The 71,609-nt window shown below is 46.2% G+C and overlaps 1 protein-coding gene and 1 pseudogene across 5 annotated transcripts; one reads left to right on the plus strand and one right to left on the minus strand.

The window, feature by feature from the left end:
* Positions 1 to 40,175: 40,175 nt before the first annotated feature.
* On the minus strand, positions 40,176 to 57,755 carry DDX3X (DEAD-box helicase 3 X-linked). Of its 5 annotated transcripts, none has more exons than XM_025371631.1 (17): positions 57,263 to 57,755; positions 54,139 to 54,196; positions 52,370 to 52,417; positions 49,458 to 49,590; positions 48,426 to 48,584; positions 48,248 to 48,347; positions 47,736 to 47,871; positions 47,262 to 47,347; positions 46,953 to 47,051; positions 46,684 to 46,844; positions 45,791 to 45,935; positions 45,229 to 45,373; positions 44,049 to 44,230; positions 43,840 to 43,957; positions 43,451 to 43,604; positions 43,009 to 43,145; positions 40,176 to 42,821 (listed from the first exon to the last, which is right to left on the minus strand). In XM_025371631.1, exons 1-17 carry the CDS (start codon positions 57,305 to 57,307, stop codon positions 42,742 to 42,744), a joined length of 1,986 nt encoding a protein of 661 aa, XP_025227416.1. In that variant the 5' UTR covers positions 57,308 to 57,755; the 3' UTR covers positions 40,176 to 42,741. The 5 variants fall into 5 exon arrangements, with proteins under 5 accessions (XP_025227416.1, XP_025227418.1, XP_025227417.1 ...); XM_025371632.1 differs by having other exon boundaries at positions 40,182 to 42,821; positions 43,009 to 43,148; positions 52,370 to 52,414; XM_025371634.1 differs by having other exon boundaries at positions 40,182 to 42,821; positions 43,009 to 43,148; positions 43,451 to 43,532.
* A 9,328-nt stretch (positions 57,756 to 67,083) lies between these two features.
* Positions 67,084 to 69,706, plus strand: LOC112616354 (annotated as a pseudogene).
* The last annotated feature ends 1,903 nt before the right edge of the window (positions 69,707 to 71,609 follow it).

Raw genomic sequence — 71,609 nt, forward strand, 5'->3', positions numbered from 1 at the left:
GTCTAATTTTTGTATTTTTAGTAGAGACGGGGTATGACCATGTTGGCCAGGCTGGTCTTGAACTCCTGACCTCAAGTGATCTGCTGGCCTAGGCCTCCCAAAGTGCTGGGATTACAAGTGTGAGCCACCCACCACGCCTGGCCCTTTTCCCTTTATTTTTCATTTATTTTTATTTTTATTTGTTTATTTATTTATTTTGAGACAGGCTCTCATTCTGTTGCCCAGGCTGGAATGCAGTGGCATGATCTTGGCTCACTGCAACCTCCACCACCTGGGCTCAGGTGATCCTTCCACCTCAGCCTCCTGAGCAGCTGGGACCACAGGCACACATCACCATGCCCGGCTAATTTTTTTTTTTTTTTTTTTGAGATGGAGTCTCACTCTGTCACCCAGGCTGGAGTGCAGTGGCGCTGTCTTGGCTCACTGCAACCTCCGCTCCCCCCCCCCCAACCCCGCTTGAAGCGATTCTCCTGCCTCAGCCTCCCAAGTAACTGGGATTACAGGTGCCTGCACCCACGCCCAGCTAATTTTTGTATTTTTAGTAGAGACAGGGTTTCACCATCTTGGCCAGACTGATCTTGAACTCCTGACCTCATGATCCACCCTCCTCGGCCTCCCAAAGTGCTGGGATTACAGGCGTGAGCCACCATGCCCGGCCAATTTTTGTATTTTTAGTAGAGAGGAGGTTTCGCCATGTTGCCCTGGGTGGTCTTGGGCTCCTGGGTTTAAGCGATCCTCCTGCCTTGGCCTCCCAAAGTGCTGGGATTACAGGTGTGAGCCACCACACCCAGCTGTTCTTTGGAAAAAGCACAGGACACAGATTCTACTGTGACTTGTGTTTTTTTTTCCCCCTCAGACATGTCCTCAACCTTGACTAAATAAACCTCTAAATTCATTGAAACCTGCCTCAGTCGTTTGTTCTTGTTGCTGTTTTTGAGAGAGTCTCATTCTGTCGCAGGCTGTAGTGCAGTAACACCATCTTGGCTCACTGCAGCCTCTGCCTCCCGGGCTCAAGGAATTCTCTTGCCTCAGCCTCACAAATAGCTGGAATTGCAAGTGTGAGCCACCATACCAGGCTAATTTTGTATTTTTAGTAGAGATGGGGTTTCGCCATGTTGCCCAGGCTGGTCTCAAACTCCTGGCCTCAAGTGATCCGCCCGCCTCAGCCTCCCAAAGTGCTGGGATTACAGGCGTGAGTCACCGAGGCCTGCCATCAGCAGTCATTTTTTGATTTACACTAAAAGTGGAATTACTGGGGCGTATGGTAACTCTATGTTTAACCTTTTGAGGAACCACCAAACTGTTTTTCAAAGCGGCTGCAACATTTAGCAATCCCTCCCACAATGCACGAGGGATCCAGTCTCTCCACGCCTTTGGCATGTGTATTTCTGCCTTTCTTCACAGGTGTGAACAAGATCAAGCATCCCTGTGCCGAGCTCATAAGCCCTGTCTACCATCCTGAGAATTACCTGGGACTGCTCTGAGATGTTAGGTGGCCCTGGATTGCATCATCTTCCCCAGAGAGCCCTAGGGTGGGGAGGGTGGAAATGGCATACTTATGGGTGTGAACATTGCTGAAGGAATTAATCAGGGCAGTCCCAGTGCTAAAATTAAAGGTCCAAGTAGAGATATTTAGGAGGAAGTAGCTGGGGTGGGGGCAGGGCCTGAGAGCAAGCCAGGTCCTGACTCAGCCTCTGAGCTCCTACTTGACTGTGATTGCGTCATTTACCCTCCCCAGCGCAACTCGGATATGGTAAAAAAAAATAAAAAAAATTTTAAAAAAGCCAAACGCAGTGGTTCACGCCTGTAAGCCCAACACTTTGGGAGGCCGAGGCAGGTGGATCACCTGAGATCGGGAATTCGAGACCAGCCGGACCAACGTGGTGAAACCCCTTCTCTACTAAAAATAAGAAAATTTGCCGGGTATGGTGGCGTGTACCGGTAATCCCAGCTACTCAGGAGGCTGAGGCAAGAAAATCACTTGAACCTGGGAGATGGAGTTTGCAGTGAGCCGAGATCGTGCCGCTGCACTCCAGCCAGGGCGACAGAGCAAGACTCCGCCTCCAAAAAAAAAGACGATTGTATCTACTCCCTCCTATTCCCATCCCCAGAAGGATGCTGTGAAGTTAAAATGAGCCTGCTGACAGCATCTGGTGCCAGTTGTGGGCAACTCATATATTCTCATGGTATTATCTCTTGTCCTTGGTGGGAGCGGGAGGGCATGGTTGATGGGACAGGCGGTGCCACAAATCTTCTGTACTGATCCAGCAGTTTTGATTCTTAACAAAAGTAACAGCCACGGCTTCCATCTCTGCTCCCTCTCCACCCCCAGGCTGAAGGAACTCAAATAAACAGGAAGTTTCCATTTCACCCAGATCACATGTAGCTGTGTGACTTTTGCTGTCCGGTATCTTATCTCTCTGGAAGGAACCTTTCAGCCTGAGGTGTGGCTACCTTTGTACTCGGTGCAATGCTTCACCTGTTTTTCTTTTTTTGCCTAAATAACTTCCTGTCTAGAAGTGGTTATAGCTTCCCACCCCCACCCCACTTTTACAACACAGCAGGGACAGACAGGTGCTGAAATCAAAGGGTTAGAATTCATATCAAAGCCCAGCATCCAGGATCTTGCTGCAAATCGAGACTGAGCTGTGTGTGTGGGCAGAGGCCGACAGTCGTTGCTCAGAAGCTCAGTTCCGGGGAACAGAAGGAGGGTTTTTTTTGTTTTTGTTTTACCAGAGTGCGTGAAATCTTAGTCCCTTGAGATTTCCATGTAAAAATCGCAAAGCTTGTTTATTTGCCCTGTCCCTAACAGGCACCATTTGGGGGTAGGTCAGAATAGAGACTGGTTTCTTTTTTTTTTTGAGACGGAGTCTCGCTCTGTGGCCCAGGTTGGAGTGCAGTGGTTGATCTCGGCTCACTGCAACCTCCGCCTCCTGGGTTCAAGCAATTCCCTGCCTCAGCCTCCTGAGTAGCTGGGATTACAGGCACCCGCCACCATGCCTGGCTAATTTTTGTATTTTTAGTAGAGATGGGGTTTCACCATCTTGGCCTGGCTGGTCTTCAATTCCTGACCTCGTGATCCACCCACCTCGGCCTCCCAAAGTGCTGGGATTACAGGTGTGCGCCACCGCACCCGGCCGCAGAGACTGGTTTTCTTTGTCTCTGGGCTTGTCACCGAGTCCCAGCAAAGACTGAGCTAGGGCCACCATGTGTCCCTGGCCTGATGTTAGCCAAAAAGCAGAAGAGAGAAGGGGGTGACTGGTGTACATAGGAATTTCTGTTTGGGGTTTTTTTCTGCCATGTTTTAAAGAACAGCAAATCCCCGAAATGGGTCTATGGGTCCATGTGGAACTATTCATTGAGAATAAATAGCTATTCACCTTGGAGAGCCGTCACATCCTTCTCGGCCACCGCAGGTCACCCTCTCCTACGTCCTGGAATTGGACTCTTAGGCTGAGAGACGAGCCAAAGGTGTAGGCTCATTTGTGACTTTGGAATTAAGGCTTTTTTTTTTTTTTTTTTTTTTTTTTGAGACAGAGTTTCACTCTTGCCGCCCAGGCTGGAGTGCAATGGCATGATCTTGGCTCCCTCAACCTCCCGGGTTCAAGCGATTCTCCTGCCTCAGCCTCCAGAGCACGCCACCTCAGCCTTACAGGTGCACGCCACCGCACCCGGCTAATTTTTGTATTTTTAGTAGAGACGAGGTTTCACCATTTTGGCCAGGCTTATCTCGAACTCCTGACCTCAGGTGATCCGCCTGCTTTGGCCTCCCAAAGTGCTGGGATTAGAGGTGTGAGCCGCTTGGCCGGCTTTTTGTTTGTTTGTTTTTTGTTTTTTTGGGTTTTTATGTTTTTGTTTTTGTTTTTAGAAGGAGTCTCGCTCTGTCACCCAGGCTGGGGTGCAGTGGCCGGATCTCTGCTCACTGCAAGCTCCGCCTCCCAGGTTCACGCCATTCTCCTGCCTCAGCCTCCCGAGTAGCTGGGACTACAGGCGCCCGCCACCACGCCCAGCTAATTTTTTCTATTTTTAGTAGAGACGGGGTTTCATCGTGTTAGCCAGGATGGTCTCAATCTCTTGACCTCATGATCTGCCCACCTCGGCCTCGCAAAGTGCTGGGATTACAGGCGTGAGCCACGGCGCCCGGGTATTTTTTGTTTTTAATAGAAAAACTAAAGGCTTCTTCATGGGCTGCTGCCCAAGTCTTTGCTAAATTTTGTTAAGCCCTTATGTTTATCGTGTCATCTCATCCAGACCTCAGTCATAAACACGCTCATCTGAACTTCTGATCCTCTCTTTTCCAGAAATGGGATGAGTCACCCAGTTGGTCAGCCTTCCTCTTTCAGAAGCCAGTGAGAGTGTGGCTAGAGGGGACTCTGCCCCGAGGGAACACCAGGCAGTGGCCTCTGACCCAGGCCTGCCCTGTAGTACTCGGCTCTCCAGAACAAGGACTTCCAGTCCCAGTGGGGGATGGGGGCCTTTGTTCATGACTGGGAGAGTCAAGAGAACTTCCTAAGAGGGCCCAGAAATTTCCCAGAGCTCTGAGCAAAGTGAAGAAGGTCATCCTTGCTCCAGATGAACCCATCAGGTCGCCCCTACAGAAAAAAGGCCACGCGGCCGGACGTGGTGACTCAAGCCTGTAATTCCACCTCTTTGGGAGGCAGAGGAGGGCGAATCACAAGGTCAGGAGTTTGAGACCAACCTGGCCAACATGGTGTAACCCCGGCCCTACTAAAACTACAAAAAATTAGCTGGGCGTAGTGGCGGGCGCCTGTAACCCCAGCTGCTCGGGGGGCGGAGGCAGGAGAATGCCTTGAACTCGGGAGGCGGAGGTTGCAGTGAGGCGAGATCACGCCACTGCACTCCAGCCGGGGCGACAGAGTGAGACTCCGTCTCAAAAAAAAAAAAAAAAAAAAAAAAAAAAAAAAAAAAAAAAAAAAGGCCGAGCACGGTGGCTCACGCCTATAATCCCAGCACATTGGGAGGCCAAGGCGGGCAGATCACCTGAGGTCGGGAGTTCGAGACCAGCCTGACTAACCTAGAGAAACCCCATCTCTACTAAAAATACAAAAGTAGCCGGGCATGGTGGCTCATTCCTGTAATCCCAGCTACTCAGGAGGCTGAGGCAGGAGAATCGCTTGAACCCGGGAGGCGGACGTTGTGGTGAGTCGAGATCACGCCATTGCACTCCAGCCTCAGCAACAAGAGCGAAACTCCGTCTCGGGAAAAAAAAAGAGAGAGAGAGAAAGAAAAGAGACCACAAGGGATTCTGGCCTCGCCCCCAGGGCCATGTCCTGGGGATGCAGTCAGTTTGAGAAAGGGCTTGGAAATGGAGGGAGAAGACCTCACGAAAGCCCAATGTGCACCTTGTATTTGCTCTGGGCTTGCCTCGGGTCAGCCCTCAAACCTCACCCAGGCCCAGGCCAGGACTGGGGGCGGTGAGAATCAAACCCCGAGTGCGCTCACACTGAGCCGCCCCTGAAGCTTCAGCATGAGGCCCACACAGGCCTCATTCCCTTGCAGCATCTGCCTGTTTCTCACAGGAGCCCTGCCCACCCAGTTGGGCTGGTTGGTGGCCACTCCCTCTCCAAGGGCAGTTCCTCACAGACACTAGCATCCCTCACCTGGCACTGCCAACCCTCAGACTCCAGGGCATTGTTTGGAATGGTGATAGTTGGGAGATAGCTCTGGAAAATAACTGGAGTTTAAAAATAACTAGCCAGGGCCAGGCGCAGTGGCTCATACCTGTAATCCCAGCACTTTGCGGGGCCAAGGCAGGCAGATCACCTAATGTCAGGAGTTTGAGACCAGCCTGACCAACATGGTGAAACCCCGTCTCTACTAAAAATACAAAAAATTAGCCAGGTACGGTGGTGCGTGCCTGTAGTCCCAGCTACTCAGGAGGCTGAGGCAGGAGAATCGCTTGAACCCGGGAGGTAGAGGTTGTAGTGTGCCAAGATCGTTCCACTGCACTCCAGCCTGGGCAACAAAGACTGTCTCAAAAAATAAAATAAAATAAAATATAACTAACTAGTGCCACCCACCCCACCTCTCCAGCTCCCTGCCCAGCTGTGTAGCAAGGGGACAGAACCTCATTTTCCAGAAAGTGAATTCATAAGCTAATGATGCCAGCTCAAGTCAGAGGGTTCTGAGAAAGCTGCTGAGAGCCTCTCAGCCATTTCTCTGCCATGAGGGCAGCACCGTCCCAACCCAGAGGGGGCACTGGGACCATGGCAGGTCTTGGCCTCTCAGGCTGATGTTTCTCAGAGGTGACATGGGCAGATAGTGGCTCTACTGCCCTGAGATTGTCATGATGATCAAAGAGATCATGTGAAGGAACTCTCAGGAGTTCTGGAATGTTCTGTAGTTTGATCTTGGTGTGGGTTACCTGGGTGTATATGTGTGGTAAAATTCATTAGGGTCATCACTGAAAATGTATGCACTTTGTTATATGTAAATAGTATCTCAATAAAGTCCACTTGGCATGAAAATGAGCAAAACGTGAGATAACACATATGCAAAGGCACTTTGTACCCTGTAAACCATTTGCTAACACAGATTTTTTAAAACTTAGTGAACTATGGCCGGGCACAGTGGCCCATGCCTGTAATCCCAGCACTTTGGGAGGCTGAGGCAGGTGGATCACGAGGTTGGGAGTTTGAGACCAGTCTGGCCAACATGGTGAAACACCGTCTCTACTAAAAATACAAAAATTAGCCGGGTGCTGTGGTGCGCACCTGTAGTCCCAGCTACTCAGGAGGCTGAGGCAGGAGAATCGCTTGAACCCAGGAGGCAGAGGTTGCAGTGAGCCAAGATCGTGCCATTGCACTCCAGCCTGGGCAACAGAGCAAGACTCCATCTCGAGAAACAAACAAACAAAACTTAGTGAACCATAACAGCTCTCCTGAGTTGTAGTATCTGGACTCATTTGGCCTGTTTTGGAATATGAATGGAATCATATCGTATGGACTCCTATATTTTGTTGGCCTTCTTGTGCAACATTACATGCATGAGGTTCCTCCATGTCTTCTCAAGAGTTTACTGATTCTTGGTGCTGTATAGTATTCCACTGGTTGAATACACCATTTATTTCTCCATTCCCTGTAGGTGGTAGGCATTTGGGTAGTTTTCAGTTGGGGCTATTACAAAGAGCACCGCTCTGAACATTTTTGCCTTTGGGTAATCAAATATTTGCATTTCCTTTGGCTATCTACCTAGGAGTGGAGTTGCTGGGTCAGGGAATATGCATGTTCAGTTTTAATAGACATATTGTTAGTTTCTAAAGGATAATCCCACAGAGTTCTCATTACCAAAATAAATATACAAAGCTCGAAATGAGCTCATGTGGCAATTTCATGTAGAAAATGGTCACATTCAGCCAGGTGCGGTGGCTCACACCGGTAATCCCAGCACTTTGGGAGGCCAAGGTGCTTGAGGTCGGGTGTTGGAGACCAGCCTGGCCAACATGGTGAAATCCCGCCTCTGTTAAAAATACAAAAATTAGCCAAGTGCGGTCGTGCACACCTGTAATCTCAGCTACTCAGGAGGCTGAGGCAGGAGAAGGCGGAGGTTGCAGTGAGCCAAGATCGCACCACTGCACTCCAGCCTGGGCAACAGAGCAAGACTCCATCTCAAAAACAAAACACAAAAAACAAAAACAGGAAATGGTCACATTCCACCCAGCACCATTCTGGAGCTCAGCATTTTTGCCAGCAGCATGATTTCCTTGTCTAGCCTACATCTCTACTGCTGCAGTTGAAGGATACCCAGTATACCCTGTTCAACAAGAATGAAAACTTTTTTCATCTGCCCCAGTTTTTTTTTTTTTTCTTTTTTAAGACAATGCTTTATTAAATCATCTCCTCATATCAAATGGTATACTTAGAAACCACGGCCATGTAGCTGGTCACCATCATAGCCCTGGTCAGCCTGGCGCAGCGTGACATCTGAGCAGCAGGGTTCCTACACTCCACTCCATGAGCACCCCATGCTGTCACAAGATCAGGCAACATTGGTGTCCCAACTCTGTAGACCTGTCCTACAGGGCAGGAGGCCTGGAGCTAAGGGTTGAGCCCATGGAAGGGGGCCCAGCACTCAAACCCCCACAGGACGGCAAGGCTCCTCCTGGTATGGGTCTTGCAGCTGCACACGTCACTGGGGGGCTCCCCAGGACCCAGACTGCAGCCCACGCAGACACACAGACAATGCTCACAGTTTCCATTCTGACTCATATGTCAAGTGATTCAGAAATATTATTCTGCATTGTTACAGGAACACAGATTAGACTTTTTTTTTTTTTTTTTTTTTGAAATGAAGTCTCACTCTGTTGCCCAAGCTGGAGTGCAGTGGCGCAGTCTCGGCTCACTGCCACCTCCACCTCCCAGGTTCAAGTGATTCTCTTGCCTCCGTCTCCTGAGTAGCTGGGATTACCGGCCCACACCACCATGCCTGGCTAATTTTCATATTTTTAGTACAGACGGGGTTTCACTATGTTGGCCAGGCTGGTCTTGAAATCCTGACCTCTTGATCCACCTGCCTCGGCTTCCCAAAGTGCTGGGATTACAGGCGTGAGCCACCGTGACCGGTCAGATTTTACATTATTAATAAAAATACAAGGCTGGACGCGGTGGCTCACGCCTGTAATCCCAGCACTTTGGGAGGCCGAGGCGGGCGGATCATGAGGTCAAGAGATTGAGACCATCCTGGCTAACATGGTGAAACCCCGTCTATACCAAAAATACAAAAAAATTAGCCGGGCATGGCTAATTAGCCTGTAGTCCCAGCTACTCGGGAGGCTGAGGCAGGAGAATGGCGTGAACCCAGGAGGTGGAGCTTGCAGTGAGCCGAGATCGCGCCACTGCACTCCAGCCTGGGCGACAGAGCAAGACTCTGCCTCAAAAAAAAAAAAAAAAATACGATGTCTACAAAAAGTGCTTAACATGACCCCAGGATGGGGCTCACAGGCGGAGTCAGCCCCAGGACCCCTAAGGGATGCATGAAGACAGAACCTGCCCCCTGACCACATTCCGGGACCCACAGTGAGGACCACTGATGGGTGCCTTTCATTAAAAAAAAAAAAAAAAAAAAGGCTGGGCGCGGTGGCTCATGCCTGTAATCCCAGCACTTTAGGAGGCTGAGGCAGGTGGATCACCTGAGGTCAGGAGTTCGAGATCAGCCTGGCCAACATGGTGGCTAAACATGGTGGCCAACATCTCTACTAAAAATACAAAGATTAGCTGGGCATGGTGGCGCATGTCTGTAGTCCCAGCTACTCGGGAGGTTGAGGCAGGAGAATCGCTTAAACCCAGGAGGCAGAGGTTGCAGTAAGCAAAGATTACACCACTGCACTCTAGCCTGGGCAACAGAGCGAGACTCCATCTCAGAGAAAAAAAAAAAAAAAAGTCTATATTGTGACCTTCCAAAACGACTCTGGAAGCCACATGCCAATTTCCGAAATCCCTATGCTAGAAGTGAGTGTTTCGGTGGAGTGAGGAGAAAACACCGAATTCCCACGTCAGGAATTCCAGTTTCATTTTCAACAGGTTTAGACATCCCAGCTCCTGAAAAAAACCAAGGGTTCAGTCACTGACCAGGTGTAAGACAGGGACAGTTGTAAGAATCTTATCACACAAAGCTCTTATTTCTAGATCCACCATTGGTTACACCTGCACCCAGACAGCACTTTTAGGTGCAATGAAGAAGGGTCAGGACATAAAGAAAAGCACACACATAACGACCAGGGAGGAAGCCTGCATCAGAACCTTCCCCACATGCCAAGCCCCCACAGGACCCAGAGGGCGAGCCGGGCAGAAGGGACAGTGGAACAGGCTGCCCATGGCAGTGGCTGTTCACGTCGACAACAGCTGGCCAAGGCAGTGAGGATGAGGACAAGAGCTGGGGCAGGTGTGTGGTCCTGGGATGCTGCTCACAGGAGAGGCATCAGCATCTGTGTACATATTTGGCAACCGCAAAACTTGTTCTCAAAAGTAAGTATACTTTGGCCGGGCACAGTGGCTCACACCTGTAATCCCAGCACTTTGGGAGGCTGAGGCAGGTGGATCGCTTGAGGTCAGGAGTTTGAGACCAGCTTGACCAGCATGGTGAAACCCTGTCTCTACTAAAAATATAAAAATTAGCCAGGTGTCGTGGTGGGTGCCTATAATCCTAGCTACTTGGGAGGCTGAGGCAGGAAAATCGCTTGAACCCAGGAGGCAGAGGTTGCAGTGAGCCAAGATCATGCCACTGCCTGGGTGACGGAGTGAGACTCTGTCTCAAAAAAAAAAAAAAAAAGTGGCCAGGTGTGGTGGCTCACGCCTGTAATCCCAGCGTTTTGGGAGGCTGAGGCAGGAGGATCACTTGAGCTCAGGAGTTTGAGACCAGTCTGGGCCACATGGTGAAACCCCATCTCTACTAAAAATTTGAAAAAAAAAGCCAACGGTCCCTTTACAAAGGTTTGCAATTGAGAAATATCACCTTGTTCCTATTTTGTCAAGTTTCTTCTTTAATGGCTGAACAAAAAGAAGCTTCAAGTAATGGAGAAGGCGTCATTTGAGTGTGGCTGCTCTGCTAACGTGGTCATCTGCGTGCTCTATTCCTATGTCTTCCAAATCCTATATTTGGAGGCCCCCCAGAAAGGACACTTTTGCCAGGAACCAACCTGACCTTAAAAGGGTGACTGTGGGCCGGGAGTGGTGGCTCATGTTTGTAATCCCAGCACTTTGGGAGGCCAAGATGGGCGGATCACCTGAGGTCAGGAGTTCCAGACCAACCTGGCCAACATGGTGAAACCCCATCTCTACTAAAAATACAAAAATTAGCCGGGTACGATAGCACGTGCCTGTAATCCCATCTACTCGGGAGGCTGAGGCAAGATAATCGCTTGAACCTGGGAGGCGGAGGTTGCAGTGAGCCGAGATCGCGCCAGTGGACTCCAGCCTGGGAGACAGAGCAAGACTCCGTCTCAAAAAAAAAAAAAAGGGTGAGTGTGACACAGCCAGCTGGGCAGGAGGGTGGAGGTGAGACCACAGGATGCCGCCTGCCCAACCCCAGGCCAGCCTGACTGTGCTGCAGAGTGCCGAGAGGCTGTTGGCCAAGGGAGGCCGCCCAGCTCCACCCAGAGGGCACAGAGCAAGCCCTAAGCACTGGGAGTGTCACCCTTGAAGACCCTGGGGATGCTCTGTGCCATGTATCCTTGCTTCTTCGTAACCAGCCTGCTTGTTAAAGGAGCCGAACCTGCAACATGGTAAGGGGGGAGAGTGGTGCACGGCTGCGGGTGCGCTGGACTTAAACTTCACTCGAGAAGCTACAAAGAACCCCAAATGCGCTTCAGGCTGGGGTCCTGCTGTGCTAGGTCGGTTGCAGAGCACCCTCCCCGCCAATCCCCTGAGCCAGGCCCACATGTGCCCCAGTTCTATGGGTTGGGCACTTCACCCTAGGACCCCAGCATCTTGAGCCGTTACCACAGCTCCCAGGACTCATGTCCATCAGCAGCCTCTGAAGCCAAGGATCATGAGCCATACCCCTAGAACTGGGGCAGGGTGTGGGGCATTTGTCACCTCAAGGGTTGTCTTAGCTCAGGCTGCCATAACCAAATGCCACAGACTGGGTAACTTAAGCATCAGGCATTCAATTCTCACAGTTCTGGAAGCTGGAAGTCTGAGATCAAGGTGCCAGCACGATCAGGCTCTGGGGAGGGCTCTCTTTATGACTTGCAGATGGCCACCTTCTCGCTATGTTCTCACATGGCTTTTCCTCAGTGTGTGCACATAGACAGAGCAAGCTCTCTGGTGTCTCTTCTTGTAAGGACACTGACCTCATCATGAGGGCCCCACCCTCATGACCTCATCCAAACCTGATCACCTCCCAAAGTCCCTTTCTCCAAATACAATCCCATTGGGGGTAAGGGCTTCAACATATGAGTTTTGGGGGACATAACTCAGTTCACAGGAAAAGGCAAGAAAACTCTTTGTGTGCACAGCCAGGCATAATGGCTCACGCCTGTAATCCCAGCACTTTGGGAAGCAGAGGTAGGAGGATTGCTTGAGGCCAGGAGTTTAAGACCAGCCTGGGCAACATAGCAAGACCCTGTCTCTACAAAAAGTTTAAAAATTAGCTGGACATGGTGGTGCGCACCTGTAGTCCCAACTACTTGGGAGGCTGAGGCAGGAGGATTGCTTGAGCCCAGGAGTTCCAGGCTGCAGTGAGCTATGATATCATCACTACACTCCAGCCTGGGCAACAGAGTGAGACCTTGTCTCCAAAAATAAATAAATAAATAAATTTAAAATAATTAAAAAACAAAAATATTTGTGTGCTGGGTCAGAGTTCTGGAGGAGATAAAAACGATGCCAGAGGGGCCTGAACTTGGCCTGGGCAGGACACAGGGCAGTTGGAGAGACTTCCAGTGGGAGGAAGGGCTGTTCCTTACTTCCATCACTGGCTGACTGGCTCACCACTGTATCCCCATAGTATCTGTAAGCAAAGGGTCTGGCATGCAGTATGTGCTTCATATATACTGTTTTTTGATTGTTTGTTTGTTTGTTTTGAGATGGAGTCTTGCTCTGTCACTCAGGCTGGAGTGCAGTGGCACCATCTCAGCTCACTGCAACCTCCACATCCCAGGTTCAAGTGATTCTCCTGCCTTAGCCTCCCAAGTTACTGGGATTACAGGCGCCCACCACCATGCCCAGCTAATTTTTGTATTTTTAGTGGAGACAAGGTTTTACCATGTTGGCCAGGCTGATTTCGAACTCCTGACTGATCTCAGGTGATCCACCCATCTCGTCCGCCCAAAGTGCTGGGATTATAGGCACAAGCCACTGCACCCAGCCAAAGTCAAGTTTTAAAATTATATTTTTAAAGTGCTGTAAGTGAAAAAAACTGTCAACCATAATTCCATATCCAGTGAAAATAGCCTTCAGAAATGTAGGCAAAATAAAGACATTCTCAGACAAACGAAAGCTGAGAGAGTATGCCACCAGCAGACCTGCTCTAAAAAGCTAAAGGAGGTTCTTCAGACAGAGGGAAATGAGACCAGAAAGAAATTTGGAACTTTAGGGATAAAGGAAAAGCAATAGGAATGGTAAATATCTGAGTAAATAGGATAGACTACTTTTCTCTTCTTTTTTTTTTTTTTTTTTTTTTTTTTTCCTTTTTTCGAGATGGAGTCTCACTCGTTTTGCCCAGGCTGGAGTGCAGTGGCATGATCTCGGCTCATTGCAACCTCTGCCTCCTGGGTTCAAGCGATTCTCCTGCCTCAGCCTCTGGAGTAGAGTAGCTGGGATTGCAGTTGCCCACCACCATGCCCAGCTAATTTTTGTTATTTTTAGTAGAGACGGGGTTTTGTCATGTTGGCCAGGCTGGTCTCGAATTCCTGACCTCAGGTGATCCGCCCACCTCGGCCTCCCAAAGTGGTAGGATTACAGGCGTGAGCCACCTCACCCAGTGATTTTCCTAGCATAAGCATTTAATGCTAGACATTTTCCTTTAAGCACTGCACTTTGCATGCCACGGATTTTGGTATGATGTATTTGCATTACCATTCAGTTCAAAATAATTTCTAATTTCTCTTTAGGCTTTTTATTTGACCTATAAGCTATTTAAGCATATGCTATTTAATTTCTAAGTATTTGGGGATTTTAAAGGTATCTATTATCTAGTTTAATTCTATTGTGGACAAAGAACACATTCTATATTATTTCAATTCTCCTAAGTTTGTTAAGGTTTGTTTTATGACACAAGATACGGTCTACTTCGGTAAACGTTTCATGTGCACTTCAAAACAACGTATATTCTGCTGTCGTTGGATGGACTATTCTACATTCATTGATTAAATCCAGTTGGTTGATGGTGTTGCTCAATTCTTTTTTTTTTTCCTTTGAGACGGAGTCTTGCTCTGTCGCCCAGGCTAGAGTGCAATGGTGCAATCTTGGCTCACTGCACCCACTGCCTTCCAGTTTCAAGCGATTCTCCTGCCTCAGCCTCTGGAGTAGAGTAGCTGGGATTACAGGCACCCACCACCATGCCCAGTTAATTTTTGTATTTTTAGTTGAGACGGGGTTTCACCATGTTGGCCAGGCTGGTCTGAAACTCCTGACCTCGTGATCTGCCCACCTCAGCCTCCCAAAGTCCTGGGATTACAGGCGTGAGCCACCGCGCTCCGCCCCAGCTCCATTCTTTTATATCCTTGCTGATTCTCCCTCTACTTGTTCTATTAGTTAATGACAGAGGAGTGTTAAAGTCTCTATAATTGTAGGTTCGTCCATTTCTCTTTTCAATTATCTCAGTTTTTGCTCCCTATATTTTGAATTTGGATACTTGTACACATTTAGGATTGTTCTGTCTCCTTGGTGAATTAGCCCTTTTATCATTTTGTAATGTCCCTTTTTAACCCTGGTATTTTCTTGCTCTGAAGTCTACTTTGATTTTTTTTTTTTTTTTTTTTTTTTTTGGAGACAGAGTATCTCTCTGTCGCCCAGGTTGGAGTGCAGTGGCACAATCTCAGCTCACTGCAATCTCCGCCTCCTAGGTTTAAGCGATTCTCCTGCCTCAGCCTCCCAAGTTGCTGGGACTACAGGTGTGCGCCATGATGCTTGGCTAATTTTTGTATTTTTATAAGAGATGGGCCGGGTGCTGTGGCTCACACCTGTAATCCCAACACTGTGGGAGGCCGAGGCAGGCGGGTCACTTGAGGACAGGAGTTCTAGACCAGCCTGGCCAACATGGCGAAACCCTGTCTCTCCTAAAAATACAAAATTAGCCAGGGGTAGTGGTGGGCGCCTATAATCCCAGCTACTCAGGAGACTGAGGCAGAAGAATCGCTTGAACCCGGGAGGCAAAGGTTGCAGTGAGCTGAGATAATGCCACTGCACTCCAGCCTGGGCAACAGGAGTGAAACTCTGTCTCAAAAAGGAAGGAAGGAAGGAAGGAAGGAAGGAAGGAAGGAAGGAAGGAAGGAAGGAAGGAAGGAAGGAAGGAAGGAAGGAAGGGAGGGAGGGAGGGAGGGAGGGAGGGAGGGAGGGAGGGAGGAAGGAAGGGAGGGAAAGGAAAATCAATGAAACTGAAAGCTAGTTTTTTGGAAAAAAAAAAATCAGTAAAATTGATAAACCTCTAACCAGACTGACAAAGAAACAAAGAAAGACACAAATTACCAATGTCAGGAATAAAATAATGGGTATCACAATAAATATCATAGATATTAAAAAGGTAAGGGCATACCATAAATAACTCTATTTACATAAATTTGACAACTTAGATTAAATGAACCAATTTCTTGAAAGCCATAACTACCCAAGAGGAAATACATAGTGGAATAGTCCCATGTCTAATAAAGAAATTGAATTTGTAGTTAAAAACCTTCCAACTGGCCGGGCGTGGTGGCTCACACCTGTAATCCCAGCACTTAGGGAGCCTAAGGCAGGAGGATTGCTTGAGCCCAGGAGTTCAAGACCAGCCTGGGCAACATGGTGAAACCCCATCTATAAAAAATACAAAAATTAGCTGACTGTGGTGGCACACATCTGTAGTCCTGGCTACCTAGGAGGCTGAGGTGGGAGGATCACTTCAGCTGGGAGATCAAGGCTGCAGGGAACCATGATCACACCACTGTACTCCAGCCTGGGTGACAGAGCGAGACTCCATCCCAAAAAAAAAAAAAAAAAAAAAAAGAGTCCTTAGACATGAGTCCAAAAGTTGATCCATACAAGATAAAATCAGTAAACTGGGCATCACCAACTTAAAAATATTTTGGTCCTTAAAAGAGACTATTAGGGTCAGACACCATGGCTTATGCCTGTCATCCCAGCATTTTGGGAGGCGGAGGTGGGAGGATCACTTGAGCCCAGGAGGTCGAAACCAGCCTGGGCAACATAGCGAGGCCTGTCTCTACAAAAAACTTTAAAATTAGCCAGGTGTGGTGCCACATGCATGTAGTCCCAGCTACTCAAGAGGCTGAGGTATGAGGATTGCTGGAGCCAGGGAGGCTGAGGCTACAGTAAGCTAAGATTACACCACTGCACTCCAGCCTGGGCAACAGAGGGAGACCCTGTCTCAAAAAACAACAGGCCAGGTGTGATGGCTCACGCCTGTAATCCCAGCTCTTTGGGAGGCCGAGGCAGGCGGATCATGAGGTCAGGAGATCGAGACCAGCCTGGCTAACATGGTGAAACCCCATCTCTACTAAAAATATAAAAAATTAGCCGGGCATGGTGGCGGGCGCCTGTAGTCCAGCTACTCGGGAGGCTGAGGCAGGAGAATGGCGTGAACCCGGGAGGCGGAGCTTACAGTGGGCCGAGATCGCCACTGCACTCCAGCCTGGGCGACAGAGCGAGACTCCGTCTCAAAACAACAAAAACAACAACAACAACAACAACAACAAAGACACAGTTAGGAGAATGGAAAGAAAAGCTCCAGAAAGGAAATATTTGCAAATCACATATCTGGCAAGGGACCTATATCCAGAATATATGAAGAACTCTCAATACTCAACAATAAGAAAACAAGCCAATTTTTTAAATGGGCAAAAGATTTGTTGTTTTTTTTTTTTTTTTTTTGAGACGGAGTCTTGCTCTGTCCCCCTGGCTGGAGTGCAGTGGCGCGATCTCGGCTCACTGCAAGCTCCGCCTCCCGGGTTCCTGCCATTCTCCTGCCTCAGCCTCCCAAGTAGCTGGGACTACAGGCACCTGCCACCGCGCCCGGCTAATTTTTTTTGTATTTTTAGTAGAGACGGGGTTTCACCATGGTCTCGATCTCCTGACCTTGTGATCCGCCCGCCTCGGCCTCCCAAAGTGCTGGGATTACAGGCGTGAGCCACCGCGCCCGGCCAAAATGGGCAAAAGATTTGAATGGATATTCCACCAAAATAATATGGATGGCAAATAAGCACATGAATAGATGCTCAACATCGTTGGCTGTTAGGGAAATGCAAAACAAAATCACAATGAGATATTAACTTAAGTGTTAGAATGGCTGGAATAAAAAACACCCTGACAACACCAGCTGGTGAGACAGAAGAGTCCCTGGAACTCTCATACACTGCTGGTGGGAGTTCAAAATGGTACAGCCACTCTGGAAAACAGTTTGGGGGCGGGCACAGTGGCTCATGCCTGTAATCCCAGCACTTCGGGAGGCCAAGGCAGGCAGATCACCTGAGGTTGGAAGTTCGAGACCAGCCTGGCCAACATGGTCTCTACTAAAAATACAAAAATTAGCCAGGCGTGGTGGCAGGTGCCTGTAATCCCAGCTACTTGGGAGGCTGAGGCAGGAGAATCGCTTGAACCTGAGAGGTGGAGGTTGCAGTGAGCCGAGATCGTGCCACTGCACTCTAGCCTGGGTGACAGAGCGAAACTCTGTTGCAATAAATAAAAAATAAATAAACAAATAAATAAATAAAAACCAGTTTGGCAGTTTATTATAAAGTTAAATATCCACTTACCATGTGATCCAATAATCCTATTTGTAGGTATTTATCTGAAGGTATTTATACAGAAATAAAAACTATTTTCACAGAAAAACTTGTACATGAATGCTTATGGCATCATTATTCATAATCACCAAAAACTGGAAGTCATCAAAATGTCCTTTGACATGTCAATGGTTAAACTAATTGTGGTACGTCAATTCAATGAAATACTGTATTTACTCCAAGATAAAAGGAAAGGTATACTAATGCTCACAATGACATGGTTGAATCTCTAAGAATGCAGAGTGGGCTGGGCGCGGTGGCTCAAGCCTATAATCCCAGCACTTTGGGAGGCCAAGACGGGCAGATCACGAGGTCAGGAGATCAAGACCATCCTGGCGAACACGGTGAAACCCCGTCTCTACTAAAAAAAAAATACAAAAAACCAGCCGGGCGAGGTGGCGGGCGCCTGTAGTCCCATCTACTCGGGACGCTGAGGCAGGAGAATGGCGTAAACCTGGGAGGCAGAGCTTGCAGTGAGCTGAGATCCGGCCACTGCGCTCCAGCCTGGGTGACAGAGCGAGACTCCATCTCAAAAAAAAAAAAAAAGGAATGCAGAGTGAAAGAAGCCAGTCCAAAAGGTTACATGCGATATGATTCCATTTATATGATACTCTGGAAAAGGCAAAATCACAGTGATGGAGAACAGATCATTGGTTGTCAGGGGAGGGTGTGATGGAAACAGCAAGAGGGAGATTTTAGAGATGATGGAGATGGTCTGTGTCCTGACTGTGGTGGTGATTACACAGTCTGTGTATGTGTTAACATCAGAACTGCACATCCTCAAAAATTCAGTTTTACTCTATGTAAACTTTAAAAAATACAAGTAAAAAAAAAAATCTTGCCAGGTGTGCTTCTGCTTTCTCTCAGGCCCCTGACTGATCCAGTCACTATAAAGAGATTTAAAGGAGAAAATAGGCAGAAGAAGGGGAAAGGAAAGCATATCTTTGACAGACATTGCATGTGCAGGCCAGGCACGGTGGCTCACGCCTGTAATCCCAGCACTGTGGGAGGCCCAGGTGGGTGGATCACCTGAGATCAGGAGTTCAAGACCAGCCTGGCCAACATGGTGAAACCCCATCTCTACTAAAATTACAAAAATTAGCCGGGTGTGGTAGCTCATGCCTGTAATCCCAGCTATTCAGGAGGCTGAGGCACAAGAATCACTTGAACCTGGGAGGCGGACGTTGTGAGATCCCACCACTGCACTCCAGCCTGGGTGACAGAGCAAGACTCTGCCTCCAAAAAAAAAAAGAAAAGAAAAGAAAGAAAGAAACTGCATGTGCAAGTCAGGAAGTGAGAAAAACATCAGAAGAATAAACGTGGCTTAGTGTGACTAGAGTGAGAGTGTAAAGGAGGGAGCAGTTTAAAAAAAGGTAGGGGCTGGGCACGGTGGCTCACACCTATAATCCGACTTTAGGAATAAAGGCCAAGGTAAGATCATTGCTTGAGCCCAGGAGTTTGAGACCAGCCTGGGCAATATGGCAAGACCCTGCCTCTAATAAATAAATAAATAAATAGGCCAATTGCAGTGGCTCATGCCTTTAATCCCAGCGCTTTGGGAGGCCGAGGCAGGCGGATCACCTGAGGTTAGGAGTTCAAGACAAGCCTGGTCGACATAGCAAAACCCCATCTCTACTGAAAATACAAAAATTAGCTGGGCATGGTGGCACGCACCTGTAGTCCCAGCTACTCGGGAGGCTGAGGCAGGAGAATCGCTTGAACCCGGGAGGCAGAGGTTGCAGTGAGCTGAGATCGTGCCATTGCACTCCAGCCTGGGTGACAGAGCTAGACTCTTTCATAAATAAATAAATAAATAAATAAATAAAATTAAATAAATAAATAAATAAAAGGCAGGCAAAAACGTAGGAAAGCTAAAGCAGGAGCCAGGCCATATCAGTCCCATTAAAGAATAAGGGCAACAGGGAGCCACTGAAACAGTGATTCCTACCCAGAGGTGTGCCCCAAAGTCACATGGGGAATGCTTGCAAACTACACATTCCCAACCCACACGCCAAGCCAACAACTCAGAATCTCCAGAGATTGAGCTGGAGCCTATGTGTTTGGCAAAGGCACCTCCAGAGATTCTGATGTGCATCCCTCATTACAAACAATTGCATTGCAGTGTTAATTGTTGAAGCTGCAGACAGCACTATGGGGGTTAATTGTGCCATTCCTTCTCTACTTTCGTGTCGATTTGAAAATTCTGTAACCCCCAATCTTGCTTTGCAATTGTTCTCAGTAGCAAAATACTGGAAACAACTCAAATGTCCAGCAATAATAAAATGGATTAAACATATTGTGGTTGGCTGGCCACGGTGGCTCATGCCTGTAATCCCAGCACTTTGGCAGGCCGAGGCGGGCGGCTCTCCTGAGGTCAGGAGTTTGAGATCAGCATGGCCAACAGGGTGAAACCCTGTCTCTACTAAGAATACAAAAATTAGCCGGGCATGGTGGCAGCTACCCAGGAGGCTGAGGCAGGAGAATCACTTGAACCCGCTTCAAGACGGAGGTTGCAGTGAGCCGAGACTGCACCATTGCACTCCAGCCTGGGTGACAGAGCAAGACTCTGTCTCAAAAACAAACAAACAGACAAATTGTGGTGTTCATGAAATGGAATATTATATAATAAAGAAAGCTCAAAAACAGGCAAAGCAAAATTTAGGGCTGTGTATCTGGGTGATTAAACTATAAAGCAAGGAAGGAGTATGGCTGCCCCTAGGAAGAAGGGGTTAAGATTAGAAAAGTGTATCTTTTTTTTTTTTTTTTTTGAGATGGAGTCCCTCTCTGTAGCCCAGGCTGGAATGCAGTGGCCCGATCTCGGCTCACTGCAACCTCTGTCTCCCAGGTTCAGGCGGATCTCCTGCCTCAGCCTCCCAAGTAGCTGGGATTACAGGCATGCATCACAACACCCAGCTAATTTTTGTATTTTTAGCAGAGATTGGGTTTCGCCATGTTGCCCATGCTGGTCTCAAACTCCTGACCTCAAATGATCCACCTGCCTCAGCCTCCCAAAGTGGTGGGATTACAGGTGTTAGCCACCGTGTCCAGCCAGGAAAGTCTCGCTGATGGGCCTCTGGGATGCTGGCAAAGCTCTGCTTCTTGGCCTGGGAGACAGTTATTAATAGGCTGGCATTTGTGTTATAAGTTATATGATCGGCTTGGCACCTTGGCTGATGCCTGTAATCCCAGCACTTTGGGAGGCTGAGGCGGGAGGATCACTTGAGCCCAGGAGTTCAAAACTAGCCTGGACAACACAGCAAGACCTAGCTTCTATTAATACTAAAAATAAAAATAAAAAAATTAGCAGAGTGTGGTGGTGCACACCTGTAGTCCCAGCTACTTGGAAAGCTGAGGTGGGAGGATCACTTGAGCCTGGGAGATCGAGGCTGCAGTGAGCTAAGATGGCACCACTGCACTCCAGCCTGGGCAACAGAGCCAGACTCTGTCTCAAATTTTTTTTTTTTTTTTTTTTTTTTTTTTAGGCCAGGCGTGGTGGCTCACTCCTGTAATCCCAGCACTTTGAGAGGCCGAGGCGGGCAGATTGCCTGAGCTCAGGAGTTCGAGACCAGCCTGGGCAACATGGTGAAACCCCGTCTCTACTAAAAATACAAAAATTAGCCTGACGTGTTGGCGCGCACCTGTAGTCCCAGCTACTCAGAAGGCTGAGGCAGGAGAATTGCTTGAACCCTGGAGGCAGAGGTTGCAGTGAGCTGAGATCACGCCACTGCACTCCAGCCTGGCAACAGAGGGAGACTCTGTCTCAAAAAAATAATAATAATAAAATAAATTAAATTATGTGATATGCCTTTTTTCTGCATTTTTAAAAAAACTGACACTGCAGGGTTTATTTTAGCAGAAGAATAATAAATCTGATTTGCCCTTTGGGAAGGTGGTTCTGACTTCTGGGTAGAGAACGGATGGAATATGAGAGCCCTCAGGACAGCTGGACCAATTCTGAGGCTGCTGCAGCAGTTAAGGTGAGGGCATTGATGGGGGCCTCGATCAGGGTGGCGGCAGGCAGTTTAGGAGAAGCAGGCATCTGAGGGGAGCTTGGACAATGGAGCCAACTGGAGTTAGCATTTTGGGGTGTTGATGAGGGCACAGGGGCCATGCAGGAAGTCAAGGGAGCCTGGGCTCAGCTTTTTTGAGCTGCGTAATCCTTTTCTTACTAACATCATCCTTTTCCTTTTGTGTCCTTTTAGTCTATGCAGGGGGCTGGAACCAACATACCTTTTACCTTCTTTTCAAATCATTTACATTAGGAGAAGACAAATGTGTTTCAGGAACCACAAACCATGGGGTTTAAGCAGATAGCAATTATGCACCATTAGCAGTGTGGAGAAGAACTGATCCAGGTCGGGCCAGGTGGCTCAGGCCTGTAATCCCAACACTTTGGAAGGCAAAGGTGGGAGGAGCCCTTGAGCCCAGAAGTTTGAGACCAGCCTGGTCAACATAGTGAGACCCTGCCTCCACAAAAAATACAAAAATTAGCCAGGCATGGTGGTAGGCGCTTGTAGTCCCAGCTACTGAGGAGGCTGAGGGGAAAGGATTGCTTGAACCCACGAGGTAAAGGTTGCAGTGAGCCAAGATCATGCCAGTGCACTCCAGCTTGGGTGAGAGAGCGAGACACTGTCTCAAAAAAAAAAAAAGGCCGGGCATGGTGGCTCACACCTGTAACCCCAGCACTTTGGGAGGCCGAAGCAGGTGGATCACCTGAAGTCAGGAGTTCGAGACCAGCCTGACCAACATACTGTGAAACCCTGTCTCTACTAAAAAATACAAAAATTAGCTGGGCATGTTGGCACACACCTGTAGTCACAGCTACTTGGGAAGGTGAGACAGGAGAATCGCTTGAACCCCAGAGGTGGAGGTTGTAGTGAGCCAAGATCGAGCCACTGCACTGCAGCCTGGGTGACAGAACAAGACTCTGTCTCTCAAAAAAAAAAAAAAAGAAAAAAAAAAGAATCAATTCATAACACAATGCCAAGCTCACAAGTGTTCGCACAACATGCTTGGGAATTTATCCAAAGAGAATATTTTTTTAAAGACTTACCAATTACCCAACTCCAACAACTGTCAACTATGATCAATCCTGTTTCATCTATACCCTGACCCACTTCCCCTCTATTTGGAAGCAAATCTCAGACATCATTCCATTTCATTGGTAACTCCTGGGCTCAAGCGATCCACCTGCCTCGGCCTCCCAAAGTGCTGGGATTACAGGCATGAGCCACTACTGCACCTGGCCCCAGTTTTTTTTTTTTTTTTTTTTTGAGACGGAGTCTTGCGCTGTGTCACCCAGGCTGGAGTGCAGTGGCGCGATCTCGGCTCACTGCAAGCTCCGCCTCCCAGGTTCACGCCATTCTCCTGCCTCAGCCTCCGAGTAGCTGGGACTACAGGCGCCCGCCACCTCGCCCGGCTAGTTTTTTGTATTTTTAGTAGAGACGGGGTTTCACCATGTTAGCCAGGATGGTCTCGATCTCCTGACCTCGTGATCCACCCGCCTCGGCCTCCCAAAGTGCTGGGATTACAGGCTTGAGCCACCGCGCCCGGCCTGGCCCCAGTTTTTAATTTAGAAAAAAATTTAAACCTGCCCCAAAGTTGCAAGAATAGACAGCCCAGGGGATGAAGCCAAAGTGCATAGGGGTTTATTTTTCTCATGTAATAAGAGAGCCAGAAGAAAACAGCTCAGGCTGGGCACTGGTGTCACCGTGTCATCTGCATGTAGATTCACTGAAGTCTCCATTCCACCAATCTCAGCGTGCGGTTCTCATCTTTGTGGTCACAGACTGGTTCACACACTTTTGGGCATCACACTCCAAGTTCTAGGAGAGAAAAAAGAACAGAGCCAAAAGCCTCTTTTTGTGAGACTTTGTTTGGGAAGGGGCACCTGCCCCATGGACTCCCACCTACTCCCATTATTACATTGACCGGAACTGGGAGGCAAGTCTCTCCTGGGGTGCGAGGCTGAGAAGCCAAGTATTCTTAGAGAGGCACATTGCCATCCCGAACCAAATTGGGGTTCTGTTAGGAAGGAAGGAGTGGAAGGGAGTATCTGTTACAGAAGGGTGAGAGAATGAAGGCGGAGGGGCAGCTGTTTCTGGGGTCTAGGCTGAAGGAAGCACGGAAGAGCAGCTGACATGAGCAGTGCTCAGAAACAATGAGGCAGCCTTAGGTCACTGACTAATAGAAAGAGGTGGTGAAATGAAGAGCAGTCAGGGTGGCTCTAAGCTTCCTCTCATGGGAGAGTAGTGGAAGGATTGGGGCAGGGTTTGGGTTTTTTGTTTGTTTTGTTTTGAGACAGAGTTTCGCTCTTGTTGCTCAGGCTGGAGTGCAATGGTGCGATCTCAGCTTACTGCAACCTTTGCCTCCCGGGTTCAAGTGATTCTCCTGCCTCAGCCTTCCAAGTAGCTGGGATTACAGGCATGTGCCACCACGCCTGGCAAATTTTGTATTTTTAGTAGAGACCGGGTTTCTCCATGTTGGTCAGGCTGGTCTCAAACTCCTGACCTCAAGTGATCTGCCCGCCTTGGCCTCAAAGTGTTGGGATTACAGGCTTGAGCCACCGCACCCGGCCAGGGTTATATTTTTTGTGACAGTCAACTATTATATGTCCATAGGAACCATGAAATCATCAACTCTTCTATTTTTTGTGAGATGGAGTCTCTCTCTGTCACCCGGGCTAGAGTGCAGTGGTGCAATCTCGGCTCACTGCAACCTCCACCTCCTGGGTTCAAGTGATTCTCCTGCCTTGGCCTCCCATGTAGCTGGTACTACAGGCGCCTGCCACCATGCCTGGCTAATTTTTGTATTTTTAGTAGAGACAAGGTTTCACCATGCTGGCCAGGCTGGTCTCAAACTCCTGACCTCAAGTGATCCACCCGCCTCGGCCTCCCAAAGTGCTAGGATTATAGGTGTGAGCCACTGCACTCGGTCATCAAGTGACTCTTTGAATAGATCACTTCTTTTTTTTTTTTTTTTTTTTTTTAAGACGGAGTGCAGTGGTGTGATCTCGGCTCACTGAGAACTCCACCTCCTGGGTTCACGCCATTATCCTGCCTCAGACTCCTGAGTAGCCAGGACTACAGGTCACCCGCCACCGTGCCCGGCTAATTTTTTTTGTATTTTCAGTAGAGACGGCGTTTCACCATGTTAGCCAGGATGGTCTCGATCTCCTGACCTCGTGATCCACCCACCTCGGCTTCCCAAAGTGCTGGGATCACAGGCGTGAGCCACCACACCCGGCCTGAATAGATCACTTCTTAATTGTATACGGCAAGTATGGTTCTTCTTACTTCATAGCAAAGAAAGCAATGCCCAGACATAAAGGCATTAACTGAAGGTCCCAGTCAGTGAGGTGGTAATCTCTTGCACATGAATAGAGAGCATTTTACTTTTAGAAAGTAAAAGTGCTTTCGGCCGGGCGCGGTGGCTCACGCCTGTAATCCCAGCACTTTGGGAGGCCGAGGCGGGCGGATCACAAGGTCAGGAGATCGAGACCATGGTGAAACCCCGTCTCTACTAAAAATACAAAAAATTAGCCGGGCGCGGTGGCAGGTGCCTGTAGTCCCAGCTACTTGGGAGGCTGAGGCAGGAGAATGGCAGGAACCCGGGAGGCGGAGCTTGCAGTGAGCCGAGATCGCGCCACTGCACTCCAGCCAGGGGGACAGAGCAAGACTCCGTCTCAAAAAAAAAAAAAAAGAAAGTAAAAGTGCTTTCATGTTAGATCCTTTCAAGGCGGGAAGACAGCAGAGGAGGCTGTCTGATGAGCTCATAATATGGGAGCCAGGAATAACATGTCTACCTGGAGTGTGCTACATGTAGTGACCAGGAGCCAGTGGAAGCACAGGCTGTCCTTGACCTGTCCCTCATCATCTGGGAGTGAGGTGGCCAAAGAAGAATCATGAGCCTCAGCAGCTCCTGCCCCATCTCCCATAGGGAAGAGACTAGCCCAGAGCCCTGTCAGGGGACGGATGTCTTTTCTGTAGCGCTTCGTTGGAACTCTATAATTAGAGTAGTTAGCTAGGGATGTCAGGGAGAGTCTCTCTGGAGAAGTGACGCTTGAGTTGAGTCCTGAATGAGGAGGAGACAGCCATGTGAAGACAGGAGGTTCCAGCAGAAAGGAACCTGGCGTGGTTAAGGATTGAAAGGTGGCTGGTATGATAGGAGCACAGTGGATGAGGGAAGGTTGGCAGGAGTCTTGTATAGTAAGTCATGATGGAGGCAGGGAGACCAGGTAAGCAGGCTGTTCCAGTAGCTCAGATGAGGAAAGAAGTTAACTTGGCTTGGCCCGGCGTGTTGGCTCACACCTGTAATCCCAGCACTTTGGGGGACCAAGGCGGGCCGATCACCTGAGGTCAGGAGTTTGAGACCAGCATGGCCAACATGGCAAAACCCCATCTCTACTAACAATGCAAAAATTAGCTGGGCGTGGTGGCACGCGCCTGTAATCCCAGCTACTCAGGAGGCTGAGGCAGGAGAATTGCTTAAATCCAGGAGGCGGAGGTTGCAGTGAGCCGAGATTGCGCCATTGCACTCCAGTCTGGGCAACAAGACTGAAACTCTGTCTCAAAAAAAAAAAAAAAAAGAAGTTAACTTGGCTCAGGATTTTAGCAGTGGTGATGATGCAGTGGGCAGGTGTGGAGATAGAACCTAGGAGATTCAATGACAAGTGGTATGATAAAGAAAAAAGGAATGACTTATATCAGCTTTGACCTGAGTGACTAGGTGAAAGAAGATGACATTTAATGAGATGTGGGGGAACCCTGGAGAAGGCAGGGAAAGGGAGGGAGGAAGTACAAGTATCTCTTGCTATCCACCATCCATTCCATGCTTTTGTTCAGATGCTGAGGAATATTGCATTATTTGAACATTAGATAATCTATGAAAATACTTAAGTAGGCCGGGCATGGTGGCTCATGCCTGTAATCCCAGCATGTTGGGAGGCCGAGGTGGGCAGATCACCTGAGGTCAGGAGTTCAACACCAGCCTGGCCAACATGGTGAAACCCCATCTCTACTAAAAATAAAAAATTAGCTGGGTGTGGTGGCGCACACCTGTAGTCCCAGCTACTCGGGAGGCTTAGGCAGGAGAATCACTTGAACCTGGAAGGCGGAGGTTGCAGTGAGCCGAGATCGCGCCACTGCACTCCAGCCTGGGCGACAGAGTAAGACTCTGTCTGAAAAAAAAGAAAAAAGAAAAAGAAAATACTTAAGTATATTAATAAATCTAGAAAGGAAAAAAATAAAACTATCTCCATAAAGACTGAAAGACATGTGACAAATTAAATTCCTATTATTTGTTTGCTTGCTTTTGCTTTGTTTTGTCTTGTTTTGAGACAGAGTCTCACTCTGTCACCCAGGCTGGAGTGCAGTGTCTGGATCTTGGCTCATAGCAGCCTCCACCTCCCGGGTTCAAGAGATCCTCCCACCTCAGCCTCCCAAGTAGCTGGGATTACAAGTGTGCACCACCACACCCGGCTAATTTTTATATTTTTAGTAGAGATAGGGTTTCACCATGTTAGCCAGGATTGTCTCAAACTCCTGACCTCAAGTGTTCTGCCCACCTTGGCCTTGAAAAGTGTTGGAATTACAGGCATGAGCTACTGGCCTAAATTCCTTTTTTTTTTTTTTTTTTTTTTTGCGATGGAGTTTTGCTCTTGTTGCGCAGGCTAGAGTGCAATGGCATGATCTTGGCTCACTGCAATCTCCGCCTCCCAGGTTCAAGCGATTCTCCTGGCTCAGACTCCCAAATAGCTGGGATTACAGGCATGCACCACCATGCCTAGCTAATTTTGTATTTTTAGTAGAGGCCAGGTTTCTCCATGTTGATCAGGCTGGTCTCGACCTCCCGACCTCAGGTGATCTGCCCCCCTCAGCTTCCCAAAGTGCTGGGATTACAGTCATGAGCCACCAAGCCCAGCCCAATTCCTATTCTTAATAAAAACTAAAAACATGAAGAGATACTCATAAGATTTTTTTTTTTTGAGATGGAGTCTCTCTCTGTTGTCCTGGCTGGAGTGCAGTGACACGATTTTAGCTCACTGCAGCCTCCACCTCCTGGGTTCAAGAGATCTTCCCACCTCAGCCTCCCGAGTAACTGGGATTACAGGCGCAAGCCGCCATACCTGGCTAATTTTTGTAATTTTAGTAGAGACAGAGTTTCACCATGTTGGCTAGGCCTTGAACTCCTGACCTCAAGTGATCTGCCCACCTTGGCCTCCCAAAATGCTGGGATTACAGGCATGAGCTACCTTGCCTGGCCTCCTCTTAACATTTTTAACATTATTCCAGCATCATGCCTAAATGGGGAAACACCAGAAGAATTCACCATTATTATTTAACATTGTACTGGTGATACTAACCAAAACAATCAGATGAGAGAAAATAAAGTAGCAGTCTAAGAATTGAAGAGGAGTAAGTAAAACTATCATTATTTGCAGGTGATATAATTGTGAACCTGGAAAAGCCAAGAGAAGTAACTGAGAAACTACTATAAACAATATGAAAATTATTTATCTATTTATTTATTTATTTTTGAGACGGTGTCTCGCTCTGTTGCCCAGGCTGGAGTGTAGTGGCACGATCTTGGCTCACTGCAACCTCTGCCTCTGAGTTCAAGCAATTCTTCTGCCTCAGCCTCCTGAGTAGCTGAGACTATAGGTGCGCGCCACCACGCCTGGCTAATTTTTGTATTTATTTTATTTTATTTTTTTAGTAGAGATGGGGTTTCACCATATTGGCCAGGCTGGTCTCAATCTCCTGACCTCGTGATCCGCCTGCCTCAGCCTCCCAAAGTGCTAGGATTACAGGCATGAGCTACTACACCCGGCCTAATATGAAAATTCTTACAGTAAGGTAGCAAAAAATAAAATACACCAGAAATCAATTATTTTCACATATACAATTACCAGTTAGAAAATACAATGGAACATACTTCATTTATAATGACAACGAATAAGATAAAATACCTAGGAAAGGCCAGGCGCAGTAGCTCACGCCTGTAATCCCAGCACTTTGGGAGGCCGATGAGAGTGGATCGCCTGAGGTCAGGAGTTCAAGACCAGCCTGACCAACATGGTGAAACTCCATCTCTACTAAAAATATAAAAGACCTAGCTGGGCATGGTGATGTGTGCCTGTAGTCCCAGCTACTCGGGAGGCTGAGACAGGAGAATCGCTTGAACCTGGGAGGTGGAGGTTGTAGTGAGCCAAGATCATGCCACTGTACTCCAGCCTGGCAACAGAGTGAGACTCTGTCTCAAAAATAAAAATAAAAAATAAAATACCTAGGAATAAACTCCACATGAAATATGCATCTGGCCGGGTGTGATGGCTCATGCCTATAATCCCAACACTTTGGGAGCCTGAGGTGGGTGGATCACGAGGTCAGGAGTTCAAGACCAGCCTGGCTAACATGGTGAAATTCCATCTCTACTAAAAATACAAAATCAGCCGGGCATGGTGGCTCATGCCTGTAATCCCCACTACTCAGGAGGCTGAGGCAGGAGAATCTCTTGAACCTGGAAGGCGGAAGTTGCAGTGAGCCGAGATCTCACCACTGCACTCCAGCCTGGGCAACAGAGCAAGGCTCTGTTTCCAAAAAAAAAAAAAAAAAAAATTAAAAAAAATAAGAAAAGAAAAAAAAACATTAAATCATTAAAAGAGATGATATCCAAAGCCACAAAGATGGGTGAAGGCACTTAGGGAGAGACTAGAGTCAGAGAGGCTGGTCAGTAACTGAACCCCGAGGGTCTCTAATATTTGTTTGTGATATATTGTCTAATATTTGGGTTGTGAGGAGGAAGAGGGCCAGGCATGAGAGGCCAAAGAGGAGGAGAACCAAGAAGTGTGCGCGCATGGAAACCTAGGGACTAAAGCGTGTCCATGAGGATGTGCTAAGTGTACAGTGCTGCTGAAAGACCTAGTATAACGACAAAGAATAGGTGACTATGACTTTTTTTTATTTTATTTTTTTGAGACAGAATCTCACTCTGTTGCCAGGCTGGAGTGCAGTGGCACGATCTCAGCTCACCGCAACTCCACCTCCCGGGTTCAAGCGATTCTCCTGCCTCAGCCTCCCGAGTAGCTGGGATTATAGGTGCCAGCCACCAAGCCCAGTTAATTTTTTGTATTTTTAATAGAGACAGGGTTTCACCATGTTGGCCAGGATATTCTTGATCTCCTGACCTCGTGACCCACCCACGTTGGCCTCCCAAAGTGCTGGGATTACAGGCATGAGCCACCATGCCCAGCCGACTGTGACTTTAATAGGAGCCACTTCATTGGGATGACAAAAGCTGATTACAGTAGAATAAAAATAAGGCAAGGAAGTAGACACAGTGGATTTGAGGTCTTGCAGGAAGCAGGGGGCAGTACAAAAAAAAAAACAGAGCAGCAAGCTGCAGAGGGACATGAGATCAAGAGGGCTTGATGGATGATATTGGGCCGAGCACCGTGGCTCATGCCTGTAATTCCAACAGTTTGGGAGGCTGAGGTGGGAGGATTGTTTGAGCCCAGGAGGTCAAGGCTACAGTGAGCCGTGATGGTGCTACTGCACTCCAGCCTGGGTGACAGAGTGACACTCTGTGCCTCAACTGTGCCCCCAACCAAAAAAAAGATGGGTGATATTAAGGGAGTGAGCCAGGAGAGTGGGAAATAGAGATGATGCGTGAATAGATGACAGACAAGCACAAGCGCTAGTTTCCTGAGAAACAAATAGAAGATTTGGCCTTAAACAGAGGCACTAGGCTGGGTGTGGTGGCTCATGCCTGTAATCCTAGCACTTTGGGAGGCCAAGGCAGGTAGATCGCTTGAGGCCAGGAGTGCAAGACCAGTCTGGCCAACATGGTGAAACCCCCGTCTCTACTAAAAATACAAAAATTAGCTGAGTGTGGTGGCGCATGCTTGTAATCCCAGCTACTTGGGAGGCTGCAGCAGGAGAATCACTTGAACTTGGGAGACAAAGGTTGCAGTGAGCTGAGATCATGCCACTGCAGGAACACTCCATACCTCCTCCACTAGGAAGAAACAGAAAGCTTCTTTTTTTTTTTTTGAGACAGAGTTTTACTCTGCCGCCCAGGCTGGAATACAATGGCATGGTCTCAGCTCACTGCAACCTCTGCCTTCCGGGTTCAAGCGATTCTCCTGCCTCAGCCTCCCAAGTAGCTGGGATTACAGGCATGCACCACCATGCCCAGCTAATTTTTGTATTTTCAGTAGAGACGGGGGTTTCACCATATTGGCCAGGCTGGTCTTGAACTCCGGACCTCAGGTGATCTGCCCACCTCGGCCTCCCAAAGTGTTGGGATTACAAGTGTGAGCCACCATGCCCAGCTGAAAATTGAAAGCTTCTAAGGGAAGAAAAGGCACACATATGGCTGGAGTGACACTACTTCCTCTCTTGGGGTTTTAAACAGAGCTATTTCCAAAATACGTACTTGTCTTCTAGTACTTAACACATCTTGCAACACCTTTATTTTGACTGCTTAATCATTAAGACATAGTAAGTCTATAGCTGTGTCCACTCTATTGACACTACTATTCATTAGTTATTTTATCTACCTTAGTAGAGAATACAGTCATAGGAACCATCCAGTCTTGATGCGCTTCTGTAAGGAAGATAAAACAATTGTTTCTAAAACAATTCAGAAAGATAAAACCCCACCTCCCTGTAGAATGAGATAAAACCTAAGAGTTGTATCCCAACTCCTCCGAAGCAGGAAATGAATAGGATGACCTGGGTTACTCTGCTGCCAAACTTTAGGTAAGACTCACCCTCCTCCCATTCTTCTTTTTATTATCACCATTAAATCTAAATTCTCCTGTCTCAAAATATTCCTTCTTGCTTGGTAAAAAACCAAAACAGTACACTTTTTCTTTCTTTCTTTTTTTTTATTTTTTGAGATGGAGTCTCAATTAGCCAGGCATGGTGGTGCATGTCTGTAATCCCAGCTACTCAGGAGGCTGAGGCGGGAGAATCACTTGAACCCAGGAGGCAGAGGGTGCAGTGAGCCCAAATTGCGCCACTGCACTCCAGCCTGGGCAACAGAGTGAGACTCCGCCTCAAAAGAAAAAACAAAAAAGAGAGAGATGGAGACTCGCTGTGTCGCCCAGGTGCTCTGTCTCGATGGCATGATCTTGGCTCACTTTTTTTTTTTTTCTGAGACGGAGTCTTACTCTGTCGCCCAGGCTGAAGTGCAGTGGCACCATCTTGGCTCACTGCAACCTCTGCCTCCTGGGTTCAAGCAATTCTCCTGCCTCAGCTTCCCAAATAGCTGGAATTACAGGTGTGCACCACCAGGCCCCACTAATTTTTGTATTTTTGGTAGAGGTTTCTATCATGTTGGCCAGGCTGGTCTCAAGCTCCTGACCTCAGGTAATATGCCCACCTCCCAAAGTGCTGGGATTGCAGGCATGAGCCACCACGCTCGGCCTGGAGGTAACTTTCAGATATCCATGCAAGAAAATGAAAAGGTTGGATAAAAGAAAATAAGTAAAAAAGATTCAACCATGGGTGTTGCTAATAAATGCAGTAAGACTTCATTCCTGTGGTGGGCAAAAGTGAAATCACATAGTTTTCCCAGTGTTGCTTCTAAGAAAACACGTTTCTTAGATGCAAAGCATATTTGTGACACTGATACCTGGGATAAATTTATACCACGGGTTCTGTTAACACTGTAGATTTCTTCAAAATTCCTGTATAGGCTGGGCACAGTTGCTCACGCCTGTAATCCTAGCACTTTGGAAGGCTGAGGTGGGTGTATTACTTGAGGTCAGTTCGAGACCATCCTGGCCAACATGGTGAAACCCCGTCTCTACAAAAATTAGCCAGGAGTGGTGTCGGGCACCTGTAATCCCAGCTACTTAGGAGGCTGAGGAAGGAGAATTGCTTGAACCTGGGAGGCGGAGGTTGCAGTGAGCCAAGATGGCGCCACTGTACTCCAGCCTAGGCGACAAGAGGGAAACTCCATCTCAAAAAAAAAAAAAAAAAAAAAAATCCCTGTGCAATAAAGAGGACTGCAAATTGAGCATGGCAGCTGCTTCTGTGCTCCATATGAAAGGGAAGGCTCTGCCCAAGTGTGTTCCAATTAAAGAACTTCTACAGGAAGTCACAGCAGCAGCATTCAAGGACAAGGTTCCCTGATGAAAACTGACATGGAAATTTTAAGCGTTATTAAAATCCTGGGACATTAAGGTAATTAAGTTGAATGCATGCTGAGAATTAATATTCAAGTAACTCCAAAGTACTCTCAAAATGATGAGTTTTAAGAAGATGAAATTGAAAAGGTAGAAAATTCCTTCCAAGTTTGGGATTAGCTGAATACTGCATTTTCTGCCCAGGCAGTTATTAACTTACTAATTGACTACTAGAAAGCGTCTCTCTCTGTCCCAGATAGGAAACCTTCCAAAAGGTGCTTACAGACTAAGAATGCTTACAGACTCATGCCTGCATGAGTTATGGTTGTCTTTAGCAGGAGGGTCGGTCGTTCTCAAATACCTAAGGCTGCCATGACTACACGCTGGACTCCTGAATATTCCTGCATGCACTTTCTTCACAAAATGTGGCTTTTCATAGAGGCACTTGCTCCACAGAGGAGCACGATCCTAGGATGAACAAATAGGAGAATCTCATGTTAGGAAGCACTAGGTAATCTTTACTGTTGGTTGGCTATTCTAAGTTCACAACATAAAAATAAGTTTAGGCTGGACGCAGTGGCTCATGCCCGTAATCCCAGCACTTTGGGCGGCTGAGGTTGTAGGATAGCCTGAGCTCAGGCATTGGAGACCAGCCTGGGCAACATAGCGAGACCTTGTCTCTGCTAAAAATAAAAATACAAAAATTAGCCAGGCGTAGTGGTGTGTGCCTGTAGTCCCAGCTATGCAGGAGGCTAATGTAGGAGGATTGCTTGAGCCCAGTGACAGAGCAAGACTGGACCTTGTCTCAAAAAAATAAAAATAAATAAAAAACAAAAAGTTTTGAACCCAACATAGTAAAGATGTCGATTCTCCTCAAAACTGATCTATAGGTTTAGCAGCATTACCATCAGAATCCCAGCAAGTTTTTTTGTAGAAAAAAAGCTTATTCTAAAATTTATGTGGAAAGGCAAAGGAACTAGAAGAGCTAAATTACTTTAGCAAAACTATAATAAAGTGAGAGGAATCACTCCTACCCAATTTTAAGACTTACTATATAGATAAAAATAATTGCGGCCAGACGCAGTGACTCACGCTTATAATCCCAGCACTTTGGGAGGCCGAGGTGGATGGATCACCTGAGGTCAGGGGTTCAAGACCAGCCTGGCCCACATGGCGAAACCCTGTCTCTACTAAAAATACAAAAATTATCTGGGTGTGGTGGTGCACACCTGTAATCCAAGCTACTTGGGAGGCTGAGGCAGGGGAATCGCTTGAACCCAGGAGGTACAGGTTGCAGTGAGCCAAGATTGTGCCACTACACTCCAGCCTGGGCAACAGAGCAAGACTCCATCTCAAAAAAAAAAAGAAAGAAAGAAATACTGGCCAGGCGAGGTGGCTCATGCCTGTAATCCCAGCACTTTGGGAGGCCAAGGCAGGTGGATTACCTGAGGTCAGGAGTTTGAGACCAACCTGGTCAACATGGTGAAACCCCATCTCTACTAAAAATACAAAAATTAGCCATTAGCCGGGCGTGCTGGTGGGCACCTATAATCCCAGATACTTGGGAGGCTGAGGCACGAGAATGGCTTGAACCTGGGAGGCAGAGGTTGCAGTGAGCCAAGATCACACCACTGCACTTCAGCCTGGGTGACAGAATGAGACATTGTCTCAAAACAAACAAACAAACAAACAAAAAACTGACAAACTGGACTACATCAAACTTTTAAATGTTTGAGAGCAATTAAAAGTATTTGCTCTGCAAAAGACCTTGTTAAGAGGAAAAGACGAGTTAGATTGAGAGAAAATATTTGCAAATTGACAAAGATTTGTACTTAGAATAAAGAACTCTCAAAACTCAACAGTAAAAAACTATCAATTTAAAAATGAGCAAAAGACATAGATATATATTTTACCAAAGAGAATACAAGGATGGCAAATAAGCATATGAAAAGATGTTCAACATCACCAGCCATTAGAGAAATGCAAATTAAGACAATGAGATATTACTTTACACCAATTAGAACGGCCAAAATTTAAAAATAATGACAGGCCTGGTATGGTGGCTCATACCTGTAATCCCAGCACTTTGAGAGTGCTGGGTGAGATGAGAGGATCACTTGAGCCCAGAAATTCAAGACTGGCCTGGGCAACATAGTGAGACCACATCTCTTAAAAAAAAAAAAAAAATTAGCCGGGCATGTTGATACACACCTGTGGTCCCAATTACTCAGGAGGCTGGGGTGGGAGGATGGCTTGAGCTTGGGAGATCAAGGCTGCAGTGAGCCATGATAGGGCCACTGCACTCCAGCCTGGGCAACAGAGTGGGACCCTGTCTCAAAAAAAAAAAATAATAATAATAATACAATACTAAATGCTGGTGAGCATGCAGAGAAATTGGATCTGCCCTGCATTGCTGGTAGGAATGTAAAATGGTACAGCCACTCTGAAAAATGGTTTGGCAGCATTTTAAACTAACACGTACTTAACAGAGGACCCAGCAATTGTACTCTTGGGCATTTATGCCAGATAAATGAAAACTTATGTCTACACGAAAACCTGTATATAGGTTCATATGTAGCTGAATGTTCATAGCAGCTTTATTTGTAAGTCACAAACTGGAAACAAGTCAAATATCCTTCAATGGCTGAAGGGATAAACTACGGAATATCTATACTATTCAGCAATAAAAAAGAACAAACTGGCCGGGCACGGTGGCTCACACCTATAATCCCAGCACTTTGGGAGGCCGAGGCGGACGGATCACCGGAGGTCAGGAGTTCGAGATCAGCCTGGCCAACATGGTGAAACCCTGCCTCTACTAAAAATACAAAAATTAGCTGGGTGTGGTGTCGTGCACCTGTAATCCCAGCTACTTGGGGAGAATTGCTTGAACCCTGGAGGTAGAGGTTGCAGCGAGCCGATATCACGCCACTGCACTCCAGCCTGGGCAACAGAGTGAGACTCCATCTCAAAAAAAATATTTTTTTTGATCAGAGTCAAAATAACCTAGTCTCAAAAGGTCACGTACTGCATTTATGTAACAATTTTTAAGTTACATTTTAGAGATGTTAAACAGACAAAGTTGTCAGGGGTTAGGGACAGGTTAGGGAAGCAGGAAGGGGGCTGATAGGATTTAAAAAGAGGTAGCAGGCTGGGCACTGTGGACGCATGTAATCCCAGCATTTTGGGAGGCCGAGGCAGGAGGATCACTTGAGGAGTTCAGTTCAAGACCAGCCTGGGCAACATAGTGGGATCCCATCTCTACAAATAATTTAAAAATTAGGCAGGGGTGGTGGCACATACCTGTAGTCCCAGCTACTCAGGAGGCTGAGGTGGGAGGATTACTTGAGCCCAGGAGGTCGAGGCTGCTGTGAGCCATGGTCACACCAGCCTGGGCAACCCTGTCTCAAAAAAATAAAAAAGGGCCGGGCGCGGTGGCTCAAGCCTGTAATCCCAGCACTTTGGGAGGCCGAGACGGGTGGATCACGAGGTCAGAAGATCGAGACCATCCTGGCTAACATGGTGAAACCCCGTCTCTACTAAAAAATAACAAAAAACTAGCTGGGCGATGTGGCGGACGCCTGTAGTCCCAGCTACTCGGGAGGCTGAGGCAGGAGAATGGCGTGAACCCGGGAGGCGGAGCTTGCAGTGAGCTGAGATCCGGCCACTGCACTCCAGCCTGGGCGACAGAGCAAGACTCCATCTCAAAAAATAAATAAATAAAAAATAAAAAATAAAAAAGTAGCACAAGGGAGATCATTGTCATGATGGAACCTTTCTGTGGAGGTTACACAAATCTACACATATGATAAAACTGCACAGAACTACATACATGAGTGCATACAAATGAGTAAAACTGGTGAAATTGGAACAGTGTCTGTGAATTGTACCAATGGCAATTTCCTGGTTTCATACTACAGTATGCCAGATGTTACCATTGGGGGAAACTGGGTGAAGGGTACAGTGGAACCTCTCTGTGCTGTTTTTGCAACTTCCTGTGAATCTATACCGTTTTATTAGAAAATAATTTTAATTGGCCGGGCACGGTGGCTCAAGCCTGTAATCCCAGCACTTTGGGAGGCCGAGACGGGCGGATCACGAGGTCAGATCAAGACCATCCTGGCTAACACGGTGAAACCCCGTCTCTACTAAAAAATACAAAAATCTACCCGGGCGAGGTGGTGGGCGCCTGTAGTCCCAGCTACTTGGGAGGCTGAGGCAGGAGAATGGCGTAAACCATAGAATGCCATTAATTTGTTTGCAGTGTTTTAATTTGGAATATCGAGATGCTTCCACCATGAAGAACCAGAAACATGATCACGGCAATGCTAAGTTTGAAACAGATGACAAAAAGAAGGGGAGAGAACAGTGGACTCCACACCTAAGCCTGCTGTATCAGAATTGCCTGGGGAGCTTTAGGAATAAAAACACAGGCAAAAACCAAAACCAAAACCACAGATTCCTGAGAAAACCCCAGAGGTGGAGGATCCTGATAGGAGAGTTGCCCTAGAATCATTTCCCAGGTACTTTATGTTGCAACACCAAGTTGGAGAAACACAAAAGGAAAATGGCTAGGTTCCAAGAGAGGAAAGACTAATCTATATTAATCACTACATCTCCCAGTGCCAATACTCAGACACCAAATCAGGTTTTTGATTGCACCCTAAGTCAACCCTCGCCTTGCACTAAAAGATCCCATCAGGTGATTGAGGTCTGGAGGAGAGGTTCAGGGACCATTCTGCACACCACTAATGTTGACTGTTAGGTAAATGAGATGGGCTGTTGTGAATAGAATGAGTGGAAAAGGAAGTGAATGGAGGATTTCCAGCGAAAGATAGGAGGCGCTTTACTTCTCTCGAAAAATGAAACATCTTCAATGTAACAAGGAAGACAGTAAATACCCAATAAACCATGATTTATCTGCTTCACACAGTAAAGGACAAAAACCAGAAATACAGCCACAGAATGCCTTAGAATATAGATGTGTCACGTACTGATAGCCTGCCTAATGATCCTTTGAAGAGGGGGGAGGCAATTGGAGATGTGGCTGGTCCCCTAGAGAGGAGATATTACCAGTGCCTCATTTTATGTATATATTTAGTTTGTCCATTTGCCAGTTGACGGACATTTTTGTTTCCACTTTTTGGTTACCATGAATAATGCTACAAAACATTCACATACTTAGCATTTTCATTTTTCCTGGGTAGAATCCTCCTAAGAGTGGAATTGCTGACTTTATCTCGTTTTGAGACACCTATTTCCTGCTCTTAAATCGTATTGGTCCGTTTTGTTTTCTCCCATAATAAACATCTTTCCAAGTCACAAAATACCCTTTCATAATATAACTAAACAGTACTTTGTCAAAAAAGTCCTGTCTCAGAATTATCCTAAAGAAAACCCAGTCAGGTGTATGCAGAGAAAACTCAGAGGAAAAAGAAATCAATGAAGAATGAGAAAATTAGGCTGGACGCGGTGGCTCACGCCTGTAATCCCAGCACTTTGGGAGGCCAAGGTGGGCAGATCGCGAGGTCAGATCGAGACCATCCTGGCTAAATCGATGAAACCCTGTCTCTAATACAAAAAATTAGCCAGGTGTGGTGGCGGGCCCCTGTAGTCCCAGCTACTAGGGAGGCTGAAGCAGGAGAATGGCGTGAACCCGGGAGGCGGAGCTTGCAGTGAGCCAAGATCATGCCACTACACTCCAGCCTGGGCAACAGAGCGAGACTCCATCTCAAAAAAAAAAAGAAAGAAATTAAAGAGTAGTCATTATAGAAGGGACAGCCACATTAGAAACAATGACACTAAACATGCTGAAAAATAGATCATAAGCTGAAATGACACGAAGCAACAAAGCAGGTTTAAATATACCCATAATTGTATTAAAAATAGAATGGAACAGAAGAAAGCGAAACCCAAAGATAGTCTTATAACTTTCAATGCCCTGTACCTACAGTAAGTAGATACCTCTGTATTCTGGGAGTAGTGAAGCCCTATCAACAATGTATTAAGTCACTGAGCTCCAAAGAGCAAGCCTGTGGCCATTCAAGCAGGTCACTTAGAGCATAGGAGCAAGGGAAACATTTTAAGCATGAAGGTTAGACATAGCTCCTATAAAGCCTTTTTTTTTTTTTTTTTTTTTTTTTTTTTGAGACGGAGTCTCGCTCTGTCGCCCAGGCTGGAGTGCAGTGGCCGGATCTCGGCTCACTGCAAGCTCCGCCTCCCGGGCTTACGCCATTCTCCTGCCTCAGCCTCCCGAGTAGCTGGGACCACAGGCGCCCGCCACCTCGCCCGGCTAGTTTTTTGTATTTTTTAGTAGAGACGGGGTTTCACCGTGTTCGCCAGGATGGTCTTGATCTCCTGACCTCGTGATCCGCCCGTCTCGGCCTCCCAAAGTGCTGGGATTACAGGCTTGAGCCACCGCGCCCGGCCAAAGCCATTTTTAAAATCTTGAAATTCAGCCAAGAATCCAGGAAACACAAACAGTGCACAGGAGTGACAACTGCATTTAAGTGTAATTAAACCAGATTAATGTAGTATATAAACGTACTGAATTTGTCACCATAATCCTAACCATGCTAGACTAGAAATAATCTCAAATTCTGGCAGTTCCCCCAAGCAGATTGTCATGTTCACTCCTCATCATTCACATGAAGGGGAACTTGAACTCTTCTTTAGCATCCAACTTCACTCCACGAGTCATTTTCAGCCATTGACTATTCAATCTAGCCATCCTAAACCTTTCCATGTTTGACTAAATTGAGACCGAAGTATGATCATCTTTTCTATCTTCAAAATACACACGACCATGTTTCAAAATTCTGCTCCAAAAACTTAGGCTTGAGTTCATGACTGGACAAAGGTTAACTATCCAGAGCCGTATTTCCTTACAGTGCAAAAAATTCTTAATCATACTGCAAACCTTCAACTACAGTGAAACAAAAGCTGAATACACATATTCCTTAGAGGTTGAAACATACCAAACTGCTAGTACGACAATCTAATCAAACACCTACGCACTTGAGGTAGCAGCCTGTTGCAGCAGTGTGTATGGTAAGCATAGATGTCTATTACCTGTTTTCTTTTCTTTTTAGAGGTAAGGTCTTGCTATATGTTGCCCAGGCTGGACTTTAACTCCTGGGCTCCAGCAATCCTCCTGCCCCTCAGGTTCCGAGTAAGCTAGCACTCACCATAGGACCATGCCATCATCACACCTGGCCCAAATACATTCTTGATTCCCTCCCTAAGTACATACTTACCATTACTTGGACTACTGACACACTTGACTTTTATCCTGCTCCTTCTTCCACTGTTCAACCATCCTTCATATCGGATACTTCGAAGAACGGTGAGACTCTCACCCATGTAAAATTTTTGGAAGTATAAGCCAATTTCTAGTACATGCTGTACATCAGTAAGGGCCTTTTAGATTTCCATCTATTACAAAAATTGTTTCACTGTATTTCAAGCTAACATCTTCATCTTTCATTGCAAATACTTATGTATCTTTCATTGCAAATACTTATCCAAGAGGCATCTCAAAAAACAGCACTGGATGACAACCAAAAAAATAACATTTTACAATTTTTCAGGCAAGAGCACTTTATTTTCACCTCTGAAAGTAAACCACAATTGACAACAACAAAGGAGACTGTGCAGTTCAACTTTTTATTTTAATAAAATCAGAATATGCACAGCACATGCAGTGCTAGCATCTAAACTAATACAATAAGCAATTACTAAAGCTACAGTGACTTGAGGTTCAATCTTTACATTCAGCAAGTTTAAATCCTTACATGATTTTTGAAACCTTATTAACTGAAAATATTGCTTGCTGATAAAACTTGCTCAAATGCTACTGCTGAATGTACAAGTCACTGATTATGCCAATACAACAAAGATAACCACATGTTTGAGGATTGCAATGTGCCAGACATTCACTGAAAAAAAAACAAACAAAAAAAAACACACAACTAAACAAAATTCACACAACAAACATCTGAGATTCTGGACACTTCACATCAGTGTTTTGAAGTGTTTCATTAATATCTTAAGACAAGTGTATCAAAACCTTGGCATGATTTAATTTCAAGTCGCCAATTTTGTTTTTACTAACATCAGAAAGTTATGGCTACACTGCCAACGCCGGGTCTGCTTAATTTGACTTAAGAGTTTAATATGACTTAACATTAAAAGCTCACACTACCCCGAAATATATAATTTCACGCATACGGTGACATTCAACATTCAAGTGCCAGTGTTTTTGTACTGTCTTTTGGTCAAGTTTCTTTAAACTTTCAAAGAATCACTTTTAGGCTTACAAAAATAAATATTTGTCAAAATGTTCAATAAATATTACATAAAACTAGCAGCAAAAAGTATCTAGAAATCTGTCGTGTGCAAATAGTTTTCTTCTCAACTATCATTCCCATGGTCCCAAATAAATTTTAGAATCTAGTCCCATCCCCTTCCTAGACAAGCTGCGTTCAACAATCTCCAAGAGACAAAGTAAGATTGGAAGTTTAAGGACACGCACACAAGACATATATATAAAATTCTCTGAATGTGCAATAAAAGAAGTACTTTGTAAAAAGTTATGGGCAAAATGTACAAGGGCCTAAACCTAGACTAATTGAAATAGCACCATAACAAATGACCTCAATACTGTCAAGTGCACCTACTTAATAAAAGTTTTAGAACAAGGCACAATACACTTGAAAATCTATTGCACTTTAGGAAATTTTTGCCGTCTTCCTATGCCACTGTAAAAAGATGGAGCGTTTTCATCACTGCATTCTGGCCACAAAATTAGCACAGAATTCAAAGTGGCAGAGGCATTTTAGTGGTGGACAATGCTCATCTTTGGCCAGATTTAGCATAAACAGACTATAAATACAATGGAAACCTATGCAACTAAAACTGACTAAAACTGCACTGTAGAGCAGAATTGACACCTTGTGCAGTTATGTACATATTTCCAACCTGTGTGATCTCAAAGATTTCAGTTTGTTACTCTTCTGGAGCCATTTTACAAAGTCTATAGTAAGCCAGTTTAACATCTCAACGCAGCTTGAACAGAGTAATGTGAATCGGCATTTAAAATAAAGCCTGCTGCATTTAATTCTTCCTGTTCATACCCTCTTGACCAAAAAACATCAACACTAGCATGCGTTATTAGACCAAAAATCATCCAAGGCCCTAATGAGGGCTGGTCATTGCTGTGGTCAGCCATTCTACCATTTCAATTTCATTTATGGCAGGCATTTAAAAAGTCTAAGTAGATGAATTCTCCTAAAAACCTATTTCAAGTTATCAGACCTTTAAACTTTCCCTGTAATAGTATGCCCACATTTGGCTAGCTCATTAATTAATGATCTGCCTAAACGTTGAAAGAGGAATTGCTGTATTTACTTGCATTAACTTTGAAAACAGTGCTTTGAATGTATGCATGTATTCATACATCACCTTATCATGACTGGAATGGCTTAAAGACTATCAGGTTCTAAATACCTATCCAGGATAGAGTGAGCAAATCAGAACTTTAACTTAATACAGTTTGCCACATTAGAAACTAATTCCATTAATATGCTTCAAGACATTTGTTGTTTGTTTTCCCCCAATCTGCAAGTATCAAAAAGCCCTAATGCAGGCTACTGCATAAGTTTTTCCTTATATTATTTATGGATGAATCGATGATTCCTGTTAAGTTGTATCACACCTGTGTGCCAAGGTTTGATTTTAGCCCAAGTTCAGTAAATTTATTTTGTCAAAACAATTGATATCTTGAGCATTACTGAGCCAACAGGACATCAAAATAAAAAGTTGTCTAAAGTTAAAGGCACAGTACATTAACAAACAAATGATCCTCAGTCACAAAATTATAAATGCAGTTTGGGATGGGGGTAGGCGGGAGGGGAGTTAATCCAAACTACAGCAATGAAGTCTTCAAACCACCTTCTGAACAGGGCTGCTGATTGTTACTTTCATTTCTTCTTGTGACCTTGAGCTCCCTTAAAAAAAAAATTTCAGTGGAGAATCACAGCTGGTAATGTACTGCGAGTTCTTGAAGCTACACAAGGTATAGTCTGGCTAAGTTACATGTGGTTTCCATATTAGCTTGTTTGGCAGGGTGACCTACTGCAAAGCAGGCTCAGTTACCCCACCAGTCAACCCCCTGGGAGTTATAATTTCCTCCATATCCATCACTGTTGTAAAAGCCTCCATAGCCACCTAATGAGAGATTTAAAAGAGAGATAAATTAATGAAGTTATCCATCATTAAATACAATCCTTCCCTTAAGTACTTTGCCATCAAGTTTCTATAGTGCTGATCTTAAATGGTTTAATTAGACTTTGAAAAAGATGACTAAACGGAAAAAAACCCTTCCCAAAGCTATGAAGTTACAGATTAACACTACCTCCACCGAATCCTCTGCTGCTACCGTGGCCACCTCCGCCACTGCGGCTGCTGCTTGCACGGCTGCTGCTGAAGCTGGAACTGCTGGCACCACTACTTTGTCGGTAGTCTCTGGCACCAAACCCTCCACTAAATCTGCTACTATAAGAAAAAATTTATGTTGGTTCACATGAAGATGAAATTCCACTGAAGTAACCTAACTCTTACATACTTCCCAATGACCAATTTCTATTTTTCCATTCAAACAATTCCCCATCCAGCCATATTTTCCCCAACATTAGAATGGAGTGTCATCCATTCTAATACAACCCCTTACCAAAGAATCTAGAAAGCCTAAGATAATTCAGCTTTTTAAATACTGTGAAGTTAACGCTGGACATTATGCATGCAGAGGAAACACTAGAAACTGTAAGTGAACACCTATTACACCATATATACCTCACCTCTTAGAACGTCCACGACTGCTACCCTTGTAGTGGTGTTCATAAGCCATGTTTTCTAACCAAGATGGCACTTCTTGTTTAGCTTCAACAAGAAGATCCAACAAATCCTTAGTAATATTTATGTTCCTCTCGTTAAAGAATGAGGTTGCCAGGCCTAAAAGAGTCCCCAAAAAACTATATAAACAAACGTCTTCCACAAAGTAACTTGCTACTCTTCTTACTTTCCTATGCAGAAATATTTAAAATATTACAATCTATTATTTAAACAAGTGCTTTGAGCAAAATCTTTGTCACTTTCATTGTTAAAAATGTATTTTAGATCCTAGCAAGTTCTTTGCTGCACGCATCACAGCTAAAAACATGAAATCATCAAGTAATCAAATACTTACCAAGGTTTCCTACACGTCCTGTACGACCAATGCGATGTACGTATTCTTCAATATCACTTGGCAAGTCAAAATTGATAACATGTTTCACATTTGAAATGTCCAGTCCTCTTGCTGCTACCTGGAAAATAACTTATATGAGATATGGCCCACTTAAAAGAAAAATACTTGAACATGCTCAACTTGAATCAAAGAAAGATGTTTATACATACTGCTGTAGCCACTAGAATTGGGCTTTTTCCTGAGCGGAACTGGTGAAGGGCCTCTTCCCTATCCCTCTGAGAACGGTCTCCATGGATACTGGTACATGCGTATCCTTCATGGTATAAGAAATCCTCCAGAGAATCTGCACCCTTTTTGGTCTCCACAAACACTAAAGTCAGTGAATCCTTGCCTGTCGTTGAAAAATTATAGGTTTTTGTCACTAATATGGCTTAGTTCTCTTTGCACTTATGTATGCACAATTTTCATGTGTCAATTAAAATACATACATATCTTCTTAAAAATGGGCTTTTAACAGCATGTTTTGAATTGAGGAGGAAAAGTAATAAAGGTAATCCAAATACATTTAAGAGATGGGGGTCTCACTATATTGCCCAGGCTGGGAGTAAACTGGCCATTCACAGGTGCAATCATGGCATACTACAGCCTCAGCCTGCCAAGTAGCTGGGACTACATGCACGTACCACTGCACCCAGCCCAAATGGATCACCACCAGAGCAATGAAAATTATTCATAATTTTAGATGGGTGCAGTGGTACGTGCCTGTAGGCCCAGCTACTCTGGAGGCTGAGGCAGGAGGATTGTCTAAGTCTACGAGTTCTGGGCTGTAGTGTACTATGCCTATCAGGTGTCCACACTAAGTTTGGGATCAACATGATAACCTCCCGGAAGCAAGGGAGCACCAGGTTGTCTAAGGAGGGGTGAACCAGCCCAGGTCAGAAACAGAGCAGGTCAAATACTCCCATGCTGATCAGTAATGGGATCGCGCCTGTGAATAACCCCTGCACTCCAGCCTGGGCAACACAGAGAAACCCCCATCTCTAAAAAAAATAAAAAATTCATAATGCTGGCCGGGCGCGGTGGCTCACGAGGCCTGTAATCCCAGCACTTTGGGAGCCCGAGACGGGCAGATCACGAGGTCAGGAGATCGAGACCATCCTGGCTAACATGGTGAAACCCCGTCTCTACTAAAAATACAAAAAATTAGCCGGATGCAGTAGCGGGCGCCTGTAGTCCCAGCTACATGGGAGCATGGGAGGCTGAAGCAGGAGAATGGCGTGAACCCAGGAGGCGGAGCTTGCAGTGAGCCGAGATTGCACCACTGCACTCCAGCCTGGGCAACAGAGCGAGACTCTGTCTCAAAAAAAAAAAAAAAAAAAATCATGTTACCTGTTGCATTTAGGAGGTCAAGCAGAAATGACCGTTTGTCTGATTCTTCCACCCAAACTACTTTCTGTGTGATGTTTTCAGAGGTAGAGCCAACTCTTCCTACAGCCAAGAAGATATATTCATCTAAGAAATCACGAGCCAGCATCTGAAAAAAAAAAATTTTTTATTACCTGAGATAAACAAATTTCTAAATAAATAAAATTTGCGGGGCCAGGCGCGGTGGCTCAAGCCTGTAATCCCAGCACTTTGGGAGGCCGAGACAGGCAGATCACGAGGTCAGGAGATCGAGACCATCCTGGCTAACACGGTGAAACCGTCTCTACTGACAAAAAAAAAAAAAAAAACAAAAAAAAAAAAACAACTAGCCGGGCGCGGTGGCGGGCACCTGTAGTCCCAGCTACCTGGAGGCTGAGGCAGAAGAATGGCGTAAACCCAGGAGGCGGAGCTTGCAGTGAGCTGAGATCCGGCCACTGCACTCCTGGGCGACAGAGCGAGACTCCGTCTCAAAAAAATAAATAAAATAAATAAATAAATAAATAAAATTTGCAACATCCAACAGTACCTGTATCTCCTTAGGAAAAGTAGCACTAAACATCATAGTGTGGCGGACACCCTTTGGAGGCATAGTATCTTGTTCAACTATTCTACGAATCTGAGGCTCAAACCCCATATCCAACATCCGATCAGCTTCATCTAACACCAAGTATCTGTCATGTCATGAAAAAAAAAAAACAAACCTGAGTTTAGAATGAGAAGAAATCAAGATGGTTTTAGTATGGCTGTTAGTATAATTGCAATTGTGTAAGTTATTACAATTATATATTCATTAAGGTGGTGCCTCACACTGCGTAATTTTACAGACCCAGCACAGGATCCTTGCCACTACATAAGTCATTCAAGATTACACAGCCAAATTAGCCCATCCTAGTTGACTGTCCCACGAGCTGATCATTCTAAGCCTCCACCAAGATGTTACTACTGATTTTTCAACATTAAAATTACCATGAACAAGATTTTTATAAAAGTTAGATGTCTGAAATACATCACTTCTCAATCTTAAAATTTAGACAATGTTGCCACCACCACAAACCTAATGGCCAGTAACTTTAATACTGCATCCCATACATTTAAAAATTAACATAGCCAAGCGCCGATGGCTCATGCCTGTAATCCCAGCACTTTGGGAGGCCAAGGCAGGTGGATCACCTGAGGTTGGGAGTTCGTGACCAGCCTGACCAACACGGAGAAACCCCATCTCTACTAAAAATACAAAAATTAGCTGGGCGTAGTGGCACATGCCTGTAATCCCAGCTACTTGGGAGGCTGAGGCAGGAGAGCCACTTGAACCCGGGAGGTGAGGTTGCAGTGAGCCGAGATCGTGCCATGGCACTCCAGCCTGGGCAACAAGAGTGAAACTCCACCAAAAACAAAACAAAACAAAACAAAAAAACATACTTGCAAAAGTCTAATCCAATCTTTCCTCTTTCCATCATATCCACTAGACGTCCTGGAGTGGCTACTAACAAATGGCATCCACGTTCCAAGTCTCGAATCTGCTGACCAATATCGGCACCACCATAAACCACGCAAGGACGAACTCTAGATCGGTATGAAAACTGTAAGCAAAAAAAGTTATGAACTTCAAGATCAAAATTTTTACATATTCATAAAACATTTAATTAGAATCAATGAAAAAGCTAATAATCACTGGAACTCATACTTACTTTTCTGGCTTCCTCGTAGATCTGTACTGCCAACTCTCTCGTTGGTGCTAATACCAAGGAGATTGGGTACTGTTTGCGGCGCCCATACCTTCCATTTTCCTAAGAAATAAATCAATTTTTAAGTTAACTCTACCTACCCTGTTTGAAAAGTTCATCACAACATAATTCCCTTTTGTAATTTATAGATTACAGATTACACTTGAAAACTGTTTTTCATTCGACTTAAGTCTTAGCATCATTTAGAAAGCCCTCTCAATGGCCCCCTACAAAGTTCTACAATAATTTCCCATTTTATAAAGAAACATCTACCTTCATGGCCCTCAAAGCCTCGCCTGGACCATCTGAATAAATCTGACTCAAGATGGGCAAGAGAAATGCTGCAGTTTTTCCAGACCCTGTTCAAAAACAAACAAATCCTGCTCATTAATTTTAAACAGACATTGGTAGATGACAGTGTTTTTTAACTGCCCTATTACTAGTAATTAGTACTTTTAGCTTATGATTAAGTTTTCCAAAAAGTGGCTTCTTTGGTCCATCTCTAAGAGGAGTCAGCAAACTGAGACGACTATTTTTGTAAATAAAGCCTGCTATTTTTATAAATAAAGCTCTTACGGAATACAGCCATACCCAATAATTTATGTATCATCTATGGCTTCTCTCACAGTCCAATAGCAGCGCTGAGTAGCTGCAAAACTGCATGGCCCATAAAAAACAAAATATTTTATTGTCTAGTCCTTTACAGAAAAAATATGATAATGTTTTACTCTTATGAGCTGAGCTTACCTGTTTGGGCACAAGCCATCAAGTCTCTTTTCTCTTTGATAATAGGAATAGCATGCTTCTGCACTGGAGTTGGGCGAGTATAACGAGTAAGCTCAATGTTTCCCATGATAATTTCTCCCATCTCAACATCACTGAACTGTGAAGAAATTCAATGGGGTTAGAAATGCTATCTAAAGCTATTTCTGTTTTATACTAATAATGGAAACAACCAACAGCTGATTTGTAACTCAGCTTATAGTTTAAGAAAATTACCATATTATACTTTTGAGAAAAAACAACCCCCAGGCTTACTGCACATTGGAGAAGACTTTGGGTTGTTCCTATGTTTGACCCATTTTCTATTTTAGGTAATAAATTATTCTTAATGGTGACACTGAACTCAACTTCTCCTTTTCCACAAATCTATGAAGCTGCTGGTCTACATGACTTTATGAAGCTCACCTCACATTCTAATGTACCATGAAAACATTTACACCTCCCTGTGTCTTGAAAAGTCAAGTAAAAATACTTACACTTTCAATATGTGGAGGACAGTTGTTGCCTGTTGCCTCAACTGGAATGTCATCATATTTCTCAAAATTAATCCCAGTGTTGCCTCCAGAAAAGAGTTCCCTCAAATCAAAAGATGGGTAAGTTCATTTGTTATACTATAATGCTTCATCACAAGTAACATACACTTCAAAAACTTACTGTTCCAAGCGTTCACTTGGTGGGAGTGGTTTTGACCAATCATCTTCATCTGATTTGTCACACCAGCGACTGTTTCCACCACGTTCAAATTTGCCAAAGCCACTTCTGTCACCACGGCTGCCAATGCCGTCATAATCACTCCGTCCACGATCATCAAACCTGAGCAGCACAAGCAATTAATCAGAATCATATCATTTAACCATTATCAGATTCTTATCCCTACTCTAGAACTGTATCTGGAGACTTAAGTTATGGCTAACTATAAGGATGTCAACAATCCAATTCTGAGTTATTTGACAAGGCTCTCTAACCAGCATCATTTACATAACCTCATTTTCTAAAATCAGTAATCTTTATATTTCTATAAAATCGTATAGCCTAAAAAGCCTCGCAGATGACAAAATTAAGAATAAAGATTTTACTTGAAACTGGCAAACAGCTCACAACCTTCATTTAAAGTGCTCATCCAAATATATTTAATGGTAGGGAAAAGAAGAAAATAGCACACCAAATATCAATTGTCCTAATTATAATAGGATGTCACTTAAAGGACAATTCACCTGTGTGACTTTGGATAAAAGGTAGAAAATAATCCTTACCTGAACTAAGATGTTATTAGAGTTTTAGGCCTGTTTGCGAAAAATCAGGACACAGGACTAACAACAGCTATTAGGCACATGGGGTCAGTTCACCATACTTGTGTAACCAAAAATACAAGGTATTTAGAAATTGTTATAGAGTCCACAAAAATCCCAACCAAATTAGGCCATTCACTAGAGGAACTTACTCTTTTAAGTGGAACATATAAAACTCGAGAAATAGAATAACTCATTTCATTATGCCAATGAACATATTCCTATTTTCATCTAATTTCTAACTAAGAGGTTCAATTTAGTAAAAACCTCTTACAGCTAAGAAAATACAATGACTAAACAGACATAATGCTTGACATCCAAATGGGTGGTCAGGATAAGGACTTACTAAACTGTTATTACACATACACATAAGGTGGTAAGACAAGAAATCACTTACCTTCCCCTTGATCCACTTCCACGATCACTGAAGAAGCTAGACTTCCCTCTTGAATCACTACGAGATCCAAAACTGCTATACGCATCCTTATCTTTGCTAGAACTCCACCCTGAACTGTCTTTGTCGTAGAAACCTTCGATTAAAAGAGCACAAATCCATTTTATTATTAATTAGAAATAGGAACCATGTTAAGGTATTATCAATCTTTCTGAATCTGAAGGCCTCCACTGACTATCTTATCTCTGTGGGCTCGAGGTTCAATCTCAAGATATTCCTACCGGCCGGGCGCGGTGGCTCAAGCCTGTAATCCCAGCACTTTGGGAGGCCGAGGCGGGTGGATCACGAGGTCAGGAGATCGAGACCATCCTGGCTAACACGGTGAAACCCCGTCTCTACTAAAAATACAAAAAATTAGCCGGGCGTGGTGGCGGGCGCCTGTAGTCCCAGCTACTCGGAGGCTGAGGCGGGAGAATGGCGTGAACCCGGGAGGCGGAGCTTGCAGTGAGCCGAGATCGCGCCACTGCACTCCAGCCTGGGCGACACAGCGAGACTCCGTCTCAAAAAAAAAAAAAAAAAAAAAAAAAAGATATTCCTACCATGGCCCTATAAGACAACCAAGATTTACAGCTGGTTTACACCAGGACAAAGTTTTTAATTCTCCCCACCAGAAAATATTGTCCACTGGCCAGGAACGGTGGCTCACGCCTGTAATCCCAGCACTTTGGGAGGCCAAGGCGGGCAGGTCACTTGAGGTCAGGAGTTCGAGACTAGCCTGACCAACGTGGAGAAATCCCGTCTCTCTAAAAATACAAAATTAGCCGGGCGTGGTGGCACATGTCTGCAATCCCAGCCACTCAGGAGGATGAGGTAGGAGAATCACTTGAACCTGGGAGGCGGAGGTTGCAGTGAGCCAAGGTCGCGCCATTGCACTCCCGCGCCATTGCACTCCAGCACAGGAAACGAGTGAAACTCTTGTCTCAAAAAAAAAAAAAAAAAAAAAAAATTTTACTGTACACTAAATCAAGCAATCTGACTTGTTTTTGAATGAATACTACCTCTAAGTGGTCAACAGCTTTGCCTATAACACATTGATTATGATACTGTTGTATGATCATCACAATTTAATTTCCATTCATTTTATAGGTGTGAATGAGTTTACTAGGAAACAGTTACTATTGTTTCCATGTTTCTTGGAGGTGGTATTCATTTAGAACATTCTTAGACTGTCAGATTACTTGGTTTAATACAATATTTTTCAGTTTCAATAGTATAAAGCACAAGAATACTACTGTCAAATGGTACTATTATTTTAGTGGTTCGTCTACTATAAGCTTGATGACAATCAGGAATACCTGGGAAAAAGAAAAACCCTCATCACTATATATTCTCAGTACAGACAAGGTTCCTGGGTGCAGCTATAAATATCCAAGTGGATGACAAACATGTAAATTAGCCCAAAGACAGATAGAGGGTTTAAACACAAGTAGAGTGTTTAGCTTCAGCAACACCTTATTAGTCAGAAACAGCTTCTGAATTCAGTTACTTTCCTTCTGCCTTCTACCTCCTACTGTTAGGCCAGTCAGGTGACCAACAGCCTTTACTAGCAAGAAATAGTTGAGTTAGAGTGCCAGATCTCTTCCAGCTCTAAAACCTCTATGATACTGCCATATACATGAGGGTCAATTCTAGCTAGTATACTCAGAATACTGAGAACATCCATGATGATAAAGACAAATTCCACAGCAACCTCCCCTTAAAAAGAATATAATGCCAGCCAGGCACGGGGGCTCACGCCTGTAATCCCAGCACTTTGGGAGGCTGAGGCGGGCGGATCACTTGAGATCAGGAGTTCCACACAAACCTGGGCAACAAGGCAAAACCCCTAAATACTAAAATACACAAAAACTAGCCAGGCGTGGTGGCGCATGCCTGTGATCCCAGCTACTTGGGAGGCTGAGGCAGGAGAATCACTTGAATCCAGGAGGTGGAGGTTGCAGTGAGGCTCTGCAACTCCAGCCTGGGCAACAGAGCGAGGCTCTGTCTCAAAAATAAAAAAATAAAAATAAAAATAAAAAAAGAATATAATGCCAAAGTCATCTTCCCATAGAAGTAATACAGATTTTATATACATGTATCGCTAGGACAGTGAAGGTAACACAGACTACATATGGAGAGGAACAGCAGCAAACCATGTGCTCCCCTGTGGACTCTCCACTCTTCCTATCTTGCCTTCTTTATACAGTATCTTCCCTCCTCCTTATCTTTAGTTTTCCTGACTTTCCCTTTTCCTCCAAATTTTGAATGGTCTAATTTTACAGAATATAAAGCACCCGAACAGCTGTCTCATAATATGAAACATACACTAGCTGTTATCTATCACTACATTACAATCGCAATGGGAAAGACGCCAGATAGTGTAATACATTTTGGACAAAACCCTTCAACAGCAGCAAGGCAAGGAGATGAAACCAGAGAATCACTCCCAACGCTCTAACTTGTTAACTATTCTATGATAAGCCCATCTTCATTTCTGGCAACTATGCCAAGACAGAAATAACCAGGTTGTTATCATTATGCAGCTTGGTTGACACAGTAGGGGCATCCACCTCTTCCAAACTAAAACCATGCTGTGAATGATTACAAACAGATTCAGCACAAGACTAGCGAAACTGTACAAAACCATGCCCTTGGCGTCAGAACAGTTTGACACAGGAATGCCGAATTTCCCACTGTGTAACATTAGATGAGTTTTTCCAACGTTATTAAGCTCTAATATTTGAACCAAGGCTGACAGAAGCATAAAAGAACACTATGTTTAGACTTCCCCCAAATGCCTCATTTTCCATAAGGCTTTGACTAACTTCTAAAGGAGGCAATAAAATAGACCAACGAAGTTACTTGTGGGGACCTACCTTTAGTAGCTTCTCGGTTCCTTAAATGAGGAGGAATATAGCGCCCTTCTAAAAAAAAATACATATATATATAATTAAATGCCAAAAAACCTTCCATTTAAATTTCTGTTACTAAAAAATGATTCCGGGAAATTAAAATCTCCAGCCTTCCAATCTGATTACTTACCTGGACATTGAGAGAGGAGAAAAAAAGAATCTAATTTTAAATGGGTTATTACTTCATAAGGAGAACTCTGAAAGGAGTTTGATTTAAAAAAAAAAAAAAAAAAAAGCTGATTTGGAACCTAATAGTTGAAATCCACAAATTGAGCACATTTAGCCACTAGTCGTCATTTAATGTGACTTTTTTTAAAGGCCTGCTAGATTTAAGAGAACTGTCATAAAAACTAAGAGGATCACTTACAGCATTAAGTATTACTGTAACAATTTAAGATTACTCATGTAATAAATCTCACAATCTTTTGTTTCTATGCCAGTAAGTTGCAAAACATACAATAAACATATAAGGAAAAGCTGCAAAGGGGAGTTAATTTCAAGGAATTGCAGGTTTTAATTTGGGGCTTGCTGAGTTTAAGTTGACGGCTGCTCTGTACGCAGGCAGGAATACAGCCTAAACTATGGATAAGCAAAAAAAAGCACATAATATAAACCCAAATAAAATCAATTTGCTTTATAACTAGTAAACACGTCATTTAACTTTCTTTTTCTGGACTGAATTAAACGTTTTTAAAAATCTCCATTAGGACAATCAGTTCCTAAAAGATTCTTAGCATGACAAATAAGGTGAAAGTTAAAGCAAACACCAATTTTGTGCCCAGTGAGCCTGTTCTTGCCTAAAAATGAGGACACATCACAGTCCATACCCACTTGTTTTAATAAGTAGAAAGAGATCTGAGCTAAACATAAGGGTCTATTGCCTTATTACGTTATAATAAACCAGTAAGATCCCCTATCTTAACACTAACCTCTAACAAGTCTCTAAACAACCCCCCTTAAAAGAAAAAAAGCAACTTTTCTAATGCCTTTTTAAAAGAAATGACACATTTGAAAATCTAACCTAACCACCAATCCAAAATTCAGTATAGTCTTCTGTTCTTCAGGAGAAAGGAGCAGCTATAACCGATGAATATAGTCAGTTAACAGGGACACTTCCCCATCACCTCTAAACTGGGCTCAGGATTTATAATGGACGAAAACTCTTCTAGCGATAATATGATATAATAAGGTTCCTTTCAATGGTTAACTGCTTTTACTCAAGAGAGCCAGCTAGAAAGGCAACGACGACGCTCTCCAGGCGCAGTGGCTCATGCCTGTAATCCCAGCACTTTGGGAGGCCAAGGCAGGCAGATCACCTGAGGTAGGGAGTTCGAGACCAGCCTGACCAACATGGAGAAACCCCATCTCTACTAAAAATACAAAATAAGCCAGGTGTGGTGGTGCATGCCTGTAATCTCAGCTACTCGGGAGGCTGAGGCAGGAGAATCGCTTGAACCCGGAGGCAGAGACTGCAGTGAGCCGAGATCACACCACTGCACTTCAACCTGGGCAACAAGAGCGAAGCTCCATCTCACAAAAAAAAAAAAAAAAAAAAAAGGCAACAATGCTTTAGATTGATCACTAGGTACTACATAACCCTGTAACACAAAGACTACATAATTCTTTAACCAGTAAAAATTGAAAGGCAAATTTCTTAAATCTTAAATAAGCCCAATGAAATCTTAAGACATTAAGCTCTAATATTCAGTAAATCCGTAAGACGTTTTACTTACTGCTGGCTGTACTTCCTCCACTCTGATTATCTGAAGAGTTCAGGTCTAGGCCAGCAAACTAGAAGAGAGTGAGATGGTTAGCACCCCATGTGCTCAAATACTGTATTAAGAGAAAACTAGTCCCGCCCTCTAGCATTTGCTAGCACTGCATTCAAGTAGTTGGCCAGTCCACCTCACAGGGCTGATACCAACTCTTCATGAGAAAGTGACGAAGAATGCTTTCAAGTCTGTAACGCTCTAGGCAAATGCAAAATATTACTATTGTGTATACTACAGAAGGCGGTACACCAAGATGCTTGTGCTATTCAGTAGAAACTGTCCAAATTTCATTCATTCATTCAAAACGAATTTTCACTGCAACATGTTCCATAGCACAGGCTCCCTAATCACCAAACTAAAGCTTACACTGAACCTCAAAATTATTCTTCAATGTCAAATAGATAAGGGATTCGTTTTAGTGCCAGTCATAAACATTTCCAACGCCAACTTTCTGTAGTACCTGGTATTTTAAACCTAAAAAGCACACCTGAAAAATGTCAAGACAAATTTTGAATTGGCCGTTCTTTAGTTCCTTCATCCCCAAATATTGCCTACGTATTTTTAGTCGGGTAGTACTCTTAAGAACAACAAAAAAAAGCAATATACCAACCACTTACACAAAACACTGTGTTAAGCACAACTCTGAAGTAGTTTGACTGTTAATTCGTTTGTTTGTTTTTTTTGAGACAGAGTCTCCCTCTGTCACCCAGGCTGGAATTCAGTGGTGTGATCTCGGCTCACTGCAATCTCCGCCTCCCCGAGTAGCTGGTATTACAGGGGTGCGCCACCACGCTAGGCTTTTTGTATTTTTAGTAGAGACGGGGTTTCGCCATGTTGGCCAGGCTGGCCTCCTGACCACAGGTCAGGTGATCCACCTGCCTTGGCCTCCCAAAGCGCTGGGATTACAAGCATGAGCCCGGCTTGAAGTAGTTACTTGTTTATTACCCCATTGTAACAGAAGTTCAAAAATGACTTTGAATAAATGGTACAACTGGCATTCAATGCTCTTAGGGAGTAGGACGTTTTAGTGCCTTTCATCTATATTTCTACCCATCTCCCTTACACTGGTATCTCAAAAGCCTCAACATTCTTGAAAAGGGTTATATGCTACCTTCGTAACGTTGTATAACTAACCAGGAACTACTCACAAGTAGTTGGTGGAAAAAACTGTACATGCAAAGTGTTTCATTTTTCTCAAAAAAGCCACAAAAGACCAAGTTACACAGTACCGTTGCCAACCTGTTTGCAAAAGATACACTATATACCATGTTTATAAATCTTGTGTTTAAAGCTCAGTATGATACTGCCAAACTGCACGCATCATCAATGGAGTCACTGAAAACTGGAAGCAGATGCTGAGTGTAAGACTTCAGGCACCTAATTTCCAGAATTTCTATGAGAAAAAACACCACCGCGCTTTCTCTTGCTACCGTTAATACTTTAAAGCACGGCAGAACCACAAACTTTCCTTTTGCACTTGTTATAGTACAATTTTGCTTTTTAAATAAGGTTCACTGCTGCCTAGAATCCTTAAAAGGACACTGTAGCTAAATGGAAAATGGTAAAACTGGGAATACTCTGTGCTGCTGGTAGATTGTTAAAATGTCTGGGTTCAATTCAACATATGAAGTGTCAACAATTAGAGGATTTAATATAATTGCTTCATTAACAGGGAGAAAATGCTCCCAAAGGAACAGATCAATTCCTAAAAAATATTACATATGACTACATTAAAATATGTATTCAATTAATTTGTGCCACTAAACTTAGTCCCAGAATTATTCCGGAGTTTGTGAAATCAACTCCTAATCAGAATTGTATTTAAAGGCTCCGCATAACCCACACAAGAGCTTATCTGAAACGTGGTGCCACTGTTGCGGCGGGATGCAGTCTTCCTGCCACCAAAGCCCAAAACCTTCTCTCAGATCACACGTCCTCCTCTCCTCTGCCCCTAAATCCTTAGAAGAGGGGATTCTGTCTAAAAGACTGGGGGGGCCTCGGACCCATCGCGAGATTCTACTCCACAGGCAGCAACAAGTCAACAACAAAACTGTTTACTTCCCCCAAAAGCCGGGTGTTTTTCCAATGGCGGATTCCTGGATCAAAGTCACTAACATGAAGACACTCCCACAACCCGCGATGACCCCTCCACTCCAGAAAAACGCGGGGCTCCCGGCTAACTCGCCACACAGGGACAACCTGGGCCAAGCAAGGAGGAGAAAGGGCCTCGCTGGCTAACCTCCCCGCCGCGTCTAACCTCTATCTCCAGAGCCCAGCGGCCCATTCCTGCCTCCCCTCCCCGCCCCCACTCCTCCCCAATCTTCTGCGTCACAAAACTTTCCACTCCGGAAACGCAGCCTCCCCGGCCGCGGCGCCGGGCCTGCGGACCCTGGGCTGAAGCGAAAAGGCCTGCGGAAGGAACCCGGGAAAAACAAGACGCCCATTCCATCCTCCTTTCCAGGCCCTCGCCCGCCCGGGACCCGCCGTCTCCCGGGAGTGAGCCACAGCGCCTCCCAGTACCACACAAAAGAGACCGCCGCCATTACCCCAAACGAAGGCCACCCCCTCCCCGCCGCGCCGCCCCCTCCCACATTCCTGGGCCGCGTTCCACCCCTTGCTCGCAGGCACGCAAACACCGGATGCCGCCGGGTCCTCCAGACGGGAATCCAGGCTGCGCCAGCCGTGAAGGCCGAAACCCTCCAGGCCAAAAGGGTCTCCAGTCGCGTCCCGCCGCGCTGCGCACTCCCGCAAACCACCCCCCGGTCACTAATCAGTCGGGGTTCGCGCATGCGCGTCCCCGCCAGAGCGCGCGCACTCCCTCCCCCCTCCGCCCGCCTGCGCACGCACACACAAAAGCCGCCATTGTGCTCGTCCCGGGGACAATACAGCGGGCCGAGACCGGGCCCGGGCAACAGCCCCAACCAACGTTACTGTCCCTCCATAGCCCCGGGGCACTCACACCCGCCAGCCCGGGGCACCCAGGAAATGAAAAGTAAGGGTCCCGGTTAGCGCTGCGCCATTAGCCAGGTTAGGTCAGAGGAGGGATTCACGCAGCAGCCAGCCCAGTGGGGTCCTTGCGGCTCACCTGCTGGTCCAGCCCGAGCGCATTTTCCACCGCCACATGACTCATCCCTGAAGAGTACCGAGAACTCGGAATCTTCCGCTGCTAAGCGAGTGTGTCTGTTCCACCGCGAAGGCCCTCTCACGGGAGAACTGCGGCTCTGGAGCGCACCGCGCGGCCACGGATCTAATATACCCGCTTGAAAGCCCGCTACGTCAGCACGTACAACGTGTGCCCTCCCTCTCACACTGCAATCCCCTGTCGCGGCGACTAATGCCCGGCTACTGCGCGCGCCCTCAGGTCTAACCTCACGGGATTTCCTACTTAGTCCCGTCGCCCCTAGCAGTCCTGTCTTGGAGCTTGGAGCGCCAAATGCTGTCCCAGTTCTCCCGAGCTACACTTTCCGTGCTCTCCGCTAAAACCGTAGTCTCAGCCTCGGAGGTCTCGAGATCTCGCGAGAACTTGCGTTTCCCGTTTACCACCAGCTAAAAGGCCTGGAAATGTTAACCTAGGCCTCTTCGCTCCCCTTTCCAACCCTATGCACTCAGCTTTAGTTTTTCGGGTTTTTTTTCTTGGGTTTTTTTTTTGTTTTTCTTTTTTTTTTTTTTTTTTCCAACACTGGCCTTCACTCTTCTTCCTCTCTCAGTTCCCGGGCTTGGAGATGTGGTGGGATTTCTCCGGTCTAATCTGCCCTCGGTCTTCCTAGTGTAGCCTCCCCGAAGTCGGAGCTAGGCAGACAGTCCCGAAACCGAGAGGGCGGCAGGCCACGTGACCGCAGGTGTCGCGTGCGGTGGCCATTTTGTGAAGCAGGAAACGGTGGCTTGAATATAGAGTGCTCGGGACGGGGGGGGGGGGCGGGGAAGAGGAGGAGAGAACAGAGGGAAGGGGAGGAGGGGGAGGAAAAAGAGGGGAGCGGAGGAAGGGGAAAGGAGGAGGGCAGGATGGTGACGGGGCGGGAGTCGGGGGGAAATGGAGGGGAGCCGGCGGCGCGCTGGTGGCCCGACACCTCCCTGCGCTGTTGCCTAGGCAGCGGGGGCGCCGCCTAGAAACACACAATGGCCCCTCCCGGCCAACCCCCCGACGTGTGCGCGCGCGCCCCCACCCCCCGCGGTGAGGGAACAATGAGACAGTCACGCGCTGATCCAGAGCCGCCGCTGGCGCGCCCTCCCGGGACCCCTGCCCTCCGCAGGAATGCGGGCTACATTTGCCCCTAGCTTCTTCTCGCTGGGCACCCAGCTGCTTAGGGCAGGTGAACACCGGCGTTGCGGGGAGCCTGCGGGTGGCGAACGGCTCTTCTAGGGCCCAAGGGTATCGGGAATGTTTGTAGTCGGTGCAACCTGGGCCTGCAAGAGGGGCTGCAGCGGGGTTACCGGCCTGGGCTCGGGGTGACCCTCAGGCCGCTGCGGTGTATGAGGAACGGGAGGAACCAGGTTTCTGCCGTCGGAGGAACCTCTTCCCGTGGCCCCCTCCCAGGCAGGACACCCCAAGTCCCGGCTTCGGTGCCGCAGGCCCTTAAATACAAGAAGATGTGTTTACTAGTGGATTCCCGGCTTTGAGCCGGCACACGCACATCGTGGTTTCCTACGACCGCTTTCCCCTCTCCCTTCTGACCCTCAGCCCGACGGAATTAAATAAAACGCAGTGGTTTCCACCACCCTCCAAAGGGTCTTCTGCTGCCAGGATTCAAATAGTTCGTGCTCATCACATAATTTACCATACACAAAACTTCTCTCCCCAATTTTTAAAATCGAAATGGAAATTCGAACAAGATAGGGAGAGAATATCACACTGTCGGGGGCAAGTGGTTTAACGGCTTTGGGTCTCAATTTCCTCATCTATAAAAGGAGTCTGCTACATTCCATAACCCTGTGAAAGACCCAACTCCTTTTCATAACTAGTATTTTCTAACGCCCCTTTTACCTATACTGAAATAACAAATCATAGGTAATACTATGTAAACCTACAAACACAATTTCAAAAAACATGACCTATTAACAAACGGAAGCAAAATGATTATAATAAAACAACGTATTATAATATGTTAATGCCGCTGCACAGCTACGCTAACTGGTGGGAAGATACCTGCCCAGTAGAGCCACAAATGCGAACTGGAAAGGTTTTGATTTCACAACTCGAGTTCCATGTACAGCATTGCTACTAGGAACCTCATTTTCCACAATGTTGAACTATTAATAATGTTTAAATAAAACAGTACAGTCTTCCTTCCGTTGAAATAGTAGTTGCATTTGTGGAAAATTCAGAATATATGGAAACTGGGCAAAGATACTTTGTGTTCATATGTAAAACAGTGTTAGTTCTAGGCTTAGATGATAATGAACTAGCTTTTCACCGACATCAGTGTCCAGTGGTTCAATTCTTCGCTCTATGGGAATGACCAGCATCACAGAACATCCTAGCATGCCTAGCTCCTGCCCACTAAATGCCAGTAGCCCTCGCCAGTCATTGTGACGACCAGAAATATACAGATTTCTACAATGCCCTTTGGAGAGTCACTAGGTTTAATGATATTAGGGTCCCTTCCTGCCCTGAGATTCGTGGATTCTCATGGCGTATTGGTGAAGGACCTCGGTTTTGTTTCAGTTTCGTTTTCCTATGAACCAGGGTAAACATGAGTCAGGTTCAAAAACTGTGAGTTCCGATAGCTCTTCAAAATGCATATAGCAACAATGGGATGCACTGACTACCCTGGTTCTGGGCTTTGTTTTACTTTTGAGTAGAGCCGAGTACAGGGTACCGCCATGGGAGTACCTAAAAGAATTAAAATATACAGCAGTTCCCTATTTTCAATTAACCCCTGCTCATAGGCATACTCAGTTCAAACCAACAGGGTATTTTGTTAATCAATATGTTATAATTGAAATATCCAATTGGAGAGGAAGCGGGAAAACATACAAAGCTTTGTCTTCAAACACATTCACTCTGAAAAAGAATGATGTGCACACTTGAGGCAGCTAAATAAATGAGCCAACTTTCACAGCACTCCGAATGACTTTTCCATTAAGCAACATTTGCATATTTTCTCCACATGGCAGTTATTTGCAAATTTTATTTGAAGTGACCTAAAAAGGGTTAGAAATGGCTGAAACCAGGAAAATTTTTTTTTGCACGCTCCCTTTCTTAATGTTTCCAGGCATTTTAAGTGCCCATATTGAAGCAAATGAACTTCCTGCAACACCGCCCCTTCTCCCGCCGCCCCACTTCCACCCCCATTCCTGGAGGTAGCGCAGTGAACCAGAGCCTAGGAATTGCAGCTCCTCTAACTAGCAGTTCAGCTCCCTGCTTACAGGCACCAGGCAACCGCGTTGACAGTGCCCCGGCTTCCTTATCTATTAAGTTGGAATACAAGTAGTCTCTGCCTCCAAGAGTGTTTGTGATTCAAGGGCTTGTGCATGAATTGAAAGTGCTTTGCGAGGCAGGGCGTGGTGGATAATGCCTGTAATCCCAGCACTTTGGGAGGCCTAGGCACGCGGGATCACTTGAGTCCACGAGTTCCGGCGTGGTGGCGCACGCCTGTAATCCCAGCTACTCCGGAGGCTGAGGTGGGAGAATGGCTTGAGCCCAGGAGGTGGAGTTTGCAGTGAGCTGAGATTGCGCCACTGCACGCCAGCCTGGGCGACAGAGTGAAACCCGTCTCAAGAAAAAAAAAAAAAAAACGGGGGGTGGGGAGGAGAGGTAGTGTTTATTTATTTATTTATTTATTTATTTTTAGTGCTTTGCAGGAAGTAAGAGCTTGGTACCAAGTGGCTCTGGATCCACTTACACGTGTCTAGCTCCCATCCTCTCAACTCCCCTAGTAGAGTAAGTTGCTCTGGGCACTGGACTCCCACCGTCTCCACTGTTCAAACCTCCATTGTAATTCCGTGTGGTACCGCAGCTATGTGTGAGCCCACAAAGGACAGGAAGTTTGCCACACCTCTCTATGCAGAATGGAGACTGAGGTAGACTGAAATCACATTATCGCGATGCACATAAATAATGTGCCCAAGTAACCTCAAACCTGGGACAAAGATAATTAGACTATTCCGAAGCTAGAAGAAAAGGAGTTGTAGAAAGGATTCCAAGAGATAGGTACCCTAAAGCCTTTAGTGAATTTCATGATTGCCAGTCATTTTTCTGCAAGGTCCAGGGGAAGGGCCTCCTGGGTCCAGCTGATCCATACTTTTTTTTAGGGTGGATTTGGAATAAAGTTCAAAGACATGGACCTTCACTATAATAAGAAGGATAATTATATGTGTGGAGGTAAATGCAGTTCCCTGCTTACTCTCTCTGGTTTGGTGGTTTTGTTTTTTTTTTTTTTGAGATGAAGTCTTGCTCTGTCACCCAGGCTGGAGTGCCATGGCGCGATCTCGGCTCACCACAATCTCCGCCTCCTGGGTTCAAGCAATTCTCCTGCCTCAGCCTCCCGAGTAGCTGGGATTACAGGCATGTGCCACCAGGCCCGGCTAATTTTGTATTTCTAGTAGAGATGGGGTTTCCCTCCATGTTGGTCAGGCTGGTCTGGAACTCCCGATCTCAGGTGATCTGCCCGCCTCGGCCTCCCAAAGTGCTGGGATTACAGGCATGAGCCACCACACCTGGCCTTAGGCAATGATTATACTCCCAAACAGCAGATCCAGCATGGAATCTGCTTACTTTCCACAAAGAAGACAAGATCAAAAACAAAATTGTATCAAAGGGCATCTTTTCTACCACTAAAATTACTAAAAATATTTTCAAACAGCAAAGCTCAGTGCACTTCTGCCTTTGTTTATGCAAAGTGACCGAAGACTGAAGTCTTGGAAGTACAGTGAAGGGGGTTGGGTCATATGCCCTCAGGAGGCCAAGCTGCCTCTTAGGCAGTAGGAGCATTTTTAGCAGTCACTCTCTCAGGCCATGCAGAACTTAAAGCCTAGCCATACCTCCCAGATAGGGCTGCGGGCTGCATAGCAGTCCTGTGTTGGAATTATATATTCTACTTCAAACCAATTTACTCTCCCCTACACCTTCCTACTTACAGATTATTGCTGTTATTGTGCTACAGACCTTTCTTGATGTCTATTAGATTTAATCTTTTTTTTTTTTTGAGATGGAGTTTCGCTCTTGTTGCCCAGGCTGGAATGCAATGGCATGATCTCGGCTCACTGCAACCTCTGCCTCCCAGGTTCAAGCAATTCTCCTGTCTCAGCCTCCCGACTAGCTGGGATTACAGGCATGTAATCCCACACCCGGCTAATTTTGTATTTTTTGTAGAGACGGGATTTCTCCATGTTGGTCAGGCTGGTCTCGAACTCCCGACCTCAGGTGATCCGCCTGCCTCAGCCTCCCAAAGTGCTAGGATTATAGGCGTGAGCCACTGCGCCTAGCCTAGATTTAATCATTTTTAAAGCTTTTAAAACTTTTTCAAGGTTTTAACTTTGATTTATTTAATTTTTTTTTTTTTTTTTAAGAGACAGGATCTCCATCTGCTGTCCAGGCTGGACTGTAGTGCACTTATAGCTCTCTGCAGCCTCAAACTCCTGAGCTAAAGTGATCCTCCAGCCTCAGCCTCCTAAAGTGCTAGGATTACAGGCATGGGCCACCACACTCAGCCCTTTAAAGACATCTTTTTTTTTTTTTTTTTTTTTTTTTTTTTGAGACGGAGTCTCACGCTGTCGCCCAGGTTGGAGTGCAGTGGCGCGATCTCGGCTCACTGCAAGCTCCGCCTCCTGGATTCACGCCATTCTCCTGCCTCAGCCTCCTGAGTAGCTGGGACTACAGGCGCCCGCCACCGCGCCCGGCTAGTTTTTTGTATTTTTAGTAGAGACGGGGTTTCACTGTGGTCTCGATCTCCTGACCTTGTGATCCGCCCGCCTCGGCCTCCCAAAGTGCTGGGATTACAGGCGTGAGCCACCGCGCCCGGCCTTTTTTTTTTTTTTTTTAAGACGGAGTCTCACTCTGTTGCCCAGGCTGGAGTGCGGTGGCGCAATCTCGGCTCACTGCAACCTCCGCCTCCCAGGTTCAAGCGATTCTCCTGCCTCGGCCTCTGGAGTAGCTGGGTCTACAGGCACATGCTACCACACCCAGCTAATTTTTTGTATTTTTTAGTAGAGACGGGGTTTCACTGTGTTAGCCAGGATGGTCTCGATCTCCTGACCTCCTGATCCACCCGCCTTGGCCTCCCAAAGTGCTGGGATTACAGGCATGAGCCACCGTGCCTGGCCCAAAGACATCTTGCTATAACTGTCCAACTCAGTGTCCTCTCAAGAAATACAAACTGATTGGCCGGGCAAGGTGGCTCATGCCTGTAATCCCAGCACTTTGGGAGGCCGAGGTGGGTGGATCATAAGGTCAGGAGTTCTAGACCAGCCTGGCCAACACGGTGAAACCCCATCTCTACTAAAAATACAAAAATTAGCCGGGTGTGGTGGCGGGCTCCTGTAATCCCAGCTACTCAGGAGGCTGAGGCAGGAGAATCGCTTGAACCCGGGAGGCGGAGGTTGCAGTGAGCCAAGATTGTGCCACTACACTCCAGCCTGGGCGACAGAGCAAGAATCTGCCTCAAAAAAAAAAAAAAAAGGCCGGGCGCGGTGGCTCAAGCCTGTAATCCCAGCACTTTGGGAGGCCGAGACGGGCGGATCACGAGGTCAGGAGATCGAGACCATCCTGGCTAACACAGTGAAACCCCATCTCTACTAAAAATTACAAAAAACTAGCCGGGCGAGGTGGCGGGTGCCTGTAGTCCCAGCTACTCGGGAGGCTGAGCCAGGAGAATGGCATGAACCCGGGAGGCGGAGCTTGCAGTGAGCTGAGATCCGGCCACTGCACTCCAGCCTGGGTGACAGAGCAAGACTCCGTCTCAAAAAAAAAAAAAAAAAAAAAAAGAAAAGAAAAGAAAAAAGAAATACAAACTGAGCACAGTGGCTCATGCCTATAGTCTTAGCTACTTGGGAGGCTGAGGCTGGAGGATGACTTAGCTCAGGAGTTTGAGGCTGCAGAGAGCTATAAGTGCACTATAGTCCAGCCTGGACAGCAGATCGAGACCCCATCTCTTAAATAAAGAAAAATTTTTTAAAAAAACAAAAAAAAAAGAAAGAAAGAAAGAAAGAAAAAGAAAAACTGGGCCAGTCATGGTGGCTCACGCCTGTAATTGCAGCTTTGGGAGGCCAAGGTGGGAGGATCCATTGAATCTAGAAGTTTGAGACCAGCGTGGGCAACATAGCAAGCTGCCATCTCTACAAAAAATGAAAAATTAGCCAGGTGTAGTGGCATGTACCTGTAGTCCCAGCTACTCAGGAAGCTAAGGTGGGAGGACTGCTCGAGCCTGGGAGTGCGACACTGCAGTGAGGCATGATCAGACACAGGGTGAGACCATGTCTCAAAAAAAAAAAAAAAGGCCAGGCGTGGTGGTTCACGCCTGTAATCCTAACACTTTGGGAGACTGAGGCGGGCAGCTCACCTGAGGTCAGGAGTTCAAGACCAGCCTGGCCAGCATGGCGAAACCCCATCTCTACTAAAAACACACACACACACACACACAAAAATTAGCTGGGCGTGTTGGCGGGCGCCTGTAATCCCAGCTACTCAGGAGCCTGAGGCAGGAGAATCGCTTGGACCTGGGGGGCAGAGGTTGCAGTGAGCCGAGATCACACCACTGCACTCCAGCCTGGGCGACAAGAGCGAAATTCCCTCTCAAAAAACAAACAAACAAACAAACAAACAAAATGGATCATTTGTCCTTTAGAACTTTCCAATCTCTCCCCTCAACCTCACCCTTTGTGTGTCTACCAGAGTTTTCTTCTTGAACACAGTCCTGTTGTGCCATTTTCCTGCTCGAAAACCTCTGACACCTCCCATGGCATTCAAGGTCATTGCGGACCTAGCACCCATCCAGTCAGGATGGCTCCTGTCCTCCACGGTTCCCCACCCCTCTTGTGCACTTTGCCCCCTTCTGCCACCCCACCCCAAGGCTGCACTTTTTGCTCCTCCCCTGGACTTCTCACGATTCTTTGAGCGTGCTCAACATCTCTCCACCTCTGCACCTTTGTTCACCACGTCCCTCCCGGCACCTGTGCTTCCACCTTCTAATCCCTGCATACACACTCAGCCAATGACGGTTAATTTTAATGTGTCAACTTGGCTAGGCCATGGTACCCAGATATTTGGTCAAATATCAGTCTAGATGTCACTGTAAAGGTATTATTTATTATTTTTTATTTTTTATTTTTTGAGATGGAGTCTCTGTCTGTCGCCCAGGCTGGAGTGCAGTGGTGCAATCTTGGCTCACTGCAACCTCCACCTCCCGGGTACAAGTGATTCTCCTGCCTCAGCCTCCCGAGTAGCTGGGATTACAAGTGTGCACCACCACACCGGCTAATTTTTTTATTTTTAGTAGAGACGGGGTTTCACCATGTTGGCCAGGCTGGTCTCAAACTCCTGACCTCAGGTGATCCACCCGTCTCAACCTCCCAAAGTGCTGGGATTATGGGCGTAAGCCATCGTGCCCAGCCGTGTAAAGGTATTTTTTAGATGAGACTGATATTTGAATCAGTAGACTGAATAAAGTGGGTTAGCCTCCATATTGCAGGCAGTCCTCATCCAGTCAGTTGATGACTTTAAAACACTGAGGTCTCTCTAGGAAGAGGGAATTCTGCCTCCAGACTCCCTTCAGACTCAAGACTACAACATCAACTTTTCCTTGGGTCTCCAGCCTGTCAGCCAGCTTGTCCTAAAGATTTTGGACTTGCTAACCCCCCTGTCACGTAAGCCGATTCCTTAAATACAAACATACTCTCTCTCTCCCCCCGCCCCATATACACATACCTGTGCATCCTATTGGTTCTGTTTCTCTGGAAGACCTTGACTAATACAGTCTTTCCTGCTCTGCGCTCCCATAACCCTTATTGTATATCCATCTTTGCCTGTTTTGTATGATATGTACTCAGACACAGGTCGGTTTTTTTTTTTTTTTAGACAGTCTCACTCTGTCACCCAGGCTGGAGTGCAGTGGTGCAATCTTGGCTCACTGCAACCTCTACCTGCCGGGTTCAAGCAATTCTCCTGCCTCAGCCTCCTGAGTAGCTGGGATTACAGGCCTGCACCACCACGCCCAGCTAATTTTTGTATTCTTGGTAGAGACTGGGTTTCACCATGTTGGCCAGGCAGATCTCAAACTCCTGGACCCTAGTGATCCTCCCACCTTGGCCTCCCAAAGTGCTGAGATCACAGGCATGAGCCACTGTGCCTGGTCCACAGGTCAGTTTCCTCCATAGCTACACATCCACTGAGGGCAGACCATTTCTCCTGGTCTGCACACTCCATGGAATCTAGTGGTTTTTTTTTTTTTGTTTTTTTTTTTTTTTGAGAGACAGGGTCTCACTCTGTCACCCATACTGGAGTTGCAGTGGCATGATCATAGTTCATTGCAGCCTGGAACTCCTGGACTCAAGTGATTCTCCTGCCTCAGTCTCTTCAGTAGCTAGGACCACAGAGGTGCACCACTATGACTGGCTAGGTTTTAAATTTTTTTTTTTGTAGAAACAGGGTCTCACTGTGTTGCTTAGGCTGGTCTTGAACTCCTGGGCTCAAGCAATCCTCCAATCTCAGCCCTTCAAAATGCTGGGATTATAGGCATGAGCCACATTGCCTGGCCTCTTAAAGGTCCTGCTCCATCAAGAAAGGAGATGCCCCAAAACACAGGCAGGAGAACTAGAGAAAGGGAGAGCTTGAACAGCATCAAGGGAGAAGGAGCCAACCCAGAAAGGAAACCCATGGAAGGGGTTACCAAAGCAGATGCCTCCAGGGCTAGACAGGTCATGTGGGTGGAGGAGGCAGCAGAGAACAGATGAGGGTGGGATGGGCTGATCGGCATGGGTGCCCCATGAAGGGCCAGCCCATTATTTCCCTATGGGAATATAGGCACAGTGATGCCAGCTTTTTCAAGAGAGGCTGGAAATCCAGATTTTTGTGTAAAATGTCCCAGTTTGTAACTGTTGGCAGCTAATTCTGATTATTTCAGTGCACTGTTTGTGTCTAGAAGGCTTCAGGGCTACTAGTACTGTTCTGTTTTTCAGGCCAGGTTGATGGGTACATGAGTGTTTGGTTTTCCTGTATTTTTCTTGCCTTATAGAAATATAAATATCGGCCGGGTGCAGTGGCTCACGCCTGTAATCCCAACACTCTGGGAGGCCAAGGTGGGTGAATCACCTGAGGTCAGGAGTTCAAGACCAGCCTGGCCAACATGGTGAAACCTCGTTTCTACTAAAAATACAAAAATTAACCACGTGTGGTGGTGCATGCCTGTAATCCCAGCTACTCAGGAGACTGAGGTAGGATAATTGCTTGAACCCTGGGGTGGGGGCAGAGGTTGCAGTGAGCCAAGTTTTCGCCACTGCGCTCCAGCCTGGGTGAAAAAGCAAAACTCCATCTCAAAAAAAAAACAAAGAATATTTTAAATATCATTTCATATGTATTCAAAATTAAGTTGAGAACTCTCAAAACCCTTTCTGTGAGTTCAGTTTTGCCGGCAGACCACCCATTTGCATCCCCTGCTGGGTATTAGCTTGTTGCTTTGCAGTACTTGTCGATTAAATGAGGTGTGTGGCTATACACTTTCACTTGAATATTAATCAGTTAAGTGTTACTTTGTGCTGAAAATAGAAAAAGTCAGCAGTGCTGTTTCTTCTACAAGAATTGTTCTGTGAAAGGAAAAATGTTGCAGCTCACCAACTGCCGCCCACTCTTTCCTCTCTGGAATATTTTTGAACCTATCATGTGTTACCTTTCACACAACTTGATATTGAATATAAGAAGAAATATTAATCATTCTGCATAAACCAAAGTCTGACTTCAAACGTACTCATGATTTTGATAAAGTCTGTATGTGTGTATATGAAGGCACAATTTGCATCTCAGAATCTAAGAGACATCTAAATACTGGCACCAAGGATATATAGCTGTCTTTGGTTCCCAAGTTGTCCAGCACATATTTTGGATGAAGTAACTATGAGTCACTTGCAGCCTGGAACAAGTTACTTCACCATTCTGTGCCTCAATTTCCTCACTTATAAGTTTCTAGGCTGGGTGTGGTGGCTCACACCTATAATCGCAGCACTTTGGGAGGCTGAGGTGGGAGGATCACTTGAGCCTGGGAGTTCGAGACCAGTCTGGGCAACAAAGCGAGACCTCATCTCTATAAAAAATAAAATAATAAAATAAATAAATAAAATACATTTCTACATATGTGTGATACATTATTTTATCTAGGTGGCAGAAGTAAACCACAGAGGAGGAAAGTACCAAATCAAATCAAATTATTTTACTCATTCAAGAGATGTTTATTGGACGAGTGCGGTGGTTCACGTCTGTAATCCCAGCACTTTGGGAGGCTGAAGCGGGTGGATCACCTGATGTCAGGAGTTCAAGACCAGCCTGGCCGACATGGTGAAACCCCGTCTCTACTAAAACTACAAAAAATATTAGCCGGGTGTGGTGGCATGCACCTGTAATCCCAGGTACTCGGGAGGATAAAACAGGGGAATCGCTTGAATCCGGGAGGTAGAGATAGCAGTGAGCCAAGATCGCGTCACTGCACTCCAGCCTGGGTGACAGAGTAAGACTCCATCTGAAAAAAAAAAAAAAAGGATGTTTATTGAACACCATGCTAAGTAAGTAAGTAAGGGCTCTGGGGAAGACAAAAAAGTTTAGGACATGGCCTCTACTGTCATGGAATTGGAGAGACAAGACACACGCACAAAATATTATGACACAACATGAGGCAATATGTATTGCCGGCCATCTAGACTGTGAGCTCCTCTACGGCGGGGCCTGCATTATATTCGTCTTTGTAAATGTGGAGCAAATGAATGAATAGTACCAAAAGCACAGTAGCTATTCTAAGGAGGAAGATGCCATCGTGGACTTGAAAGTTCGTGAAGCGGTCCTTCCTGTGACTGACGTCATCGGGAGATTTGCTTTCCTTTTCTCTGAAAGAGGAGGAAATTGAAACTGAGTGGCCCATGATGGAAAGAGGGGAAGTCTAGGGGTACAGGAAGCCCCTGGGTGAAGTCAGAGGCTAACGTGGGGTTCAGAGCGACTGTGGCCGTCGGCCTGACCGTCTTTGTGCTTTCTGTCGTCACTATCATCATCTGCTTCACCTGCTCCTGCTGCTCCCTCTACAAGATGTGTCGCTGACCGCGTCCAGTTGTGACCACCACCATGTCCCCCACTGTGGTGCATGCCCCTTACCTTCAGCCTCCAAGTGTGCCACCTAGCTACCCTGGACTACCAGGGTTACCACCCCATGCCCCTCTCCCCCAGCCAGGAATGCCAGCAGCACCCTACCCAACGCAGTACCCATCACCTTACCTGGCCCAGCCCACGGGCCCGCCGGCCTACCTTGAGGCCCTGGCTAGAGGAGCAGCCACACCCTACCCCACCAGCCAGCCTCCTTCCAACCCGGCCTACATGGATGCCTCGAAGGCGGCCCCCTGAGCGTGCCCTGGCCTCTCTGGCTGCCACTTGTTCATGTCATGTGTATGTGAGTGGTGTGCAGGCACGGTTCCTTACACCCCGTGTGTGCTGTGTGTGTCCTGTCTGTATATGTGGCTTCATATGATGCCTACTAGGTGGGGAGTGATCCTTGCCAGAGTGGGCTGGGACCAGACTTTGTTCTCTTCCTCACCTGAAATTATGCTTCCTAGAATCTCAAGTCAAACTTGAAGAATGGAGTGGTGGGGGCACCCTGGGAGGTGGCCCCTGAGAGGTGGGGGGCTCTCCAGGGCACATCTGGAGTTCTTTTCCAGCTTACCCTAGGGCGACAGAGTGCGGCCTGTCACACTAGGATGGCGCAGCTTTCTGTGAGTATTTTGCAGATGTGTCCTGATTTCAGCAGCATAGCCAGCTGCCACTTGAGGCCATAGCTTGTCCCCAGAGTTGGGGGTACCCTTTGCAGAGCCAGAGACATAATGCAGGTAAAGCTTGGGATCTGACCAAGTTGGGCTTTGATCCTTTGGGCCGATGTCCCATTGCTCCCTGGAGCCTGTGTCATGCCCACTGGGGGTCAGGCAGCCTCCTGAAGCCGGAACACCTCAGGCAGAGCCCTGCTCACCTGAGAGCTGTCTGCCTGGACTGTTCCTGTCCCTGCATCCTCCCTGGGACCACCTGGAGGGCCACATCCACACCCAGCCTAGCTGCCCACGGGGAGCTCTCCTGCCCTTGCTGGCCCTGCCCTTCCCACAGGTGAGCAGGGCGGCCTGTCCACCAGCACACTCAAGCCTCTTCCCTGCAGTGTTTTCATTTGATTTTAGCCAAACGCTTTGCCTATTTTCTGGGTTTTCTTGTTTGTTTCTTTCTTTTTTTTTTTTTTTTGGAGACAGAGTCTGGCTCTGTTTCCCAGGCTAGAGAGAGGGCTATGGCACGATCTCGGCTCACTGCAACCTCTGCTTCCCAGGTTCAGGTGATCCTCCTGCCTCAGTCCCCCTAGTAGCTGGGATTACAGGCACGTGCCACCATGCCTGGCTAATTTTTTTTTTTAGTAGAGATGGGGTTCCGCCTTGATTGCCAAGCTGGTCTCGAACTCCTGACCTCAGGTGATCCACCTGCCTTGGCCTCCCAAAGTGCTGGGATTACAGGTGTGTCTTCTGTTTTAAAACATGATAGGTGGCCGGGCGCGGTGGCTCAAGCCTGTAATCCCGCACTTTGGGAGGCCGAGACAGGTGGATCACGAGGTCAGGAGATCAAGACCATCCTGGCTAACATGGTGAAACCCCGTCTCTACTAAAAAAAAAATACAAAAAACTAGCTGGGCGAGGTGGCGGGCGCCTGTAGTCCCAGCTACTTGGGAGGCTGAGGCAGGAGAATGGCGTAAACCCAGGAGGTGGAGCTTGCAGTGAGCCGAGATCCGGCCACTGCACTCCAGCCTGGGTGACAGAGCGAGACTCCGTCTCAAAAAAAAAAAAAAAAAAAAAAAGAAACCATGATAGGTGATATGAGACTGAAACCCCTGGGTTGTGGAGGGAAATTGGCCCGGAGGAGAGGAATAACCTGGCTAATGTGAGAGTTTCTGCTTCCCCTGACACCGGCTTCATGGAATATGCAACTCCTGTACCCCACTCCATCCAGTGTGTTCTGGCAGCAGGGACACCTGGGCCAAGGGGCTGTCTGGACCAAAGGTGTGGTGTGGGGCCCTGGATGGCAGCTCTGGCCCAGACATGAATACCTCGGTGTTCCCCGTCCCTCTGTTACTGTTTCACCAGAGCTGTCTCGTGGAGGGAAAATCGATAAGACAAGGTCCTAATTAGACATGGGGCTGAAATGCTTTCTCAGGTTTTGAGGCTCAAGTATTTATTGCAATGAAAATTTAGGCCGGGCGCGGTGGCTCAAGCCTGTAATCCCA

The sequence above is a fragment of the Theropithecus gelada genome, chromosome X, assembly GCF_003255815.1.
Source record: "Theropithecus gelada isolate Dixy chromosome X, Tgel_1.0, whole genome shotgun sequence".
Taxonomy (NCBI): Eukaryota; Metazoa; Chordata; class Mammalia; order Primates; family Cercopithecidae; genus Theropithecus; species Theropithecus gelada.

Coding starts and splice junctions, on each gene's coding strand:
- DDX3X (XM_025371630.1), bottom strand. CDS start 56,966: ATGCGCGAACCCCGACTGATTAGTGACCGGGGGGTGGTTTGCGGGAGT. Junction 45,936..46,683: donor ATTGGATTAGACTTTTGCAA/GTATGTTTTTTT, acceptor ATGACATGACAG/ATACTTGGTGTTAGATGAAG. Junction 43,149..43,450: donor AGTCGTGGACGTTCTAAGAG/GTGAGGTATATA, acceptor TTTTTCTTATAG/TAGCAGATTTAGTGGAGGGT.